Source organism: Arvicola amphibius, chromosome 13, assembly GCF_903992535.2.
Source record: "Arvicola amphibius chromosome 13, mArvAmp1.2, whole genome shotgun sequence".
Classification (NCBI taxonomy): domain Eukaryota; kingdom Metazoa; phylum Chordata; class Mammalia; order Rodentia; family Cricetidae; genus Arvicola; species Arvicola amphibius.
The window spans coordinates 18,681,960-18,754,048 of record NC_052059.1 but is presented as its reverse complement, the minus strand read 5'-3'; the positions used below and the strand labels follow the sequence as shown (position 1 = coordinate 18,754,048).

The window sequence follows — 72,089 nt, the reverse complement described above, 5'->3', positions numbered from 1 at the left end:
AGTGGATGTCTTCTCCCACATCAATTAACATAATTTAAACAATCCTCGCAGACATTCTCAGAGGCCCTTGTCCTGGGTGATTCTAGACTGTACCAAGATGACACTTAAAAGCACCCATCTCAACTTCTTAGCTACTTAATAAATGCTCTGGACCATTGAGATTTCTTCCCTGCAACCACCATGTCATCCAAACAACCAGACAATAGAGAACAATGGTAATCACAGTTCTAATCTCAGGAATCACACTTTCTAATTTGTGGGTCCTTCCTCTCTGCACATTCTTCCTCAAAGTGAAACAAATCATTCTTTCTGTCACACATCTTACATGTTTCTAGAAACCACTCACTAATCTTGTGTCATTATGTAGGTTTCTTCCCATATGCACAAACATTGAAATTGTGGCGACAAACTCAATTTATGGTCTCTTTTGGATAGATGGATGGATGGATGGATGGATGGATGGTCAAATGGACAGATGGATAGACAGACAGATGATGGAGGGATGAATGAATGAATGAGTGGATGAATTGATTTAGAACATGTTCATAATTCTATTTCTCTCTCATTTTATTACACTTACATATTGTGTTTCTGCTTCCTTTCCTATGAGGACCATCTTCCTAGTCAGAACCATAGTATAATCCCAGACAAGAAAATGAAGCTGAAGCATTGAGCTGAAGGAAATGAGTCCATTTCATCTCCATTACTTTCCCAATGTTTACAGAGTAGAACACCATGTAGACTTGGAAGTACAATGGCACTTTAAAGATTATATTGGGGAAACCATCCTTAGCATTTAATACAATTCTATTGAGACATAAATTGTCATTTCCCTAATTCATTGTGCTGAGAGTGTAAGAAAATAATACATCATTCAATGATATAAGTTTATTTAAGTATGAGCATCCAATTAGACAGCAGGAGGAGTCCACAGTCCTCTCTGGCTTTATTCAAAGTTTTCCTCATAGCTCTGAAGAGCTCAAGTCATCAGCAGTATTATAATTATTCATCCCCCATCATTCTCATACCTAATCTTTAAATACCCTTCCCTCCAGCTCCTTAAATTGCTTATCAGTGGAACCATAGTGAAAGTTCTCTTAACAGAACAAATGTAGAACACACACACACACACACACACACACACACACACACACACACACACACACACATGAATATTTTTAAAAACATGGAGATAAAGTGATGTAGATTAATCTGGATCTTCCTTGCTTCTTATTGTTTAGGTATAAAATGTCCCCAACAGTCTCCTGTGTTTGAACACTTGGTTCCCAGCTAGTGGTGCTGTTTGCAGAGGTTATAAGGGCTTTAGTATATGGAGCCCAACTTAAAAAAAAAAAGGTGGGTTACTGGGGGGTGATATGCCTCTGCTTCCTGACCCATTGCTGCAAGATCAAACAGCTGCCATTCACTGTGGAAGCCCCAAAATGTGAGCCTATTTTCACCTTGATTAAAGGTCAGTTAGTTGAAATTTATCTCTATTTCTTCAAGGTTATTGTGTTTCTACCTCAAACTAAGGTCACATCTAGATTTAGAGCACAGATTTCTGCTCTCTCAAGGTTATTGTCAACAGGTGTGGCTAATATCCAGCCCTTGTATTTCAGGTCTAGTGAAGTAGATATGTTTCTACTCAAAACAAAAGTCTATGATCTAACTAAGTTCCACTTCCCTTAAGGAAATAACATTGGATTCCACCCAGGGAGTGGTTTGCCTACAGAATGTTTTGGTCTAGTGTGTGAGCGTGACTTGTTTTGTTCTAGCAACAGAATGTTTGCCTCCCACAACCTTCAATTGGTCTGTTCATTTTCTTGTATCATGGCTAATGCACTTACTCCCACCTTTTGGGGTCAGGGGTATTTTAAGCAATTGGAAATTAAATGCAGGTAGGTTTCAGTATTCACTGGAAATCCCTCCCAATATTATCCTATTCTTTTCTGTTTTAATATTTTTAAACGCATCTTGGTATTCTTTACTAATTTTTATGATTCCTATACCCCTATGCTGGCAAGTGGTATTTTTGTCAAGGCTGATCCCTAGCAAATGGCAGCCCAATGTCATGCAGTTGCCAACAATTTACTCCACCTTCCATGGATCCACCCACTTACCTGTCTTCTCTGTTCCGGCAGGCAGTTTCCCACAAGCTGTGAGCCAAAATAAATCCTTTCTCCCTTACATTACCTGTAGTCTGGGATTTACACACACAGTGGGAAAAAGTAACTAGAACACTGCCCACGCAAGTCCCCCTTAAGTTACCTGTTGTCTGGGATTTATACACACTACAGACAAGGTAATGAGTAAATTGCCCACACATGGCAAGGGGGTGGGAAGAGCCAGTTCTTCAACAGATCATGCAGATGTGAGGCCCAACCTCCCTGACTCACTTGATATGCCATTTCATTTTCCTCATCTGTAGAAGAAAGAAAAAAATTGTTTTAGTCTATAAAAACCATTGCAAAAAAATAAATGAAGGGGTGAATATAAAACAGCATTGCTCCAATACGTTATTCATAGGCAATAGTTCTGATTGCTGCTTTCCACTCATTATTATTACTACTACTACAACAAACGTCTTTCCCTCATCATTTCATATCAGAAGTGATGATTTATGACATTTTAGAGAAGTCAAGTTGTCAAAGCAGAATGGCCAATAGTAATAAGTTCTTGCTTACTCTTATCAGTAGTTATAGGTAAGAATTAACCTGTTTTTGCTTTCTTGGTTCCGATTTATGAATCAAGTTGGCAGCAAACTGCAATTCTAAAGGCCCACAGTAGCTGTAGGGGCAGTTTTGTCTACACACGGGACAAACTGGACACATCCTATGGACAACTGCATTTAGCCTTTATGGCTAGTGTATTTCGCCTCCTCTTTCCTTAGGAAGAATCGATTCCCAGATGTTTGTGTGCATGCGATTGCTGATGGTAATTAAGATAGTATACGTGTGAGGAGACTTGGGTTTGGGGTAAAACAGGGTCAAGAGTCAGATTCATGCTCTTAGAATTTGCAGCCTGTGTGACCATTAAGGGGGCAAACTATGAGCATGTTTATAATCTCACTTGCATTATCTCTCTGGTTTCTTGACCTATACCCACACCTATATAAGCACACGCTGCTGATTATTATTATTTTTTGGTCTGTTGGCAAAAGCTAGAGTAATCTAGGAAGATGAAGCCTTAACTGAGGAATTAGCTGTATCAGAATTGCTGTAGGCAAATCTAGGGCATTTTCAATGGTTAATATGGGACGGCTCGGCCCATTGTGGACTGGGCCATCCTTGGGCAGAGGTAGTCCTGAGTTACATCAAAATGCAAACTGAGCAAGACATGAAGAGGAAGCCAGTAAACAACATTCCTCCATGGTCTTTGTTTCAGTTCCTGCCTTAAGTCTCTGTTTTGACTTCCCTTCAAGATCAACTTTAAGTTATAAAATAAAATAAACCCTTCCCTCCCCAAGTTGCATACAGCAATAGAAACCTAACTAGGATGTACACATATATAAAGATTAAAGTCTAGGATCCACAAATATATAAAGATTAAAGTCTAGGATCCACACATCTATAATAAATAAGTCTAGGATACACACATATATAAAGATTAAAGTCTAGGATCCACACATATATAATGATTAAAGTCTAGGATCCACACATATATAATGATTAAAGTCTAGGATCCACACATATATAAAGACTAAAGTCTAGAGTCCACACATATATGAAGATTAAAGTCTAGGGTCCACATAAGAGACAAAACATTCACTATCTGCTTAATAAAGTAATTTCCAATTACATCATTTTTTATGGAAATACAGTGATTTCATTTTGGTTTTATTTTTGGTTAAGCAAAAGTCCATTGTGAAAATGTACCACATTTTCATTATCTATTCATCCATGGGCAGATAGCTGGGCTGATTCCCTTCCATAGCTATTGTGAGTAAGAAGATGTGAGGTATCTCTTTGGTAAGGATCTTTTGGATAAAAGGCCATTGGGAGAGCTGAGTCTTATGGTGGATCTATTTTTAGTGTTTTGAGAAACTTCCATATTATTCCATAGGGCAGGATTGGTTTACACTTCTGCCAGCTGGGAATAAGTAACCTTCTCCGCATACTCATCACCATCAGCTGTCAATAATTTTCTCGACATTTGCTATTCTGACTGAGAAAAGATGGGATCTCAAAGAAGTTTTGGGTTCAAATTTCCCAATGGTTGAGATCCTAAGCATTTCAGAACAAAATTTACTGGTCATTTTATATCACTACTGTTTAAAGCAAAGGTTGTTGATCAAAAGTCAGGCCCAGCGATATGACTCAACTATTAAGTGTGCTTGCCACTAAAGTTGATAGCCCGAGTTCAAACCCTGTGACCCATGTGGTAGAAGGAGAGGCCTGACTCCTGAAGATTTTCCTGTGACCTCATTGATGCACTATGGCATGCTCCCAGTCACACAAACACACAAAAATTAAATATGATTAAAAATGAGTTTTTAAAAAGAATCATTGATCCGTGTAGCTTTAGAAAATAAAACGAGAAAATTAGTCTTGATTCTTTGAGTATGTGGGAAGTCCATCCAGAAGTAAACACCGTGATTGTAAGGTGAGCTTTAGGAAAAATGGGAAGAAAATCGAGTGTATCAGGGCACCTCTGTTACCCGTGCTTGCCTCTCCAGTTTGCCTCGTGATTTTAAATGTAAGTACTAGTAAACCCCAGTGACTGCTCTAATTGCATGAGCTGCAATCGACTCAAACAGTGAATGGTGCTTTTTCCTCCTGGGTATCTAATTTGCTATAGAAAGGCTAAATGGGGTTTCAGGGAGGGAGGACTGAGACTAAGGAATTATCTGCTAGACAAAATAAAGCACAAATATAAAAAGGAAATTGAGTACATCTGAGCTGTTGAAAGTCAGCACAGAAAATGCTCTCATTTCCTTGTGAAGGGTCTTATTTCAGAGGCATCCTTCAACATAAGAGCAGAAGATGCATTTTAATGGCAATAATTATTTCTGAATAACATCATGTTCTATTGAGATTAACAACTGTACATTTGGCAAATTAACTCAATTTGGGAAGGGAAACAATGTCAGGCCACATAAGGATTCTACTTTGCGAGAGATAAACATGAATCTCAGCAGCATTTGAATAGCTTGTAAAAAGAGGAAATCCTTTTCTTGTGTCTGCAAAGTACCCGCTATTACCGTGAAAACTAATTTGCCAACACCAGCCTTATACATTCTTCCTTCCGTGTAATAATAATAACAATAACTCACCCTAAAGCTTCACTTACCCTAATACATTTGCTCCAGTTTTGGATCTTGAAGGCTCAGCAATTTGATTTAATAGAACACAAACTACAGATTCATTTATCATGGGTAGATTCACAAAACCCAAGTTCTTAAAACAGATGTATTTATACAGCAACTATCATAGCAGCATTAATCATGACAACCAAAAGAGCATAAGGAAAGCAAGTATCCAAATGCAAAGGTTTTAAAGAAGAAAAATGTGATAGAGGTTTATACTATGGGACAGTAGTCTTGAAAAGAAAGGAAGTATGGAGGCCAAATTGGTGGTTTAATGAGGAAAGTGTTTGATGTACAAACATGAGGATATAAATTCAGATCCCCAAATCTATACTAAGCTGCACTCAGTAGTGTGAACCTGTAAGCCTAGCACTTAAAAAGACAACAGAAGTGACAGAGACAGTAAGATTCCCCTAAAAACTCATGGGGCAAACTACTATGACGTACACAGCAATGAACAAGAGATCCTGTCTCAAACAAGGTTGGTAAAGACCAACACCCAGGGTTGTTCTTAAACCTCCACATACATGCTATGGCTCATATGTAGCACCATTCACACCATACACACACACACACACACACACACACAACACCAAGAGCCAGGGCAGGGGAGAATATTTTAATGGAAGCAGTTGATGTTTTTCAAGAGAAAAAGAATGAATAGATATGGATAATGCATCCACAACAATGTGGATTCAATTAATGCCATTGAATCTTATTTTTAAAATGCTAAGATACTAAGGTTTACATTGCATATATTTCACCAGGATTTTTAAGAGTAGGAAGTTCCTGTTTATAATGCATTTAGAAGAATACATTTGTCATAAGCACTTCGATATTCGCATTGTATATGTAGCTTCATATTTCTCTGTGACAGAGAGCGAGCTGAATCATAAATACAAAGATGGCTGTTGGGCACAGACTTTAAATAAAGGGACAGCAATGAGTTGGGTGTCTAGGGCACCAGTCCAACACAGATGGCACAGCGATCTCACAATGGGGAAAGACTTGTCAGAAGGGCCAGACAGGGATTACAGAGGCCAGAGCTCTCTGTATTCACATTCATAATATGAACATTGCCAGGGGTCTTGGCAAAGGTTACCTCTAGTTGTATCTGCCAAAACCTGCCATGTTTTCTTTCTTCTAGGACTACCCAATTCTTTTTGGATTAACCTAATCTTATTCTAGATATGCAAATATATTCAATTATACCAAAGTAAAGTGTCTGGGTCCCGAGGCTCTGCTGCCTAGAGAAACCTCACAGATGAAATCAAAGCATGCTGATAACACTTCAAATATTCTCACACTGCCCTTACTTTCAAAGTTTCAGAAATACTTCATGGTAGTCCCAGGTATTAATCTTTATAGCCCTTCTTCCTTTAATATTAAGTAAGATTTAGTTCAATTTTTTTCTGCATTATAACATTTGTAACTAGGTACACTGCTCTGTACCAAAGAGTCACTAATTATGGATTTCTAAGAATGATTGAGCCGTCTGAGACAGATGGACAGAGAAAAGAAGTCTAGGGAAAGTGAACAGTCAAGGATGATGTGCAGGACAAAGCAAAAGGAGGCAAAACAGCATGGATGTGGTCAGGTATTTATGTGCACATTAGACACTATTATTAAATGCCAGGTGCTATCTAAATGTCCCCAATGTGTCTCACTGATGGAAAAGAGCTGAAGACATTGCTGTCAGAGTAGGGGGAAACACAAACTGTAGAACAGTGGCTCTCAACCTTCCTAATGCTGCATCCCTTTAATACAGTTCCTCATGGTATGGTGATCCCCATCCATAAAATTATTTTGTTGCTACTTCATATTATAATTTTTGCTTCTGGTATGAATTGTAATGTAACTATCTGATATGTAGGACATCTCATATGGACCCCTAAAGGGGTTGTGCCCCATACAGTGGGAATTAGTGCTCTACTGTTTTGACTGTGTTCAGGTGAGAGAAATTGGTTTAAGGTTGCTATTTCTTTTGGGGTTTTTTGTTTGTTTGTTTGTTTTCGAGACAGAGTTTCTCTGTAGCTTTGGTGTCGGTCCTGGTACCAGTTCTTGTAGATCAAACTGGCCTCTAACTCATAGAGATCTGCCTGCCTCTGCCTCCGAAGTGCTGGGATTAAAGGAGTGCACCACCACCACCAGGCTAAGGTGCTTGTTTAAGTTTGGGTGATGATCACGCTATACTACTTCAAGGATGGTAAAGGGAACAACAGGAATATTTAAAGATAACAAAGTAAAAGAAGTCTTGGGATATGAGATATCTATTGAAAAGATCCTTTTTGAAAGTTCCTGTGGTGAGCTCCTTACATATGGATGATGGGTTCTGCATAGCTGTCAACATGTATCAGTCAACCTTCCACACGACATACTGTATCATCTTCTGAGACCATAAGATTCCAAGTGATGCTGGAATGTGCAACAAAGCATAACTAAGATCTCAGATGTGGGTCTGATAGCAGACCCCCCTCCCCTTCTATAAGAGAATGCCCACAGGCCCAATATTGATCTTCTTTCATGTCTTACTATGAACTACTTCTGATGAAATGATAATGGATGGATGTCATGCTTTGAGAGCAACATTATACAACAACTTTCCATACTGTGGTCTATGGTAATAATGCTCCTGGTTTATTTGTTGCAACTAGCCCATTAGATTCTTACCATGCACTGTGATGTTCTTAATATAGGGTAGAAGATATTATACACTATCATCTCTCTGTATACAGTATGTAGCAAAAACTCCCTACTTAGCACACTTTCCATTGCTTTACCCCAATGCTTATAGCTTATTTTCTCAATCTGAGATCTGCCTTCTCTCTTCGACTGAATCATCCAGCCCCAGACTCTACTTTCATTTCTCACTCAACAAAACAAGAGTCAAGATACTTCATCTCTTTGGACTTGCAACTTTGCTCCTAGAAGAAGAGAATGGTAGCATTAGGTAATCTGTAAAAATCACAGATGTTGGTCTAGGCAGTTGCTGTGGGGATGGGAAGATGGCCAATCTATTCAGACAAAGTTAGTAGATTCAGTGGCTATATCAAAGATGCAGTTGTAAAACTATTTTTCCCAAAACCCACTGTCCTAGATCCATCACTCACTTAAATTTTTTGGTTGGGTTTTTATTGCATTTTCTTAGTCCATAGTTCCTGTTCAAATGGCTCTGTGGGTTGGAGCGATCCTACCTCTTCCCAAGTTCGTGGCTGTTAGGCCAAAATTATCTGAGGGCCTGTTGCTCAAGCCTTGTAGGACAGAGAAAAGCCTGGCTTGAGTTCGAGGGAACCGAGTGAGGACGAGACAGCAAAATCTAGTTAGACGCCCTCCAGCCAGAGGGAGGACCTGGCTGTCTCTCATTGGCTGGAGGTACCCCCACATCACATGATGTCATTTAACCTATATAAGCTGATGCTCACCGTAATAAACTGAGTTCTTGCTTTGATTGACTCCCTATTGCATCTGATTGTCCTGCGTTGTGGGGCTGTAGAATGGGTGGATAGCGCACTCACATTTTCCTGGGGAATAAGGAAGCTAAGGAAACCTAGCAACTGGTGCCCAAATGTGGTATGACTGGTCTCAGGGCAAAGCAGTCGTCAAGGTGAGTGGGACCCCATCATGGGTAACACAACTTCACATAAAATTGATCCAGCGCTTAAGGCATTGAGATATATGCTACTCTCCCAAGGCCTGGAATTGTCAGACCACATGCGATCCAGGCATGAAAGGGTATAATTACCCTGGCCCCCTGGGTACCTCTACCGGGGGAATCTTTTCTCATAGGACCCGTGGAACCAGGTGGAGACTCTGGCCAGAGAAAAGGAAAAACACTTTGATATACTCCCACCATTGCTGACATAAAGAAACTGAAAAAAAATCCCACACTAGTGAATTAACAGAACATGTCAATACTCTAGAACAAAAAGAAGCAAATTCACCCAAGAGAATTAGATGGCAGGAAATAATCAAATTGAGAGCTAAAATCAACAAATTAGAAACAAAGAAAACAATTCAAAGAATTAATGAGACAAAGAGTTGTTTCTTCAAGAAAATCAATAAAGTAGACAAACCTTTATCCAAACCAACCAAAGGCAGAGAAAGAATATCCAAATTAACAAAACCAGAAATGATAAGGGGGACATAATGGAGGAAATCCAGAGAAGCATTATGTCATATTTCAAAAACCTGTACTCCACGAAACTGGATAACTTAAGGAAATGGATAACTTTCTGGATAAATATCATTTACCGAGGTTAAATCAAGACCAGATAAGCAAATTAAATAGACCTGTAACTGCTAAAGAAATAGAAACAGTCATCAAAAGTCTCCCAACCAAAAAAAGCCTGGCATCGGATGGTTTCAGCTCAGAATTCTACAAGATTGACAAAGAACTAATACTAATACACCTCAAATTGTTCCACACAATAGAAACAGAAGGAACATTGCCAAACGCTTTTTATGAGGCTACAATTACCCTGATACCCAAGCCAAACAAAGATGGTACTAAGAAAGAGAATTACAGATTAATCGCAGACATGAACATTGATGGAAAAATATTCAATAAAATATGGGCAAATCAAATTCAAGAACACATCAGAAACATCATCCACCAGGGCTGCAGCTACTTTGAGAGAGATGCAGTAAAAACTGTGCAGCTTCTTTAAAAAAAAAGTGGTGGCTTCCTGGTTAGCCAGCACAAAGGGCTCTCACTCTTTCTAGGGAGGTTCAGCTATGCAGCATTTAAATAGGGTCTGTGAGCAGCATGTTACATACAAACTGCTTAATGACTCAACAAAGACCCACTGCATACTTGGGACTGGGGTGGTGTGTGCAGCTTGCAGAGCCATTGAACATGCCATCATCATGCTAGACTTGGCAGAGCAAGCAGGTAGAGCCCTATTGGCCTAGCCACACCCATTAAAAAAATGGTGCTGGTCAGATTCAGACATAAAAGACCTCTAAATGGGTCATAGTGTGTGTTAAAAAATGTATGTATGCTTGGGAAAGAGAAGATAAAGATAATAGAGAGTCATAAAAGGAAGTAAATGGTTTAGAAAAAATAAAACAAAGTTTTTAAAGAAACAGTACAGACAGTCATAGATTAAAGGAGTAAAGATAAAATAAATACTAAAAAGAAATAGAGTAAAAAATAAGGCTCATAAATATGGAAAATGTACAAGGAGTCTGGGCTATGCATATTATTATGTTTTCTTTGTATTTTTTGACTGTGAAGGAGCTAAGTAATCAAAATATATACTTTAAAGGTATTTGATCTTCAAAATTTGGGTATAAGGATATGTTACTTCGGAAAAGAAGTTCTTCTTTTGTTTCCACAAATGATGAGAGTCTATGGAATCATTAAAAACTAATGTTGTTTGATAGACCAAGAACCCCTGAAAGATCACCTTGAACATCCCTCAAAAAATTACTTAGCCCAATAAACAGCAGGAAACAGTTTGGATAGAGCTATACCCATAGTCCCAAATATTATTTGTAAATGTTTCTTTACATTTAAAGGGGAATATGCTATAGAGGTTTACATTGGTATAAATCTTGGTTTATTGATACAAATTTAAATATATATATACATATTTTCTGCTCTTGATTAAGGTATTATGTTTGTGTAGCTCATTTAAAAGTATAATGTATAATTAAGAAATATAGGTTAATATATAATCATCTATAATAGTCAAGCTTGTAGTCATGTTAGTTAGATTTTTCTAGATGGACAGATATGCATTTCAGATAGTCATTCTTCAAACCTTTCAAAGACTACAGAATATGGCATTTAAAATGTTTTAAGGAATTGGGACTTTTCATAACAATAAGACACATCTGCTTCTGGCAGCACCAATTAATTCAAGAAGAAGATGGGCATCAACAAGGAACTTTATGGAATTTGTTAGCCATTTGGGCAAGAAACTGCTCTCGCCTGGACTGCTTGATGGTATGCTGCATGAACTGGACATGCAGGAACCACAGAGAAATGACTGCTGAACTTGCCTAAATGATCCTTCAAGGTTCCTGCTTCCTGAAAGAGTCTGCTAGACATTCTGTAGGATACAGAAAGTGACTGGCAAACTGCCAATATAGGTGAAACTGTCTCTGAAATTTCCTGCTTCATGAAAAAGTCTGCTGGATACTATGGGCCTTTAGGCTAAAGATAGATGCTCCAATGGTACAGAAGAACTTTGGGAGGCTGTCTAGGCAGCGAAATGTCTGTCAATTCTAAAGTTTTGGAAGTTGCTTACAATGTACTTCCTGTTTACTTAGGTAATATTATATCCTTCTGGAGTCTTTTATGGAGTTGAAGAATAAATAGTTAAATGCCCCTTGGCTGAAGAATGGATAGGAAAATATGGTATATTGCCGGGCGGTGGTGGCGCACGCCTTTAATCCCAGCACTCGGGAGGCAGAGGCAGGCGGATCTCTGTTAGTTCGAGACCAGCCTGGTCTACAAGAGCTAGTTCCAGGACAGGCTCTAAAGCTGCAGAGAAACCCTGTCTCGAAAAACCAAAAAAAAAAAAAAAGAAAAGAAAATATGGTATATTTACACAATAGAGTACTAAACGGTAGAAAAAAAACAGACATCTTGAATTTTGCAGGAAAATGGATGGAACTAGAAAACATCATATTGAGTGAGGTAACCCAGACTCAGAAAGACAAATACCATATGTGCTCACTCATAAATGGCTTTTAGACATAAAGCAAAGAAAATCTGCCTACAATTCACAATCCCAGAGATCCTAGACAACAATGAGGACCATAAGAGAGACATACATCTCTGAGTAAATTGGGAGTATGGGGACCATGGGAGAAGGTTGAAGGGGAAAGAAGAGGCAGAGATGGGAGCAGAGAAAAACATATAGCTCAATAAAATCAATAAAAAAGGAAAAAAGTAAACTTTCAAAAATATTATGTAAAGTATACTCATATCTATCAGTAAGTGCTTTGATTCTTAATTATTTGGAAGTAAACCTAATAGAAAAGCTGCAATTTTATAATCTCTTTCCATCTTACAAGAGGACCTAAACAATATAAGGGGTAGGGTTAAAGACACAGTTCAGTGATGAAGTGCTAGCATGCATGACATCTTAGTGATAGTCTGTGTAGTACCAGCATGCATGAGGTCTTAGTTTCCATCCACAGAACTGGAAATAGAAAGAGGGAAAGAAGAGACAGAAGGAGACAGCAAGGAAAGGACAGAAGGAGGAAAAGGGAGGGAAAAAAGGTCAAGCCTGACAGCTCAGCCTCCCTCCCCTTTCTATAGCCACTAGTAAAGGCTTCATTGTAAAAGAAGTTGGAAATTGGCAAGTATATTCATTCGTGTCTTAAATTATATTTGTTGTCCTAGATTCCTTTCATGAGAATGTTCAGCATTTTCAGGTTTAGGTAGCATCAGTCCGACCCAGGCAAGTTTTGACTTCAGGTCTCTAAGCAAAAGCTTGAGCCACCCCCACACAAAATAATAATAATAATAATAACAACAACAACAACAGTAAAGTTCTGGAAATGGCAGCAACATATTTATTGAGAAGGAACTAGACATTACATGAACCTGACGGAGATGTAAACTGACAAAGCAGAACCGGTGTAACATTTTTAAAACCATAATTGAGAAAGTAAAGTCATTTTCACAAGAAAACACTATATCCACATTGACTTAATTGCTGACTTTGAACATCCAGAACATAGCTTACTTTTAACTGAGAAACAGAAAGAAAATTTTTCCTTCTCCACCACCACCTTTACATCACACCCGTAAGGCAATTTCTATCTTCAGAAAGTAAGACTGCGCTGCCCTTCATCCTTGTAGAATAGACGATGATACACATGAAGGTATTTTCAGAAGATTCAAGCAACTGATCATCTAATGGCTTTCAACAGAATGGAGACTCTAGAATGACCACTCCATAGAATCTAGATGCTATATCAACTCTCCTAAGTAATAAGACTTGGTTGTTTGAGGAGGCAACCTCCTGGATCCAATAACATCCTGATCCCAAGATTTGTGACATTTAAATGGGGAACAGCCCAGAAGGGTTTTTACTTGGTATCTACTGACCAATGTCTTCTGAAATCTTTACATCTTGGCTTTTGATCTCTAGAATAAAATTTCATCTTGCACACAATAAACTCTCTATGGGGAAAATTATGCCCAAATAACCTATCTGCAAAAGGACAAGGACTGCAAAAGGCAGTGACAATAAACACTGTTTAGAAAGGCAAAAATGCTGCCTTCGTGTTCTTAGGCACTATTGTAAAGTCATCTCTGCTGTAGGAACCGAACTTCTTCTGGGAAAATCAATGTACCCAGTATGCATGAACATTCTCTAGTAAGCTATCTGTATGTGGCAGAAGACAGGAGTCCAAATACAGAATTGTGCAAGTTTTAACTGGGCTGGAGACATTTCTCTTCCCTTCCAGTGTGCTTTACACAGTTCGTTCCTAAACATTTCACAGTTCTAAATTTTCACATGAAAGGGGAAAATGATTAATACATTGTTCTGTTATTGAGTAAAACATAAAAAAGCAATTCAACATGGTTTATCATCTTTGGAAAATCAATCATAATTTTACTTCCCTATTCTAAACTGAAGGTCACAAGGACTCCATGGAAGGCTCCCATTATTTTGTGAGAAAATAACCAATCCTGTCACTTGGTAAATACAGCACCAAGCAACTATTTACCCCTGTTGAAGTCAACTAAATAAAATGGCAAAGAGCTACTATAGACAATTTAGGAGCTTAATTGTATTTTTGAGGCCTGATATTTTCAGTTTGAATATCAATGCTGGTCTAACCTGCTAGAAAATTAGCAACATTCCTCTTCACCTTGAGGTGGGTGGACTCAGCCACAAGGTCCTGCTTTGTCCCTGTGTGTGTCAAGCAAAGCCTAACCAGACTCAAGATAAGTGAAGATTCGACATGCTGGTTGTCACTCAGGGGGCAGGCCAGAAGGGCCCCACCATCCTAAGAGACTCACGAGGGCAAGACTGGCAGCTAGTCATGTCCTTTACATAGACAGACACATAAAGCTACAGAAATGTGTCCATCTACAACACTAAGTGAAACATGCTAGTCTTTGGGGGGAAGATACATTCATTTTTTTTCAAGTATATTTCAATATACAAAGATGTTCTAGATTTGTTTCACTAGAAAAACAAAGAGATTCCACCTGTGTCCAAAGGGAAATCTCACTTGAACTTCGTTTTGGTGTGAAATTAATTTGACTGAAAAAAATTGCTCTAAATACATATCTACTGTTTGATTGGAAAGCACGAATCTTTGTGTCCACTTATATATATATATATTTATGTACAGAGTTGACAACAACCAGAAGAAGATACAGTCTGGATGTCTGTGATGGCTTCAAAGTGGAGTGCTCTGAGGAGAGCTACATCACCTACTGAGGATCTCAGCACCAGTAGCAGGTATCCCACCAGACTTCTGGTCGACCTTAAACCAGCAGTGCACAGGTGCCTCCTTCCAGGTATTGTAAGGAAGCTCTATGCCGAGGCCACTCTGGAACTATGGCTTATTTCCTGTCTTCGCTTTGTCATTACTGGGGTAAGTTAGGTCTCTCAGCAGCAATTCACAGTTGGCCAGCGCATCGGCTGGCAGCAGCTTCCGGATTTGCTCCACTGTCTTTTGATAAGCCATCTTATCTTGTTCCAAGGTCCGGATTAAAGCCTTCATTTTGGTCTCTCTGGTCAAAAGAGTTTCTAGGTTGGATTCCAAGGCCTGGATTTTAGCGTGGGCTACCTGTTTGTAAAGAAAAAAAAATAACCTCCATATTAAAAACTTGAGGGGTCTGGCTCTTTATTACAGTAATAGCCATGCCTTACATTTGTTATGAGAAAATTACATTACATTCATAAACAGAATATTATTTGAACAAACACTGAGAAAAATGCATCTTAAGTATATTTTAGTATGCAAAAATATTCCCTGAAATGGAGGGTTTTTTTTTCCTTAGAGTTCTCAAAAATCTAAGTATTGGAAACAGAAGATATAACTCAGTGATGGAGTACTTTCTGAGTACATTCAAAATATCCTAGATTCAAACTTCAGCAACATATAAAATGTATGTGTGTATATGTATGTATACATATATATGTTTAACAGGCATACATGCCCAGGCATATATATATATATATATAATGCTCACATGATTTCTTTCTTCTCACTAACGACTGCAGCAGTGCAATATCATATCATCACCCCATGATGCTGGGTCAGCACTCATACCCACTGGTGTCCCCTGTCCCTCTTGACTGAAGGCAGAACAAGGATATTCCTGAGCAGTTGTTGCTCTGGGACTCTGTTTATCTCCTAGTTTTAGGAGACACCAGTCTAAGCAACATGGAGCTCACGCTGGCAAGCACCTCCCCTACCCCTGCTGAATCAGGCACCATAGTTTGAGCACACTGGTGAAGAGAAGTTCAGGAGGTAATCGAAGTGGTTGGTGGTTCTGGGCAGTCCTTCTCTTTGGTAACAACCCTTTGTTCCCAGAAGAACAAAGCTGGGTGTTACGAAAACTCCCATAATCCCTTCTAAGAGCAGCACCTTCCAAACCTAAGGACCTCTCCAGAGGTTTGGCTTCCCCAGACAGACTTGGAACTCTGTTCCTTTCAACTGACTGAGAAACTTGATAACGACTACCTGGAAATGCCCATAGAAAGGTTGTGGCAAGTCTGTGTTCTGGGCTCACTTTTAATTTACCCAGAAGCATCTCCACCTCTTTTCATTTCTGTTTTACTCTAGACAAATAGCAGACAAAAATCCCGAGCTGGATTTTCACAACCACTTCACTTACTTCACCCTAAAGTGTCATTGGTTTATATTGCTCTTTCAAATGTGAGGCGCGAATACTTCGGAGAGGCTTCCTTCTGAAGAGGGACACATAAAACTGGGTCCTTAGACAGCAAAGAAAATCTGTACTCCATCTTCTACCTGCTCCTTTCACCAGCATGAGGCCTGACATAACACTACATTCACTTTCTACTGTTCTGCCACAGTCTTCTGAATGAAGCAACCTCCTTCTCTGGGCAACACAAAGGTCTCCTCCCTCACTGCTCATCCTTCAGAGCTCAGCCCAAGTGCATATAACTACATACCTGATTCCTCAGGTTTTCTTCTTCCTCCCCTGAACTTATCTAACTTCCATAATATTCAATAAGGTGAACCCAAATTCTGCTTTGAATTGCCATTCTACTCGTGTGTGTGTGTGTGTGTGTGTGTGTGTGTGTGTGTGTGTGTGTACCCCAAGTGACACTTAAGCTCCTGATTACATTTGTAGACCTCCATACACACGAAGCTAAGGAGATACCTAGGCCATTGGTCATCAGGAGTTCAACCCACACACATATTCCAATCATTTTGAGCAGCTCCATGCAAACAGGGCTGCATGCTCACAGTTGTTTGAATCTGTATTTCTGTACCTGGAGTTTCTCTAGAAGGTCCATGTTCTGTCTTTTCAATTGGTTGTTGGCTCTCTCCAGCTTCTCCAGGGATTCAGTATCCTCACAAGCATAAGAAGATTCCAGAAACTCATCCTGTAGCACATGATATTCTACCTCATAGGCATGTAACTGTTTAGAAATATCCATCTCAAAAACCTGTTGAAGCACCATGAGTTAGTTAGTCTGGTCTTCAGTATCGACACCAGGAGACAAGTCGTGTATAATGGTAGACTTCGTATCATATTTATTTCGCAGCACTATTTGGAACATTAAAATACACCAAAAAAAAAAAAAAGAAAGAAATAGGCCTGGCTATCCACACAAGAACAGTTGAGATACAGATCTAACTTTCAGCACACAGAATATTTCTAGGCAGTTGAAACATTCTAAAAGTAAGACCAAGTCACAAGATAAACTAATGTGCAAGGGTAGTTGGCCACCAAGATGACTGTAATTTAGTAACTTTCCCCTGAAATTTAGAGTACAATTGCTCAATTGTTGTTGAGCAATGATTATTTGTGTCAGAGATAATCACTGCTGAGTAGTAAGCAAAGCTACCTAGGGTCATTTTGAATGTATGTGTTAATGGAACAGAAAGGTTTTAATAAATGGTTTTATTCATTGCTAGTCCTTGTGAGCTTCTCTCAAGATCAGCAATCTTGGTCAATCAACTCTAATTGGGGAAGCAACCCATAAGTCAGGCAAGTCACATTAATTTCATTATTTTGGGATTTTTTCTTTCAAATATATTATTTTCATATATAATTTCAAATTTCCAAAATAATGATATTTAACTGCTTGATAATCATACAGGTTATTTCAGCCAGAAGAGCATGGCAGTCCATATCCACAATCCCAGCACTTGGGAGACAGAAGTAGGAGAAAATCAAGTTCAAAGCCAACCTGCGCTCCACAGTGTGATCATGATTCAAAACAAATCAGAAAATATATTTCCAAAGAATTGACAAACAATAAAATGTAAACAAAAGCCATATTAGTTAACTTAAAGGTTTAAATAATTAGAAACTACTGATTACTATTCACATAATCTGCATATGAGTTATGTTTTATGGTGTTAGAGATCATATCCAGGACTTTGGGCATCTTGGACAAACTAATGCTCAATCACTGAGGTAAATCACCAGGGTAAGCTTAAACTTGGGATTCTCCGTGGTCCGCCTCCCAAGAAGCTAGAGTCACAGGCCTGACCCTTCTTACAGCTTCTGAAAGAATTGGTGATACTGCAAAGTTAGTGAGCTTTGATTCACTTTCTGGTCATCTTGACTCTTCAAGTTCTGACCAAAATCTCAGCATTTGTTTAAACTGAAAAGATTTCTGGAAAACCCACTATACATCACAATAGCAAATTTTCTGTGCATGGGCAGATAGATAATGTTACAATGTTGGAATTGTATAATCACCTCATTTCTAAACAAAATGTGCCCAATCAAACAAAAGGAGACCTTAAAGAAAATAGATATTAGGCAAACTACATTTTTATAGGAAAGAATTTAGTACATATTGAATCATTTACATCATACCTGGGTAATAATTTTTTCCATTTCAGTGGTATTCATATCGGGTAATGTGTTTTTGAGAAATTCAACAATATTTTCAAAGTTTTCACACTCCATTATAAGTGCCTCCTGGCTGCTCAGTAAACTGAGGGCAACTTTAAATATAACTTCAGTTCCCTGAAGAAAAATAATATCTAGAAAAAGAAAATTTTTACAATGAAAGTTGTACATCTATTGTTGCAAAGAGCACATTTTTTTGTTTTAGTACAGCACCAGAACCAGAAAAAAATGTAAAAGAAAACTGGTCAAAAATCTGTTTTTATTTTTAAAAACAAGTTAATATGACTGAAACAAATAGAATGTTGTCTATTCATTTTATTAAAGATCTTGGATATGGCTAAGGGAGCAAAAGAAACATTATATATCTGTCTGTCTATATATTGTTTACAGTTTTTATGGTAGTTTAATGGATTCTAGATAAATTTCAAATAAATTTATTCAACTAATAGGCTTTTCATCACAACAGAATATAACAACCAATCAATGCACTCAACTAATACTGTTCAACTATTCATAATCCAAATGCAAATGAGCCAGCTAACATGAGGTTAAGTCAATATTCAAGGAGGAAATTAAAGAGAAAACTTTAGCATACACAAGACCTGTGCAGGCAAGCCAGCTGTCATCTTTAGTCTCAATCTCTAACAGGGAACAGACTGTTACGGAAGGGTCATAAGATCATAAACTCTGATATTAAGAGTCCAAAGCAAGTGCCAGAACATCCTTTCCAGTGGACACAAACATATCTAAAAGAGTTTTTAAGAGACCCATTATAAGAATCCAAAGCGCCAGAGAAAACTCCTCTGGAAAAAAGTGGTGCATATCCAGCAAGTGAGAAACATCCAGGCACTGCAAGCTCATAAAATATGACGGGATGCGGCAGCTTTGTCAGAAGATGGCATTAGAGTTCACATTACAAAGGTTTGCAAAACCACAGTGCAGAATATGTATATACAAAACACATACATGCTCAAAACTCAAGCTTCTCCTAACATTTTTCTATTTGTTATAATCTGATTTTTTTCTGAGTTTTATACTAATTCTTTAAAAAAAATATGTTAATGACCTAAAGTTAAATAACATTTAAAATTCGGCCAAACACCACAAAGCTCCAATTTAGCACAGTGGTACATAAATACTGTGTTTTTTGCCCCCGCCTCTAGACAGATGTATAGAACCCAGCAAATGTGGGAACCCCACTCTAGGTTTCTGAGGTCCCAGCCAACATCACTGAATAAATTTCTAGTGAACACTAATTGCTGATGTCCTCCTTTCCTTTCCTGTTTATAGAAGCCGTGCTGGCCTGTTTATTGTCAACATGACACAAGCTCGAGCTACTGGGGAAGAGGGAACTACAACTAAGAAAATGCCTCCATAAGATTGCCTGTACGCAAATCTGTAGTGCATTTTCCCCTGGCTGATGCTTTATGTGAGGGGCCCCAGGTCACAGTGGATGGTGCCACTCCTGGGCTGGTGGTCCTGGGTGTTAGAAGAAAGCAGGCTAAGCAAGCCATGAGGAGCAAGCCAGTAATCAGCACTTCTTCATGGCCTCTGAATCTACTCATGCCTCAGGTTTCCTGCCTCAATTTCCCTCAGTGAGTGTAAACTGAAATAAACCCTTTCCTTCCCAAGTTGCCTTTGTTCATGGTGTTTTATCGCAGCAACAGAAACCATAAACTAAGACCGATAGGGATTTGTTATATCGCTAACACAGGCTCCAACTCACAATCCTCCTGCCTCAGCTTCTCCAAGTGCTGAGACTACAGGTGTGCATAGCCACACTCAGCCTCATGCTTTGGTTATTAAATGGTACTTTGATGAGCCCATTTAAGACCTGTGATTAGAGGTAAAGGCCCCCAGAGGGCACACAAACCTTGCCAGACTCTCCTTTCTTCCAATGCCAACACTGTGGTTGGAGCAAGGTAGCTACTCAACAATGTGCCTGTCTATATGCAGAGATTTTTTTTTCCTCTTAGCCATAGTCTCAGGGATTGCCTCAGCCCCTTCAGAGCCAGTAAATGTAGCCATAAAAGCCAAGAGACAGGAACAAGCGTTACATGTTAACAACAGAAAGACTACAACATGCCACTAGAAACAGCACCCATAATAGCACAGCGGTTGTGTTCCTTTCTCTGTATCTTGAATCCAATGTGAAGGAGGTGATGAAAAATGAAAGACCCAGAAGAATAAAAATCCAGAAAATGGTACAGTCTGTCCCTAATCCAGATTTGAAAACTGTGTTTTCTAGGTTTTCCACACAAATATACACAAGCTCACGGGAGCCCAATTCTTTTCCACTGCATTTGAATACTACTTTGGACTCTCCTAGCCCTATATGGACTTCATTGACAATGATCTCTGGGAGATAGATAATACCGTCCCTACTGAAAACAGACATCTCTTACCAAAAACTCTGGCTACAAATCCTAAGGGAAACTGAGAGGCAAAGAGTGTGAGGAACCAGGGCGCAGCATAAAGACTGGGGCTGATCTCGTTTTCCTCGAGATGATTGTAGAGTTCTCGGTGGTAGTCATGGAGGAGTCTGGACAGCTGGTACATCTGGATCTGCAGTGCATATAGAGAAGAAAAGCAAAACCTGCAGGAATCTGTATGTGTATCCAACATACCAACTTTCAATAACTCACACACATTTAGTAAAGTAACACATCCTTATTATTATTGTTAACTTTAAAGACTATGTTCACATCCAGGTTTACTACATTTACAGCATAATTCATGTGAGTGTAAATTCAACTAAATCTCATAAGCAAGGGTGGTATAGGAGGTCCTTTTGTATTTGTGTTGTTTCTATTGGTTGAATAAAGAAACTGTCTTGGCCTTTTGATAGGGTAGCCCTTAGGTGGGCGGAGTAGACAAAACAGAATTTTGGGAAGAAGGGCAGAGCGGCAGACGTCATAAATCTCCAGCCTGAGACGGACATAGGTTAGAATCTTGTCAGTAAGCCACAGTCACGTGGTGATACACAGATTTAATAAAAGTGGGTTAATCAAGATGTGAGAGCCAATAAGAGGCTAGAGCTAATGGCCAGGCACTGTTTAAATGAATACAATTTCTGTGTGATTATTTTGGGTATAAGCTAGCAGGGTAGCCGGAACAAACAGGGGGCCCCACTCCTCACAACACAAGGGTTTCTGCTATGTGTTTGGTATGGTGTATCTACCTGGAAAGAACAACATTCTTCCAATAGAAAGGAACTGTATTGACTTTCCTAACAGATTCCCAATATCTTCTCTTGAATGTGAACATTTTTCTTATAAAAAGGCATAAACTAATGAAAATGCTTGCTAACACCAATCATGTTGTATTCAAGAACAGTTTCTAGAGCATAAACTAAAAATCGAGACAGCTCCTGGGGAAAAACGAAATCACAAAGTGCTGTACATAAACAAATTCTGTCTGAACCTTATCTACCACGCAAATCTTGAAAACTAAGTTTCCACACAAACTGTAAAAGGAAGGAATCAGCCCACAGGAAGTCATGGTTATAAAATAAACAGCTTGGCAGGAGGCAAACCCAAAAAGAGGTTTTATAATGAGATTACTATCTCAGTAAGTCATGGCAAAAAGGAAATCATACATTTCCCTTAGGCCAGCTCCAGCTTAGAATCCAGACAGGGTGGGCGTTCATTAGCAGAAGAATGAATATTTTGGTAAGCTCAAAAACAAACTTAAATATCAGAGTAAAAGGAAAGCATGCTGATAAAGACATTCTGTTTTAGTTCAGTTGTACCCACAATGAAGAAACAAAGGTTTGCCATTCCATTACTTTCTAGGATCTTATAACCTTCACCCCTATGTTCTAAACTTGAGGTTAGGGTTATTTCCTCCACTGAAATAGATTTGGGCAGATATGAAAATTCAAGGAAAATAATAAAGTCCTGTTTTCTAAAAAAAAAACAATTCTTCCATTTCATAATATATTTAACATGGCCAAGCTCCAGATGGAAGAGACAAAATAGGAGGAAGTGATATGAGAAGGGCAGGAAGTAGAAGGGGGCAAAGGCCACACAAGACTTCAGAGAACAGACAGAAGGCTTGTACATCCAGCACAGACATCAGCAGAGACAGAATGTCATGAGACAGATGTTGTTGCTAAAGAGACCAGCCCTTGGTCCCAGTTCAGGACACTAAAGCAGAGCCTAAGTGCCCGCACTCGACGATGGAGCAAGAGGTCAGACAGCCTCTCAAGGGAGCCAGGCTCACGGGCATAGGTGCCTGAGGCATCTTTGTAACCTTAGGGAACAAACCTTACTGGCATCCTGTTCTAGACAATGACAAGGTGTCACTTTCCCGAAGCACAGAGTTCAGCGCTCCTACAGTGATGACAACCCTATTGTCACAGATGGGAGAAAGGCTGACAGGCAAGATGTTACAACATCTGCATTTCCAAAATTAGAAAGAATATTCTTAGTAATTATAAAGATCGTTTTTATGATTTTCCTTGAGAATTTCCGACATAGTACCCTGTTGACATCATTGCAACCACTCCCTCACTCCCACTTCTCCCTCCAACACAGATTCATGACTTCTCCTATAATTATTATTGTAACATACATATATACAACATATATACACAAATACAACCCACTGAGCCCATTGAATGTTACTCATATGTACATGTGTTTAAGGATTACTACTTGGGACTCTTCTATGATGTTTCCTGAATCATAGTGATTATTAATATATGAATCCAACTTACCTATGCTTATGCTGGAATAAATTGTATTAGGAATTCTCTAATGGAAAAAAACTACATTGCATTTTAAATTTATAACTAAATCTTTCTGTCTGTAGACAAAAACCACTGTTCGTATGCAGTTTCTATTATCTGAAACTTTAATATCAAAGAAATTGTTTTCTGAAAACCAGAGTTAATTTAATTTTTAACAATAATACCAATATTTCCTCTCTGATATAAAGTATAAGTACACTGTTTGGAATACAACACCATTCAACCTAGTACGTTGATCTATGCACAGCTGCCAAGGGGAATTTGGATTACTCTAGTGATTCACCTTAGTGAGTACTTTCTGTATGCTTTCCTAAGTACATGAGAGTTTCCTAAGTAGCAAACTCTCAGATCGTCCCCTACAACAATGACTAACACATATCTAAATATTTGTCCAAGTTCTCTGAACTGTGATTCAGAAATGGCTGGTACTGAGATTTCTGAAGAAAGCCTCTTGCACATCTGACTCATCAAGACGAACTGCCTCACCTGAAGTGACATCATATCCGGTCGGTACTGTTTGCGGAAGCCCAGGTCGTACATAAGGAACTTCAGCATTTCAAAAGCTTGCTCCTCGCTCATGTGCAGAAGCAGGACTCCGGCCACAAAGCTGATCCCCTGACAGTAGCCCACCTCTTTGTCCAGCAAGGAGTAGGCTTTCAGCAGGTTAAAGAGGGACAGCTGCCCCGCCCCAAGCTGTACTGAAAAGTACGGGTGAGTGGGAAATGTCCTCCCTGTGAGGGAAAAAGAAGCATGCTTAGAAATCAGAGGGGAAACCCAGTGTGGTGACCTCTGGGATTAACCAGCATTCCGCTAACCCCTGATTGCTGGGAATATACATCTAGGAGGCTCTCCCCTCCCTTGCTCTCCTTCCTCTCACTTCTCTTCCCCCTCTCTCTCCCCTTCCCACTAACCACTCTGTAAGTCCTATGTTTCACACACGTGATACAGAGGCAACCATTTTATGCTAAGCAGCATTGCTTTCTACAAAAGCAATACCGTTCAAGAGAAATCTGTCCTTGATGGTTTATCCAAAAGGTACTACTGAGGAGAACTCAGCTTTATTTTGAGTTTGGATCAAGACAAACTCTAAATTCATGTAAAGACTATTCTAGCCTAAAATCAAATTCTATAAGGTGTCATTGTTTAAGGCAAAGTCTTGGTCATCTACAGCCATATTTACTTTTTTATTTCATGTGTTTGTAACATGATGACACTGGAGAGAACTTTTTTGTTTTGTTTTGCTTTATTTAAAGTCTATTATTTATGAATTCTGCTTTTTTAGATAAAATTTATCTGTTTCCAAAAACCATGTAAACTCTTTTTTAAAAAAAACATATACAACATATGAATAAAATGTATGCATATATATTTACACACATATATACACATACATGTCGAAGGAGAATAAAGACAGGAAAAGTTCTATATGATTTCAAGTAAATTTCTCCCTAAAATTTACCTTCGAATAGAAAATTACCATGGAGACACCAACAAGTAAACAAACCCAACCCCGCATTTCTCAAAAGCTGGTGCTTGGTACTGCACAGACCCACCCACCCTCCTCGCCAAAATTGTTTCTTTGCACTAGTTTGGGACTTTCCTTGAGCTGCCAACAAATCAAATGTCATGTGAGCTTCCTGGTCAAATGATAACTCGGGTCAGTTAGAATTTGCAAAACTGTAAGATTTTAGGCTTAAAAGTGCTTTCTGTTTTCCTTTTCTGGTTTTTTTTTTTTCCAAGAACTGATAAGATTATTTCTGCAGAGCTAGGAGGAGACACGAGAGGAAGCATACAAGAGGGAGGGAGGAGCACAGATGGCCCCTGGCGGAGGCAAATAAGCAGTTTTTAAGATTAGCAATCTAATTTCTCCTTGAATCTTTTCCTAGGAAAAATTTGTAAATATACTGTGTATCCTAGAACTCGATCCTCCCTCCACCATTCCTTCTGCCATTCCTTCCCTGAAATCTCACTCACCGTTTCCCTGTTTACTAGGGACATCTAGACTGGCGGGGGCTGCAACACTCCAGCCCTACGTCTCATGGCCCATTTACCAGCACAGTTCTACAGCCTGACAGGGACCACAGGGAAGGCCAAGCCTGTTCTCAGTTAACAAAAGAACAGACTTAGGAGCAAAGCAGTCTGTTGAAAACCACAGCCAGGACAACAACTCCAGTGTCCAGTTTTTCTATAACATTTCCACTTTAATATAATTGGAATCAAAGTATATTAATTGAGTTGAGTCCTCCCCACCATGAAAAAAAGAAGTTGTCAACGAAAGGAAGAGAGGTAAACACTAGTTTTTAGCCAGTGTTTTTTTTTATATGCCTAATATAAACTGACCTCCAAATATAAGGTATCCCTTCTTTACTGCCAGGGACTCAAATATCATATCTGGCCACTTCATATCTATCAGTTTCTAAAAGTATAGATTAAGTAGTTAGATAATAAGAAATATTTAGATACTTCAAAACAATAAAATTTATATAATAATGTGCTTTAGAAAAAATGTTTTTAAAATTATACTATCTGGGGGCTGGCGCTGTACCCAGTTAGCAGAGTGCTGGCCTAGCCTGCACAAAGCCAGGGGTAGTGATAAGGATCCAGAATCCCAGCATCAGAAAGATGGAAAGGATCAATTCTATCTACACAGAATTAACACAACTAACCTGTTTCCCATCTGACAGGGATACTATTTCTACAACTTAAGCACTTACTGGATTCCTTCTCTTCTTTGGGGTCCTAGAAAGTAGTCTCTCCCCTCCTCCTTGTAGAGAGTGTGATCAGCCTACCTGTCCACACACAGCAGCTTGCTTTCTGATTTGCCATTGTCTAGCCATCGCTGAATCCCTACTTGGATGACTATGGTATTTTTTCTTACAGGGATTGCTAAAAATTGGTATTCAAGAATGTCTGAAGCTTCAAACCCCTGTTCAATATTTCTTTAACCTTTTAGCCTATTTCAAAATCAGCAGTGATCATGACAGAGTTGCCTGGGTGAGAAGATAGCTCAATGGGGAGCCTGTGACTAGCATGCACAAGGCCTTGGGTTTTATCTCCAGCACTATAAACACACACACACACACACACACACACACACACACACACACACACACATCAGTCGCTCAAAATTTAGTAACTGAGAGCACTCTATAATATGACCTTCATAATGAGTCCTATTTCAGAGGGTTAGTTTGGGTGGGGGGGTGAATATTCCACTCATGGTTCTTTAATCAGAATATAAGACCAACTTCCCCAGACAAAGTGGTCACCAGTTCAGTAGATGCCAACAGACAGTCTTTATCAATGTTAACCAACCAACTACCAGTAAGACGCCTTTAGCTTTCATCAGCGATGACCCATGTCAGAGACATACCCAGATCCACGAGGATGGCATGCTGCTGCGCAGTGAGCTGCTTCAGAAGTTCCTTATAGGAGGTGTCTGGAGGCTGGTGTTTGTTGGGCAATCTGTGTCTCAAGCGGTACTGCAATGCTAGAAACTGCCAAATTTCCCCTCGTCGACTTTTGGGGACCCCTGCACTCCAAGAAATGCAAAAGTGAGATGATGAGTTTGGGAATAAAGCCATTAAGCCACAGTAGAAGAGCCACGTCCTAGTGAAAATCGCAGCTCTCCTTCTGGTACGTCACCCTCAGCTCATGCTCTCCTGTGTGCTAACGGGAGCACATTCTGACAAGTTTTCTCCCATTGGCCTGTCGCTGTTACTATATGTGAATAAAAATTCCTGATCAAACAATAGTGCTGAGTCTGCGTGATTCCATGGCAACAATTAGAGATTTCTCTTAAAGCATGCATCTCTTCGTCAGTAAACAAGAACACCAAGCATCAGAAAAGTTGCAGGAACAATGAAGGAGTAATAATGAAGTCAGTAACCTCTACGGGGACAGCATTACTGATTTCTCATCAAACCTAGCAGGGTATAGGTGGAAAAAAAAACCCCAGCCGTCCACACAGCACTATACTTTCCTTTCTTTATAAACAAGTTACAAGACAATATTAAGCTTCTACTTCACACATCAAAAGCATCCACACAGTTGCCCATAAATAACAGGTTATGGAAATGGCAAATACCTTCTTTAAGGGATGTATGAATGTCTTCCATGTCGCATTTGATCTTAGTTCGACAATTTAGCAACTTCTTGTCCCATGTTATTAAGACTTCCTTCTGACAGGTACCAACTTCTTCATAGTCTAACTTCACTTTTCTAGACTGGAGTTCATCTCTTCTTGCTTGAAAAAAAAGAAGAAAGAAAGAAAACAATAAATCAAAACCAGTCTGTTGTTAAAATACAGCATTGTAAATGTTGGATGCATTTTCCATCTATACCCGGTAACCTTCCTTATCGGGGAAGGGGAACTTAAAATTTTGAGAAAATGGTGCTAGAGAGATGGCTTGGTGGTTAAAAGGAGCCAAGTTCAATTCCTAGCACCCATATGCCAGCTAACAAGCATCTGTAAGTCCAATTGCAGATCAATCTCCTATTATAGCCTACATGAACACTGCATGCAGGTGATGTTTGGGCATACAAGCAGGCAAAATAAAAATCATAAACATAAAAATATGGAAAATATTTTAAAATTTTTGAGGAAAATATAGGAGATTTTCAAGTGCTGAGCCATCCCCATGAGAAAATACATGCAATAACTAAGGACGTTTTATTGTCTTAATACTTTGCAATTTGGCAAAACATAAAATACAAACTGCGGCTGAAGAGCTGGCTCTGTGTGTTCAAGATATTTGCTACCAAGCCTGAATTTGACCTCTGGGAACCACATAGAGGGTGGAGAGAATCAGCTTTCAAAAGTTGTCCGCTGACCTCCATAGTCATACTGTGACAGGTACGTGTGCACACATGCACACAAATGCATGCATGTTATCTATGCTATAAATTTTAACTCTGGGCCAATATGAAACCCTTAGAGCAACAGCTTATATCATCTTAAACATCATTAAAGCAGGTCAAGAGCCCTGGCTGCTCTTCCAGGGAACTCTTCAAGGGCACTGGCGTGCATATAGTATACAGAAACATGTGCAGGCAAAACACTCATCGACATAAAAAATAAACTTTAAAGCCCCATTAAAGCATTATTTAATACAAGATGCATATATAGTGAGGCAAAACCTCATGCATTAACCTTAATCTGAAAACTATTTTACTATCAGAGTTCTCTACATGCTATTCATATTCTCCTTAACACCAGGCTATGTGCTCCTATATTCATCTTTAATAAGTTTTTGCCTATTTGAGGTGCTGGGGATTGAGTACAAGGCCTTGTGCAGGCTAAGAACATGCTCTACCACCGAGCTATGCATGCAGGCCTCTATTCCTAATAACTTTTAAAAGGAAAATTCATTATATTAAAGCCAGCACTCATTCCACATTTTAATCATACAGGATCTTCTCTTATTTGGTGATCTAAAACACAAGCCTAGACTCATTAAATGAAATGCCCACAAAACACCCATTCTCTCGACCTGTCTTTATGTCAGATAAGTGACTGCAAGAGAAAAAAGACACAGACACGGGAGTGCACATTCCATCCTTCCTTGTGGTCCTGACCAGCTTACCTTCTGCAACACAAATCTTTGTCAAGCATCCAAAGTCCTCGACAGCACAAAAACAGTAGCAGGAGGAATGTTACTCTTTACTTAATGCAGGTGAAACCATCCAAAAAAAAGTAAGATCTTAAAATGGACTATTCTTCAAGCAGGGTGGTAAAGATTCCTATTTAAAAGTCTGGACATACCCAAAAGACTGATCAACTACAAAGCGATTCCACCTGGAATCCACTAGGTGGCTTTCTAGTACTGTTCAATCTTGCTTCTCAGTATTTGCTGGGCGCTTGCCTGAGATAATTCTTTCAAAGAAGTAGGTTTGCCAACGCTAATAATGAACACAGCTCTATATACACATCACTACTAACAGTGTGCCTCACAGGGAACTAATCATATTTCCTTGGCTAGCTTTCCTTACTCTCCCCAGTCAGTGGGCATCCTGGATACTCTTAAGAGCTTGCTATACGCTAGCCACAGGCCCCGAGGACAAAAGGATAAGAACACCGATTTCTATCTCCCCTCAACTGTTTAACTATAAGGAAAGGTTGAGAAATGATACCATCGGACAAGAATTTTATCCTTTTTGCTAAGCAGCAAAGTAAACACCAGGTTGATAAAGCCTTTTCAGAATGGTTCTTATTGTCATCTCTGGCCTTATCCTGTAAAATTATAGAGTATAGCTAACCTCAGTGTGGACATCATTCAATATTAAAGCAGGCTATTATTTCATACTAACACTCACAGTTGGGAAATATTGCTGAATACGAAAAAAAAAAAAAAAAGCCTGGGTACAATAGGCAGCCCCGTGTCCTAAAATTTGTCCCACTTCTGTGTCATCATGTGAATTCCTAGTGTCCCCACACCAGCCACCTAAGGGTCTGTAGAAAAAAGACTGAGCTAAACAACCTACAAGTCCATTGTCCGTTCAAACAGCCTAAGATTCTAAAACTATCCTTTGACATTTAATATAAGATTTTATTTGAATATACTCTCAACTGAAATACGATCCATCCTTTAACTGTTTAAAAGAATATTAATCATCTTTTTGCCAACTTCTTTTTATGTTCTTTTTATTCCAGATAAAACCAACGGCTGAAAAATATGAATTCTAGTCCTACCAAACTCTTTGGAAGCTCCAGAGGGTAGATACTATGTGTCATACCACTGCTGAAAGCCACAGCAGTAACAGTTAATGGAGTTTTTAATTTTACAGAAAAGACTTATTTCTTATGGACATTTAGTAACTTGCCCACTTTTCATTCTGGTAGGAAAATAATCATAAAAATAAACTAAGTCTACAAACTAAATAAGTGGTGTTAATTTTTTTAAAAAAAATTAAAAACCTGAATTGCATTGAGGTACAGTAAAGAGAATCTTATGGCAGGAAATGAACTCAGAAATGTGAACACCTACATTTTCATATACTTTGGAAGACAAAGCAGCAGAAGCAAGTGAGGAAAAAAGGTATTTGTACATCTGCCAGAAACCTGAGAAGTCAAGGGCCCACTTAAGCTAATCAATCGTTCATTTCACAGATGGAAAAAAAAACCTTTAGGTGAAGTAATTTGCCCAAAATAATGGGCAATTTTTTGTGTATTTTTTGTGTGTATGTTTTGGATTTGGGTACTATCTGAGATCTCTTTGTGTGTGGATCTATTGGAACTCAGACAAATTGCATCATCTTTTCCAGAGGGTGAGAAACATAACTTAAAGCATTTAGTATATACAAACTTAGCAGTCAAGGGCCATAGCCAGTGTACCATCTCTTACGAATACTGAATTAGAAGTTTACTAATTCAAAAGTTACTTTAAATAGAAAATTTATAAAACCTAAACATGTTGATTTGGTTATATTTAACTGGGGAAACAACACAAATTTGCTTGAAATAGGCATATTTCTCTCAGAATGAGTGAATATACTGGGAGTTGACAAATCACATTCAAAAAGAGAAGATTTTCTATTTTCATGTCCCAAAGGTTTTCTTAAGAAATGTATAATAATAGTACATTTCTAGTCTGGTAAATACAAGGATCCTGTGTATCTATACTCTTCATTACACGAAAAAGGCTATAATCTTTCAACTCTATGAAATAAAAAGGTAAATAGGTTAAAACATTCTTTCTCAAGCCACAATGCACACAGAGAGAGAGAGGAGAAAGGGAGAGAGAAAAATAGCCAGTCAACATTCAGACACAGTATGTATCCACCCAAAGAAGAGTGTGTATGGAGCCGTGAGCCCGACTTGAATGGCTAACCTTCCAGTTTCTGGTTTTCTTTCTCCATCCTAAGCAACAGAATTTGCTGGTGTATAGCTTTTTTCCACAGACTCTTCAGTTCCTTTGATTTCTTTTTTTCTTCAGCTTTTTCTGTGTCCTCATCACCAGACAAGAATATGACGAGGGGCTCTTCCTCCATGGTGGGAGTAAGAGGGGATAACGGGAGCAGCTCAGTCCTGTCCAGTCCATCTGCAGAGAAGAAGACAGTGAGAGGCATCCCTCAGCGGTCCCCACACTGGAAGGCTTCCCGGCAGAAGGCACACTGCTCAGTTCCAGCTTCCACACCAAAAGGTGCTCACACACAGCGTTCCCAGTAGCTCTGGATTGCGTGGAACTAGAGACTTAAGTAATGTCAGCCTGAATTCCCCTCCAGGTTTCCCTCTTGCAGTGAAACAGAACACGCGTCAAGCCACCACTTCTTCTTTCTGCCCAGAAAGACACACGAGCCAGTGGCTGCAAATCAAACTGGCCTTTCCCCGGGGGCTGACACTTCTGCAATTCATCAGTGTGTGTTCTCAGCCTATGTGAGTATGTGTGGGATCCTGAGATCCCTGTCTACCATCTGAGTGCCACAGGAGACTGCAGCTGAGCAATTCTAGGCCTTTCCATGCTGAGCAAGGTACCAAGGCCATTGTCTCCCAGCGCAGTCTCCTCTACTGGCTTGCCCAAGCTATTTCTCTCCCACTACTCCAGCTCTTCTTTGCATATCCCAATTATTTTTCTATTAACAGGATGATCCTGTATCTTAAAACATTTCAATAATTCCTAACATCCCAAAATAATAATAATAATAATAAGGTGTGGCTTTCTGGGAACGTCATGTAAAATCTGTCAGGGCCACCCCAAGTTGATTTTCCAAACTCAGGTCTCAATCTCCCATCCAGGATGCCCTTCTCGCTCAGTCCCTCACAATCCTCTGGCCTGAACAATCTCTCAATATGAATCTAGAACTTTCCTGGAATATGTATCCCCCAAAAATGAGTGCAATTGATTTTTTTTTCTGTGAAGCCCTTGGGCCATCCTAGGCAGAGTGAATGTTATCTTTAGCAATGCCTGCTGATTCTGCTTGTCAGTTCACTGATCTTTGCTCTTGGGCCATTGCTACTCCTTTGCCTGTCTACTGGTGACTGTTTCCAGCTCCTTGACAGCTCAGGACACTTAACCTCTCAGTTCTTGTATTAACATAGCGTTATCATCACCTCCCCTCCCCCTCTCTCTTTCTTTTCCACTGAGATCAGAAAATGAAGTACATATGATCACAGCTGTGTGAGACTTTCCGACACATATATACACTTTGGCCAAATCCATAATTAATGTGTGTTAGTGTTTCCTATTGTGCTCAAAATGGATTCATTTTCTCTACAGTGGCAAATTATTTATCAGTGTTACAGGAAGCTTGTTTAATTGCATTATTCAAATATTACATGTAATTCACTTTCCTACACTGAATTTTCAGAAAGGAATTTATTAAAAATCTCCATTTTGCACTACTGGTTTAATTTTCTTTTTCTTAAAACCCTCTAGCATATCCTTTTCTGTCTCTCAGGTATACACAATAGAGCACGCTCTTTTTACAGTTACACCTTGTGTTTACTGTTATTTTGTTTAGGCTCTGCTCTGATTTTTAACAGATATAATACATCACCGAAAGCTGCCCATGCTCCCTTCTAGCGACCAAGTGTCCAGTGTAATCTATCCATTTATTTATTGTTCGACTTTTTGGCCGCTTTGTGTGTGACTCTGGCACAAGCTTCTCTTTGCTTTCCTTCCACTCTGCAGTGCCTTTGTCGTCATCGTCGCTCCCTAGTCTCATAGAGTAGCATCCGAGTCAGAAATCTCACTCCCCCGTCCATCCACTCAAGCATGTACCGGGTATGTAGTCCAACCCTAGTCTCATAGAGTAGCATCCGAGTCAGAAATCTCACTCCCCCGTCCATCCACTCAAGCATGTACCGGGTATGTAGTCCAATGTGTCATCAAGATCATTTATCATAACCTGCTACAGGGCACACAGGAAGCTATGATGCCCCCATATTCTCCTAAGTTTCTATATGTTGAGCATCCTGTCCTGTTCTCAATACTGGGACGCTTAGGAGGAGGAAGAATTCGTGCCTGACTGCACACAGACCTTTCTGCTGCATTGCTGATGGGGACTTGTTCACAGGAGATGCGACCCGGAGGAAAATACGCTGCCTCCAGGAAACTCGGCGTGGAGTGACAGGGGTTCCTCCAGCATTTAGGGACTCGTTGCTGCAGGTGGATGAGGTCCTTTTTCTCCCTTCTCCATCACTGTGGAATGCCAACAGAAATGTGACTGGTAAGGAAGACACACCCTTCACAGAGAAACAGGAGCACAAGCCATTCCAAAGTTCTGCCACAGGCAAGCACAAGGCACAAGCAACAGGAATAGGGGCAGCCACCACATCTTGGGGAAACTGCAATCCAGGCTACATCCCAGTCACAGAAAGTCTGCTGTTTCTACTCCTTCCTTAGAAGGCAGCCAGTCCTGGTTCTAATCTGAGGCACATCAGGCCTTACACAGTGAAGGAACCTGTATGCTTAATGTAATGAACCTGTGCATTGTCCGGGAAACAAAACTGATTTGATATAAGCAGTCTGTACAATGCTCAGAAAGACCTTAGTTTACAGCTCATTCTAGGTTTATACAAGATCGTAAAACTTAACGTGACTGTTAAAATTGATAGTTATCAAATATCCCAGATCATGACAGAAAACAACCTGAATATAGACAGAAGGGTCAACCTGAGGGTTATTGGTAAGTTATATTTAAATCATTTTAAACAGTTAAGCAGCCAGGTGTGGTGGTACCTGCACTAGGTGATACTAGCATTAGAGAGGCAGATGCAGGGGGATCCCTGTGAGTTCCAAGCCAGCTAGAGCTGCACAGTGAGACTTTATCTCAAAGAAAGAAAAAGTTAACTAGGTTTGTGTGCAAAGTGACTTAAAGATGATTTAATATGCTGGTGTGCACTGAGATTCCCCATCAGGGAAATGGTGGACAGATGTTACCAACTTAGTTAAGCAAACTGACCTAAGATCTCTAACCTTTGCGTGGGAGGAAGGTCCTACCACTGCACCTTGGTGCTCTGTATCACATTTAGAAATCTGGTTCTGTTAGAAGAACTTCGTTTGTAAAGAAAAGGCCACTTCTGCATTCGCTAGGCTGTATGCAGATGAAGGTCAATGTGACTCAGTGCTCCTTTTGAGAACAACTCTGCTTGCCCTTAGAAGACCATGTAATGACCGCAGCTGATGATGATGGGAAGACTATTTCACTTTCAGTTGAAGTTTTGTAGTCTTTGATCTGTCCTGAACAAAGATAGCAATATTTACAGGTAGTGATGCCCTCAAAAATTAATCTTAGCTCAGAAACAATACTCAACTAGAAAAAAGCCACTGGTTCTCTGACCCTCAGAGGAACTCGCTGTTGAACCAGTTAATAAGAGGAGAGAACTTCAGTACTGCCCGTTATATTCTCCCTTGCAGTTACTCTGTCTGTGCTTATAGTTTTCAGGAAAGACAGTTGCTGGCACCGCTTTCTCCTCCTCCTCCTCCTTCTCCTCCTCCTCTTTTCCCTCCTCCTCCTCCTCCTCCTCCTCCTCCTCCTCCTCCTCCTCCTCCTCCTCCTCCTCCTCTTTTCCCTCCTCCTCCTCTTTTCCCTTCTCCTCCTCCTCTTTTCCCTCCTCCTCCTCTTTTCCCTTCTCCTCCTCCTCCTCCTCTTTTCCCTTCTCCTCCTCCTCCTCCTTCTCCTCCTCCTCTTTTCCCTTCTCCTCCTCTTTTCCCTCCTCCTCCTCCTCTTCCTCTTTTTCCTCCTCCTCTTCCTCTTCCTCCTCCTCCTCCTCTTTCCCTCACTCCATTATCCCCTCTTCCTCTTCATTCTTCACCTCCTAATTTTACTTGTCTTTTTTGGGGTTTGGTTTCATTTGTTTGTTGGTTTTCGAGATTTCTTCTCATATAGCCCAGACAGGCCTCAAACTCTTAATATAGCCAAGGATGACCTTGAACTTCTGATCCTCTGCTTCTGCCTCCTGAATGTTACAAGTGTATATCACTATGTCCAATTCACATGGTGCAGCAGATCAAACATAATGATTTCATGAATGCTGGGCAAGTACTCAACCAAATGAGCAATAGCTTTAGCCTCAAGAACACTTAATTTCTAATCTGGACTTACTGTCTCTTACAAATACTACTTCTGGATTCACCAAATTAAGGGTTACAAATGACATAAGGATGAGCTAATTTGTATATGGTAAGTGTCCGGCTGTCTTATTTTGGGAAGTAGCTGATTCATGCATCTCATCTACTCACATCTCCTTTAACATGAATCCTGAATAAGGTCATAACCTCACTGAGGACCAATGTTCAAAACTCCCTGCATCACTGGGATGCTTCACCTTAATGTCAGCTTGGGGATGCCATAGTTCAAGCATTTCCCCTTCAGCGTTTTATAGGTGAATATTCTCCATCTGTCCTCATGAATACTATTTCTTATCGTCATCTCTATAATGCCACCTTAATGGAGTTACTTGCTAACCACTCAGTTCGTAGGCCTATTACTAACTTCTGGTAGTAAAGAGTCAGTGGTACGAACCCTACTACTAGTCATTGAATATATGGGTTTTATATAAAACTTTGTGAATTTATGTAGAAGGTTAAGTAAAATGAACACAGAAAATACTGAATGATCTAACATGTCCGGGATGAATAAATGATCTAGCTCCTTCAGACCCTATGTTGCTAATCTATCTTATGTCTTTCCGGCACAAAGTTCTGGTAGCTATTCCCAGAAAGAAAAAAAAAAAACTTTTTCTTTTTCCTATTAGGAGTCATCCCTCATCAAATTTGTAATCTATGTTTTGAGCACTCTGTGAAATACTGAGAACTGACAGAACACCTAAGGCAATGTCTTGCAGGCAAATGTTCAACAAACACTAACATTTTGATTTTTTTTAAAAGTAGTTCTACCAACAAGACTAAAACAACCCAAAGGATTCTCAAATATTTCTATTTTGAGGAAGGAATTAAAATATCTTTTAATAAAAATCACCCTGAAACCCTTGCCTAGAGACGTATTGAGTATCTAGAAAATAATGTAAACAAACATGAACGGAACAGGTGTCTACTGCCTTGTTGTCTGTCACATGCAGCCCTTGCGGTGTCTATGTTATAAAAAGCAGCCTGGCATTAGCCCACCAGTGCGCATTCAATAACCTGCCAGCATCTTGTTTCAAGCCTTGTGGTGGAAATAAATAAATAAACTGTCAGATGACACATTTCCCATATCTGAAATTCAATTGCCAAAATTCAGTCGTTAAAAATGTGTACTGATAATATGGGAAGGAAATGCATACATGGTAGAATACGGACCCTTTTACTCATAGACAATGCCTCAACTTTATGAAAGCAGTTTGTTATTGAGATGAACTGAAAGCTGCCCTGATTCCCTTACTAAGAGAAGAAATGCATACCACTGTACATGCAACTGGAAGGCAGCTTCTACGGAAAAGCTTAACCAGACAGTGTGCGTGTGTGATACAGCAGCTCACTGCCTGGCCAGCGTGTGGTCAGAAGTCTGCAAGGCAAAAGTGGTCACTTAAGGAACTGAAACTGAGTGAAACATTATACTGTTATGCCCGTATCCTGACTTGGGATGCAGCATAAATTGTAGGATGGAGATGAAGGATAACTTCTTTTATTCTTTTATAAAAAAATTGTCTCGTTTGTCTTTTTGCTTTAACTACATTGGTTTTCTCTTTAACATCCTTAAATTTAAGAGTTAGAACAGGCATAGCATCAAAACTAACGCGCTTGTGATGTCTACTACAGCAGCGGTGACACTGAGGGAGACAGCACACACAGCACACACTGTGCGCTGATCTGCACAGTTCCAGGCTTGGTTGGTTTCGTCCGTACAGTGACTACACAGGGTGGGTGTTATGATTTCCATCGCTAACTAGAAAATGGCTAAATAGCCTGCTTATTTCTGTGACAATGAGGGATGGAGTCAGAACTCAGAGCCAGGTGTCCACAGTCCAGACCCTCAAGGCATTATGGTTGACTGTGAAAACGTTGATGACCTTCGTATCAGTTCTTACAAAGCTCTAGGGCCTTCAAACACAGAGCTGTCCGAGATCCAATGATCCTTTGCTCTTTTAGCAGAGGAAGAAAAAAATCAATCTTCAGTTAGATGAAGCCTTTTGATAGGTCCTTTCTAATATTTATTTTGAGAAATTTATTCCAGCAGAGAAATAACTTCAACTACCATAACTGACTTATTTATGTAAATGTCTCACAACTTTGCTTTGCAATAAATGCAATTCTAAATGCATATGCTTATTTAATTAGAAGGAGGAAGCAAAAATACCTTAACATGGTAGAAGATACATGCATGTATGCAAGTGTTAAGAAAGTAATCAAACACTGTATATCCATATTCCCCTTATATTCCATATAGCTCCAGGCCACCTCCTTTCGTGACCGATAATGTAAACACGAGCAGCGTAAAGCACTTCATAGGACATGGTCAGGAAAAGCATTCCGTGCTGGGGCTTCCTCCATCAGGAATTTGTGAAATTAAAAATGAATAACTAGGAAGGAAGTACAGCTTGTAGGGCATGCAACCATTGGGAGGTTGGTACATTCTTTACATACTTCTACTACTAGGAACTGATTCATCAAGAACCACAATTACTGAGCATTGTAAGAAACTCAGGTGCCGGGGGTGGGGGAGGCAGATCTTCTGTGTGCATCACTCCCTGAGCAGAGAAGCTAGCTCAGGTACTCTGCACACAGCACTCATTAACCCATGGTTAGACTGTGATAGCCAATGCTTGAAGACGATGTTTCGCTATACCCTTGAGCAAGCAGGTATAGTTCTGAATATCAGCTACTGTTAACGTTGGGCTTCTGCAAACATAGAAATTTTACTACACACTTGCTTACTTTACTAAAAGTCAGTCCACTGGGCACTGCACGGAATGAAGGTGTGCTGGTGACAATTTCCCTACTGAGGCAAGAGAGGTCCGCTTCGCACTAAGGTAAATTCTCTTGCCGGATTTTGCGGCATATTCCACTGAGCAGCAAACTGTCTCCTGTCCCTCCTCCACCTCCTAGCACCCAACAGAAACCACCATCCTAAAGTTCAAATCTGTGACTGCCTGCTGGTGAAATCTTTATCTAAAGGATAGCCCATTACAAGTTGAGCGAAATAACGCAACTCCACTCATCCAAAAGCAGCTACTCAACAAATGGAAAAGCTTCCCCTCCACGAGTGTCTCGAGAAGCCTGCACGGGACAGCAAACTGGTGAAACTGGTTCTCTCCTACACAACCCACAGCCCTTGCTAATTTAGAATCGCCTCAGCAGCACTCCCAGGGTGTGAAAGTTCTGGCTTTCAGCTGGGCAAACATTGTGTCATCCTGTGGAAAAATCTTTACCCACTAAACAGAACTAAGATTCCACCTCTGTAGTGGAAATCACTACGGTATCTGAGTGTGAACCAAACATGCGAGATTCGTCAGTGGAACAACACACAGGAAGGAAGAGCACAACAAACGAGGGGTTCTGTATCCTGAACTCTACACACTGAACGCAGGTGGTGGGAAAATCTTTTGTACATTGGGTTTAAAGTATCTCTGGGTAAGTTATATGTTTATTCATACCCCCAGAAATATAAAATTAATAAAACCATACCTAATAAAATATACAACCTCTCCCAGAATCAGTCTAATACCATGTTAAAGAAAAGCTGTAGGCTAGACAATGTTCAAACCCAAAGGACATAAGTCAAACATATTAGACTTACAACATTTTTTCCTTTTTTCTTTTCTCCAGTCTAGATCTTAAACTCGGAGCCTTGCACATGCTACGCTACTGCTCTGCCACTGAACTCTGCTCTTGTTTCTCTGTTAGACTTCTGAAATGGGAAACCAGCCTTTAAATGATCACATACACAACTACTAGAAAAAAAAAAAGTGCCATCAGTGGCAACTCTCAGCGGAGTCTCTTTAACTTAGCATTGTGGCTAAATGATTATCTGAAGATGCTTCTGTTTCTCTCCCTGAATAGCTCATCATAGTACAGTCTTTAGTACTTTCATTGCAACCACAAAGAAAGCAAAGTGTTAGATTTTGGCCAGGAGATGGGTGTGTGTTGTCATGAGACTGGTGTGAACAAAGTGTGGAATGTTGGAGAGGCAGAGAGCAGCTGCTCACAGTGACATTGAGCTGCATCGTTCTGGATGTTTTCCAGAGAAAGTGAGTGATGCTCCACAAATAGGTGGAGAATGGTCACCACGACCATTCTCATCCATAAACAGGAACTTGGTGTTTTCTTGACCGTGGCCAATGGGACGTCTGCAAGGCATTAGCAATGTCTTACAGAAGCCAATATGGCAGCAATTATTGTGTCCCCAGATCCCACTGCACTGGTGTGGCTTCCTGAAGGATGTCATCTCTCTGTCTTCCTGGGATCAGAAAAAACCCTCCTCATCTGCACATTATATCTCCCAACTAGCTAGTATACTGTTGGAACTTTCAATTCCAATTAGCGTTTTCTTGGAGACTTCGGTATTAAAGGAATTTTAGTATAGAATAGAGTAGAAACAGGACTTGAACTTGCAGTAACATTTTACACGGTTCTCTGTGATCTCTGATTACACCACGGGGCACATTTTCATTTACACAGCCCTCAGAGAATGCAGAAGGACAGCATGCATTCAGAAGACAACCAAAACTGTATCTTTAACCGAAGCGCCTATCCACTGGGAAAAATCTGAAAATTTATTAAAGGAAATGTTTAGAGTGTTAATCACCTTGATTCTGAAGCAGTGTCCTGTCTAGTAACAGGAAAACAAAAATGTCATTAGCCCCATATCAGGAGTTAAGATAAAATGCATTTCCATAAGTCATTAAAATGTCACAGGCAAATTAACTCAGTAGTGAACCATGGTAAATAATTCTAGTTAAAGTGAATACAAGTGAAATATGAAATCAAAACTATACCACAAATACTTTATCATAAAATTTTATCCTTTCTTATTAAAATATTTATTAGGATAGAAGTAATGAGTATCCCTTTTTAAAATAATCATTTACTTTGAGCAAAAAACTTCAATATAAATAAGTCTTAAACATAAGCTTAACACTTAAGAAACAACTCCTCACCACCAAAGAAGCCTGTGGCTGGAAAGGAAGTATCATATTTGATAAATATACATTATAAAAACATGAATCATCAAGAACAATTATGACTTAGCTACCAAAAAATATTGTTTTCAAAAAATTTGAAGTTATTAATAAAAAAAATACACTTATTCCTTTTCCTTTGTAATTTCAAATCTGTGCAAATAAATCTATCAGTCAACAAACTATTTTCTTAGATCCTAACATGATTTTTATAATTCAGAACAACAGACTTGTTTTTAAAAGTAACATGGTTGTTAGATTATTACCTGCTGTGTTCTATGAATACTTAGAGACTAATTTTTGTAATTAGAAAGATATTAGGTTCCCAAATGATGGGAAAATTATAACTGGTACTATTATATACCTCATTTCTTCATCAATATGAGTAGTTGAAGATATCACAGTAATTGCATGTACGTGATGTTCTCTCTATAAATAGTGATATTGAGACATGTAGAGTTCAGAAGCCACTGAATTAAAACCACGCCCTTGAATGCCATCATTTCTGGGACAGACATCCTGATGTACTAAGAGCAAAGGATGTAATAGAGGCAATCTACTCACACACCCCCTAGGCCAAAGAATATACATATGCATTTGTGCGTAGAGGGAGCTTTGTAAATGGATATGTATACAGCAAATGTGACAAATGTTTAAAGCTGATTAATCGAGATAAAGGATTAAAGGCAGTCCTCTAATAGTTTTTAATTTTTTTATAAATTTGATATGGTTTCAACGAAGAAAAATATATACTCCCTTGAAGATTGTCAGTAGTATAATTGTGTCTAACTACTTAGCTGAATAAACCTAAGAATATACATTTTGTCCAATACTTTCACTGCGCAGATATCCATGAATGATGCACATGTATGCACAATGATAATATATACAATAATGGTCACAACAGCACTCTAAGAAATTAAAATCCTATAATTACCTGTCCATTCATAAGAACATAGATGGACTGGAATATTTTATGTAATATACTACATAGCAATAAAGCTAATTATAACTGAAGCATGCCTAAAACCAGGAATGAATCTCACAAAGCAGTGTTAAAATAAGGCAGATACAGAAATAAAGGATGTTCTATCATCCCATTTATAGAGCACCCAAAAGCAGCAAAATTCAGTTCTGCTCTGTGAGGTCAGAAGGGAGCAATGACCCAGGGAATGAGGGTTGTCAGCAGGCTTCTAGTACCCTTCAACCTGGGCTTGAAGGAATGGTGACGTAATGGTGATGCCTCCTCGATAGTCCACTGTGCTGTGTGCTTAGGGTTAGAGCGCTCTCCCATGAAGACAGTTTGGGATTTTGTTTTAGCTAAACTGGAGTTCAGACACGCTCAAAAACAACACTGCAAATAACAAGGCTACTACTAAACAGTGACATTTTCCAACCCCAAACTCATGTATATCTGTCTTGTAACTTCAGTCTCTTTCCAGTAGCATGAGGTATGGAGGGTTGTGGGAAGCGACCATGGAAAATAAAACACACAAATAAGCATGAGTACCTGGAGACAAATGAACAAACTCACATTAAACAACGCCAACGACCTCTACATATACATGGTAAGCTCTAAAAAGGTCCACATCCAGGCACTACTAACTGTTACTTCAACTTCTTAATGACTATCTCTAACTGTTATTTGGGGGAATGCCTGCTTCCTACTTAGGGAGGAAGCTCATGACTTCCCTGTATGTTTATTTCAACTAATGCAGCAGTTAAAGCCTATGAAGCACTTGCTGAGTGGCACCTTTCTGTGAAAGCACAGTCAGTGTCAGAGATACTGCGATGGTGAAGACACTGGGTTCTCTAAACTCACTGCACAGTTCATCGACATTCTACTATTTTGTGACACTCTCCCCACAGTGCTCCCCTAAAACCTCTTTATTTCATTAGCCTTCTGTCACCAGCAATGAAATTCTGTTTGAGCACATTGCACTAATTCAAAAGAAAATTTCACAATTTTAATCACACTAATCCAGTGTGAAGAGTGGGCGCATATGGACACAAGATGCTCAGAAATAACTCTAGGTTGCGACTAATTTAACTAGCTAATGAGGTCTATCTACTTGAATGCTAACTTTTAAATGACCTTACACCTAAAGGAAAATAAAGCAAAAGAATATTTGAGAAGGTCTTAGTGTCATACAGGAAGGCTCACAGCATGAATTCCTCTACAAGGATTGCCAATCACCAAGCAGTTTAGAAATGGTCATCATGGTCCATCAATAGGGAAACAGATAAACTATGCTATCTTAAGCAGAATACTAGGCAGTAGTAATAACAGGAAGGAAATTCAGACTGTTTTGAAGACTTGAGAAGAGTTGCACCTTGCCCCAGAGACTGACAACACTCAACTTAATTTTTCCTAGCCAATGTGACCTCAGCCTACACAGAGACAGTTCTCCAACGCTCACTGAATCTAATTCTGTGAAAAGGGGGTGCCATTTGAGTTATGTAAATTTCCTATACCAAGGACAAAAACCCAAAGAAAAGCTACAAGGCTCAGATTTTTCTTATGTTCTGAGAGTACCTACTGACATTATCCTAAGCCCATCACATAGCAGTATACAGTAAGACTTAAAAGTGTAAACGTGCTGTTGAGAAAAATCAAAGAAATGCCTTGGAGATACTCAATGTACTTACAGATGTTGCACCTATCCTGTTAGCAAGCTGTATTAGTCAGTGGCTTTGGGGTGCCAAGAAATATACCCAGAGACTAAAAAAATAGAAGCAAGACTAAGAAAGGTCTTCTTACTACATAATGATACCAGAGCCTGTTCCCAACAACACAAAGGTTAGATTCTGGGATGTCAGCAAATAAAGGCATTTATTAGATTAAAAACTTAATTCAAAAGGATACAATCACATTATCAAAGAGCTTTATAGCTATGAGTTCTAATTATTTTTATTAATAACATTAATTAGAATCAAAGTCAACACATTAGGAGCAGATTAGAGCAAGCACACAGATGCACAAGTCACCCAAACATTCCCCGGCCACATTTTAGTAACATTCTCAGTGTATCACTGGAGAAAATGACGCTTCGCAAAGAGCACAGCCATCTCACCTGATTTCATTTTCATACTGTGGGGACAGTCTACCTGAATTCTGGTAAAAGCTTTTCAGGAAAGAGGGGGCAGTGAAGGAAGGGGCAGAGAAGGAAGTGTGAAGGCTTGGAAGGCTGGAGGAAGAATTACTCTCCTTGTACATGCGTCGGGCTGACGGGAGAATGCTGAGTACAGAAAACACGGCAAATTTGTCTTAAAATGTAGATGTTAGCAAAGTCTTCATTTACTAAGAAAAAGCACAGAAATAGGTTCTTGCTATTCAGTTACTCTTTGTGTGAATGCTGCGAGCTGGAGCTTCCACAGACTCTCAGGATGGGAGCATGCAGTCCTATACTTAGGGCTACGCTGACACTTCATCCTTTCCCAAGATGTATGTCTTAACGTTTATGGGAAACAAAAGGCATGTTTACATGCAAAAGAGACTTCTGGTCAGGGTAGGAAAACATGGACAGTTACAGGAAAACAATTTCCAGAGGGTAAACTGGCTATCAAGAGTACAAAGATGAACTCTACTAAAGGCACAAATTCCTTCTAAACATTTGTGAACAGAACATTGGCTTGATGTCAATCGTCCTACACAATATCTCCAGGGTAGCAAACATTAGATTCGTGTTATTTCCTGTGTGGGCCTGCAGCACTGTGCATCCAAAGCCCTGAACCTCTCACATGGCTTTTTCTTCGTTCATAAATGGAGATTTTCGTGGAGAATGCTTTTTACAGAACATAAATGACATCTTTTTTATGCTGATGATGATAAAACTTATCAAAATGTATACCATACAACATATGAGAACCTCAGGGAAGAGCTGAGAGAGACGCCATCGACAGCTTAAAATGACTGGCACCTCTCACTCCTGACCACAGTTCCCTCTTGAAGAGGAAGAGATGTATTGTCTTGAGTAAAAATAAGTGAAGTAATTATTCGCAAGATCTTTGTTTTCTTGTGAACACTTGATCTCCACACACACAAGATCTCAAGATAATTAACTGCTTTTATTTTCGTTGTTATTTTTGTAACCCGTGTGCTTTATAATCTACTGGGCTTTTACACTTCGAATCAATCAGCAAACGGCAATGAAATCTGTGTGGCAAGAGTAAAACATGAAAAAAAACATGAAAGTCAATCTGGTAACGCTTCATATTAAGGCTGGCCTTTCTACAGGATGGTCTACTTTCCGTCTCTGACAAACACCGATAGGCAACCCTACAATGAAACACGCAGCGAGAAAGAGAAACACAATCAGCTGCCAGACATGAATCGGAGCCAAATGGTAAGAAGCTCCACATTTTACCTTTACTCCTTCCTACCCGACGAGTAATTTTCTTACATTATTTTTTTTTAACACTATTTAAGGACATTCCGATGGACAGCGCCTGCAACTATAGAGCCTCTACCATAGATACAGCTTTAGACAAAATGTGTGGTAGTTGTCATACTTAGCTTTAATTTGCTATGTAGTAAAATACGGCCCAATGTTGTCTCCTGCATGAAGGGAGCTTAGCTGACTCCTCAACCTGGTATATTATTGCAGGCTGATGAGAGGCTCTGGGGCCTGTCCATTTATGCTGACGACTTCCTCGGAGCCAGCATTTAAAACACAGGATATAACATGTGCCAGTACATTTTCAGGCAAAATGATTGTATGCCATGTTTTTTTCTAATTTTTTTTCCGGAACAAAAAAATTTAAAAATTCCATTTAAAATATCTTAGAACTTTATCAGGGTGTATCTTAACCTGACCCATCTTCCCTTAATTCACTTACTTTTCTGTTCCTCTGAACCCTAAACTATGGCTAAAGCATGAAACATAACCCACATTGACTCCAAAGTGACCCAAACAGAATGACATTAGACTATGCTGTCCTGTGGTGGAGGCAGGCCAGAACCTACCTGCATTGCTCGCTGGAACTCTGCCTCAGTAGAGGGGATCTTAGGCCATGAGCCCTCACATCTTGCAAGTTCAGCTTCCTCCTTGAACTTGAAGGTGGGTGGCTGAACGTGTGAGCCCGTCTTCGAAATTGTGGAGAGTCAGAATCCTCCTCAGGGAAGGTGTGCCAGGCAGAGGACAGCGGGGAGGCTGGTGGTGTCCCGGGAGGCGAGTCCCCTGGTGAGAAGTCCTACAACACAAATCGGGGAGGTGTCTGCCCCTACCAGGCTCAGGACAGGCACACAGCTACCCAGGGCTGAGCAGCAACAAAGGAGCCCTCTTCCTGACTCAGGACAAAACTGTTTTGTTTTTCTTTTTACTCAACCCTGGTGCAGACTAATCAGCTTCACCACAACCCACTACTGCTGATAAGCAGGTGTCTGTCACAGCGCATCCGAAAAGGGCAGGAAAAGTGAGAGTCTGATAAAAGGTACTCTTCCCCTGAGGGCTGAGGTAAAACCTAGGGCTATTGTTCTCTTCCCATTGTTGCCAGAGAGATGAAAAGAGGCTGTGACTGTGACCGAAAAAAAGGGCAGAGCCTTTGCTCAGAGAGCCCCTAACCTCTGTGACCTGTGATTCTGCATGTTTCCAGTAATGTCAAAACAATATCACAATGCCTTCGTGCCTGGGGCTTGGAGCAAAGCTTTTGGAAAAGTAAATTAAAGCCTGTGAATTATCTTTCTCTACTCTGGATGTTTCTCCCCAGTGGCATGATCCCTGCTGTAAGTTTCTTTTAAAAGACATGAAAAACAGGAAATGAACAAAGGGAGCCCTCTGGAATGCCTCTCCCACCCGGGGAAGATACAGCATAAATCTTTCAACACACTCAGGTATGTTACTTAAATGAGCGTCATGGTAACTAAGCCATCCGGCTTGCTGAGCCAGGCTACGGATAAGACACATAGCTGGACTAGGACTCTGGGGGCAACAAAAGTTTAATAAAAAATATTTTAAGGTTTTCCTACTAGGACAACAAAGGTTGATCGTGCCCCAAGTTGCATATTGCAGAAAACAGGAAACAGGAAACCCTCACTAGGGCTGTCTGTGTGTGTGAGAGAGAGGATGGTGTTACTGCTGAAATGAAGAAAATCAGAAAAAGAGGAAAGGAAGTGACATGGAGAAAGAAAAACAAGTTGTGTGTGGAGGGGGTAATGTCCCTGCCTGTGTGTATGTGTGGTCTGGGTGTGTTGGGTATGTGTGGGAGAAGGGTAATGTCCCTGCCTGTGTGTATGTGTGGTCTGTGTGTGTTGGGTATGTGTGTGGGAAGGGTAATGTCCCTGCTTATGTGTGTGTGTGTGTGGGTGGGTGTGGGTGTGTGGGGGATAATGTCCCCACTTGTATGTGTGTGTGTGTGTGTGTTCTGTGTGTGTTGGGTGTGGGTGGGATAATGTCCCTGCTTGTGTGTGTGTTGGGGGGAGGGGTAATAACATTCTTACTTTGTGTGTGTGTGTGTGTGTGTGTGTGTGTGTGTGTATGTGTGTGGTCTATGTATGTTGAGTGTGGGGAGGTAACATCCCTGCTTGAGTGTGTGTTTGTGTGTGTGTGTGTGTGTGTGTGTGTGTTGGTGTGGGGGGCTAATTGGGTGATTCAGTTTGTTTAGCTTTAGATCCACAGTTGCTCCAATAGTAAATACTCAGGGCAAAGCATCAGAACAGAGTTGGCAAATGAAAGATGCAACCTGTCCCCACAGAAGGGAATTTTGCTGGGTGAAAAAAACTTGTAACACCCAGAATCATATTTAAAACAACAGAACATCAAGTATTTATTACTTAAAGGCCATTAAAAAAATCTCACCACAACATAATTAGGCATGCATGTTTTCACATGGCTTTGGCTAAGCAGCCGTGTTTGGTGAGCTGGGGAGTTATGACTAGATACCTTCTCTGAAGCCAGACTGCTGGACCGTTCGAAGCCGTCCACACTGCCAAGCCGACCTCTCATTCGGTTAGCTCCCTGTGTGCAGAGGGCAGGTAGAATCATTACGACTACAGCTTGAGTTGTACGGGAGAAATACAGATGGTATTTGAAGTTTTCACTCCGCCTAAGCATTAACTTAATGCCCTTGGTTCACACAAACGTGCCAGTTGTATTAAGGTCCATGAGAGCGTGGTGTGCACAAGTCCTCCAGACTCCCCCCGTGTCTCTAACTCAGTTGCTAGGTGACCACATGGCACACTGAGGTTTCTGAAGTCTTAAAGGTTACTCATCTACAAGATCAGTGAGAGTGCCAGGAACTCCGACCTCACACAGTCAAATGCAAAGGCGGACAGACAGCTAGTAAGCTATACATACCTTCCATACCATAGATCATAGACATCACAATTCATATAATGGAACGTAACAAATATGTTAAAACAGAATAATGTAATCCCAAGACTTGTGGGCTGAGGCAGGAGGAGTGCAAGTTCCAAGTTTGAGGCCAGCATGAGTTTCATAGTGAGTTCAAGACCAAGCTGGGAAAGCCTTGTGTCCAAGTCAGAAATGAGTAACACCTGAGACTGCGCAGAAACCAGAGTTTCCCCCTTCACAGTGAAACAAAAGAGCATGGGAAAAAAAGCCTCTTAAAGTTTATTAATTTTGCTTTATCCATTATTCTAGAACACTTGCCAATGCCAATAAGTCACTTCACTTTACAAGATTAGGTGTCGGTCAACGTCACTGTTGACAACTGGTTCTTGGTAGACATCTCAACACAATGTAAAAGGACATGGTGGGCTACATATCCTGTCACAATGCAGATGAAGAAACTAATCCAAGCGAAGGAAAGAAAACACAAGAGTGGGAAGCTCATCACATCCCATAAAGCAAGTCTTGTAAGGATTTATACTGATGCTCCCTGAGGCACACTATGCCCATCTGTGCTCCATGCACCACCAAACAGTTCGTGAGCTGGGCAAGGGATTGGAGATTGAAACACACAAAGACACAGAGACAGAAACACAGGTCATCCTTGATGCAGGAATGATGCAGGGATGTCCCAAGAATGCCCCCTTTATTGTGTGCAGGGGCAGCTTATACAGGGATCCTTAACTGATAGCCACACCCCAGCCAAACCCACCAGAAACCACTCTCCTGCCATCAAGAACGCCTGAGGGTCTCGTGCCCAGAGCAGCTGTAGGCACTCAGATCAAGGGAAAACAAGTTGTTTACAAGAAATTCAGGATCTGGGGATTCACAGCTCCCAACAGCTCCCAATATTCCACTCAGTATTATTCCTTAGTCTTTCTGATCATGTCTAATTCAGACATGTTCTGGAAGATGAAACAAGTACTCTTACTTTACCATACACACACACACACACACACACACACACACACACACATTTATTCCAGTTAAATTGATTTTCTCTGCTTTGATTATCCATCCTGCCTGTGTTAGTACTATCTGCAGCTAAGCTACATAGTTTCTATGGTTACGTTTGATTACATTTTGTGTCTTGTCTTTTTTTTATTTTTCAAAGGGTCAATGACCTTTTTGCTCAGTAATCCCAAAATTTCCCAACAGATCATGGTATGGTCAAACATTGCATGATCCACCAATTACAGTCTTCATCTTTGAACTCAGTATCTAGATGCTTGTCTTCCTGCCCTGATCTGGACTCCATCTACAGGTCTTCCTGGCCCCCGCTTTACCAGCAACCTAAAATTTTCCTTTGTCCGCCCCCTGGCATTAGAATCACATCTTCCCCTTTTTCGGTTCACTTCCTCATTTTGGTGGCACACACTCATCAGGTACTTTCTGAGAAAGTGGAGATTGGAATGTAATTCATTTTAATTTACATTTCCGCAAATGTCCCTGTTCCATGCTTATGTTTTATTGGTAGTTTAGTTGGATGGTTCGAAACTTTCCTTCAGCTTTCTGCAGCCTCGCTCAGTGTCCTCTGTCCAGCAGTCTAAAGGCTTTGGGACTCTAAGGTGTCTGCGTACATGGTGCTGTTTCCTTTTCAAACAGCGTTCAGAAATGTCTTACAATGCCTTGGCATGAAGCTTACTCGGTTGCTCGAACGTGTATTTTCTAAGCCCAATAGACCTAGAAAGCAATACTTGTTAGCTCTAACATATCTTCTGTAATTATTTCCTTGAAAACCCATGTTTTCCTTGTGGCAGCTCTGTCACTTGGCATTTGGATTTCCAAAGTAATCTTTCAGCTTTTACACTGTTCAGTTTTTCCACTGAGCTGTCTTTTTGTTCAGCTTTCCAGATGGTTTTCTAGCCTTCCATCGAAGTTTTGCTTTATTGTCAATTACTGAAAGTTTTAAGAAAGTTTCTTACTCTAGGTTGATTGGTGTAGCAAATGAGGTCGGTACGATAAATAACCAGGCCAGCTCAAGAATAACAGTTATATTTTAACTTCTCAGTGCTGCCCTCCTGTGGAAGTGCTTTACAGAAAAAAGGCAGAATTACAACTGAAACAAATTTTCCTAAATACCTAGCACCTCACTGGGGTTCCTTAAGGCCTTCAGCTCTGCATTACAGCAAGAAAACATCTAGTAGTATAACATATTTACAGCTAACAAATTGTTGCGTTAGTGTGCAGCTGAGAGACAATCAGAAAATCTGACTGACGCTTGCTACTTTTAGCGGCTGCTTCTATGCCAACTTGCCTAGTGTCTCGGCAGTTGACAGTCACACTAGAGAAAGCAGTCACACAGCGTCAAAACATTTTCAGGAGCAAACCTGAAAGTCAAGTATTTTGCTCATTGTAGTGTTCTATCCATGACTGTGTCCTTGTTTTCATGTAAAATAAAACAAACTTACTTTAAACTAAACTCTACCACAAGCGTTAATTCTCCCACTTCCTCGGGAACCCAATGGACATTTCTCTAAAGAGAGGAAAAGGAGGACTGTATTCAGAATAAATCACCCTCTACACTAGTGAGTATGCTGGAAACTCAAGAAGCAGCAAGAAACAACGAGACCCAAGGTTTTGTCTTTAATTCTAAACACACAGCGTTCTAGGTTTTACTGAATGACGTTTGATAACTCATATGCCAGGCATTTTCCTTAGGCCTACTCTTTAGTGTTAACGGGCTGAGCTTCTAAGTAATTTTAACATGGATCCCATCTCATAAACAATTACATCTCACTCCGGAAAGCCATTATTCCCTAAACGCAGGCTGGAGAGAACTTCCTACTACCCAACCCAAAGGAGGCAAAGAGTAAGTGCTGGGACACAGATTCCAGATCCATCTCACTTGCATCTGACAGATGGAGTCGCCAGCCTTCTGTCACAGTCGAAGCACCCAAGACCTTGTTAGGCCACAACATTTATAGCATTTGGCATCTCTCCAGGACACAAAAGCTACCATATTCCCTGAGACCCAAAATAGATGGACTGTGTCCTTGCTTAGAGCCATGGCAACAATGCAAAGCATGCAGAGGAGACACTGCAACGTCAGCCTGCCAGGGACTGTGCAGAGCACCAAGATCTAAATAGAGAGATAGGCCAGCCCTTCAGCTCTTGTTGTAAACAACAGGATCCAGCCTGCACTGAATACCCACCTACGATCTACAGTATGGCGCTTTCAGAATGCTAACTTACAATGTAACTCAGTACTGCAACGCACATTTGGTAAGTGGAGAAACTATATTGAGTTGGAAATAAAGCTGCCCACATTCATAGCTGCCTGGCTATAGAATTAGCCAGGGCCAGGTCTTCCTTTCAGGTCCTTTCACAACCTATTTGTCCATGCTAATGAAACTGGTGCTAAATACACTGTTCTGCTGTTTGGCAGCTGACATCAGCAGAGACCAGTCCCCTACCGACCTGGCATGTTAGAGTTTCAAGCACCGTGCTTGTCTGGAACAGTAGCTCTCAAACTTGAGGTTGTGTCAGTTTGACTTGGGGGCGGAGGGCTCTTAAAGTCCATGCTAGTGACCCGACTCCAGAACTTCTGATGAAGCAATTCTGAGATCAGACCAGGCTTCCGCATGACTGACAATGTCTTAGATCATCGTGAACCCCTTGGGGTTGTATATCAGATATTTACGTTATAATTCAAGACAGTAACAATATAATTTAATAGTTGGGGGACATAAACAAAAGGAACTGTATTAATGGGTCACAGCATTAGGAAGGTTGAGTGCCACTGGCCTAGATGATAGTAAAGTTGTTCACATGTGTCCGCACTTTAAGCATAAATGGCTATCCCACAGCATGAAAGATTGCAATGGTGAGTAAGTAGCAAAATTCATACCGTACATCAGAATAACCTGTGGAGTCTCTATACCAGAGAGGCCTCGGCTCACTACCAATATATTGTAATATGATGAGCTCCAGGATACTGCTTCTGAAAAATTGCTAGCATACAATCATGACCAAGGAGACTGGCAGAGAGGTTCGGCCCAATTCACTACTTATTCTAGAGGTTCTTAAAAGTAAAGGATTGCCCATGTTCCAGCGGGTGCACATATGGGAGGCTTTAACTGGAAATGGTGGGATATAAATATATATCCACAGTAATAGAAAAAGAGATCATTGATAAGCAAATCAACAGTGAGTTTATAGTGAGCCGTTTTGTTTCTGCTCAGCTACCAGGCATGTTCACTCTGGAGAACTCTGCTCAGTGTCTTTCTACTGCGCACTCCATTACAGGGCAGGAGGACCAAGGTTTATGCTGTTTAAGTCATGCTTCCACAGTGGTGCATGACCTCATTAACATTCCCCTCCTATTCTCTCCTAAGAGAGGTTACATCCCACCGTGAGTTTGGGGTAAGATAAACCATAGCCCCCTCATGGTAACAGGTAGTCTAGGTTCTGATCAGTGTGAGTGACATAACAGGCTGGAGTCCTGGTCATCTTCCATGAACACAGCTCCACTTCTGGAATGCAAAAGCCACAGAGGCCATGCCTGAGTCCAATGAGGGAATGTGTCAGCACACACAAGCTGAGGGAAAGCATGCAAAACAGCAAGCCATCTAAATTCAGGAGTGTCAAGATCCAGAAAATGAGGGAAGTCTGATGTGGGATTCCCCTCTGTATGTTGTAATTACCATTGATTAATAAAGAAACTTATTTGGGCCTTTAGCCAGGCAGAAAAGAGATAGGTGAGGAAAACTAAATTGAATGCTGGGAGAAAAAAGGTGGAGTCGGGAAATGCCATGTAACCTCCAGAGAAAAAAGACACGAGCTGCCAGCTGAAACCTTGCCAGCAGGCCATTAGCCTAGTGGTAAAATATAAAATAATGGAAATGGGTTAATACTACATGTAAGAGCTAGCTAGCAATACACTTAAATGATTGGCCAAGCAGTGATTTAAATAACGTAGTTTCTGAGTGATTATTTAGGGTCTGGGCAGCTGGGAAATGAACAAGCAGACTCCCACAACAGAAGTCTGAGGACCTTCTTGAATAGCAGTTATGTCCAACCTGTAGGTTACAGACAACATGAAACCCATGACAGCCATGTATTTGGCCCAACACTATTTGCCATGTATAAACCCAACTCCAGAAACTAAATGTCACTCTCCCAGGCTTGTTGTCAAGTGTGGACCCCAGGTTCTATTGATGAACAAAGCCAGGGGCTATATATAACATGTATATTCATGTGTACATGTGCACACACACACACACACACAGGCACAATTTCATGCTGATAAGTCTAAGTTAAATCCAACAAAACACATTCCTCCATTTTCCTCTTTGCAATTCCCTTCTCTCCTGGATGTCACAAACATTAGTATATTTATACATGTGATCATCCCCTAACTGGGTCCATTCCCCTGTATGTGTCTAACACACTCTTCACCCACTGAGGTTACTACAGTCCCACTGGGATCAGTACCCTACTCAGACTCCACCTCCCACATAAGGCACCTCTCTCTGTGAATGCTTGCTCCTCCCCTCTGCCTCACATACCTGATGTGAGATTCCCCTCTGTATGCCATGAATATGTTTTATTACCATTGGTTAATAAAGAAGCTGTTTCAGTCAATGGCAGCAATAAGTCTCTGCCAATTCTAAAGTTTTGGAAGTTGCTCACAATAAACTTCCTGTTTACTTAGGTAATATTATATCCTTCTGGGGTCTTTGAAGAATTGAAGAATAGAAAGTTATAATTATAGTTTGCCCTAGTTATAATGAAGGATAAATAAGATATAAAACTTTAGACTCACAAAGATAGGATAGATGATAGTGTACTTTCCTTAATTTGCCAAATGTAAATAAACTAAATATTATAACTATAATTCTTGCTTGATAACTGTTTTGTATATATAATTTTATTATGTTAAAGTTAAAGCCCTCCTTTTTATTTAGACAGAAAAGGGGAAATGATGTGGGATCCCCGTCTGTAGTCTGTGAATATGTTTTATTACTTTTGGTTAATAAAGAAGCTGTTAGTCAATTGCTTAGCAGAGCAAAGCCAGGTGGGAAATCCAAACAGAATCATCTAGAGAGAATAGATGGAGTCAAGGAGATACCATGCAACTGCCAAAGGAGACAGATGCTCTGGAAACTTACCAGTAAGCTACAGCCTCATGGTGATACATAGATTAAAATAAATGGGTTAATTTAAGATGTAAGAGTTAGTTAATAAGAAGCCTGAGCTAACAGGCCAAACAGTGTTGTAATTATTATAGTTGTTGTGTGATTATTTGGTCCTGAGTAGCTAGGAAGTGAACACACAATATCCATTTAAACATACACAATCAGACTTCTTTTTGCAGGCTATACCCTCCTTCAATACTCAGGCTCCCCAGACCAGGCAGGTACCCCCATCCTGGCAGCTGCCTCCTATAGGCTGTTGTACCATGCAGGCAACACTCATATCCTGAACATGGCACCCAGACCTTGTGATTCAGAAAGAAACCAAAGTGCAAGTAGAAACATTTTGCTAATATTTAAATTAAATACAAAAATTTACTAAATAGGATAAAAATGATTTCTATTACTTTATACTGCCTTAACATTTTATATCAGCCTCTCATAATGGATAAAAGAAAGGCAGGCATTTAAAATAAACATTATGAGATAGAGAAATGTTGAAAGTTCTTATAGAACTGTACATCAGGATTGGATCTCCCCCTTTCTAAACATACATATGTGCCTCTACTTAGAATACCTGTGGTTTCACTTCAGATATCAGAGGCCAGAGAACAAACCTAGACCTTTAGAAGGAAATTTACTTATGATATTTTTTAAAAGATAGTACAGCTATATAGCCAAGGCAGGTCACCAACTCCAATCTTGCCTCTGCCCCTCAAGTGCAATGATGACAAGATTATGTTACTGCAGAATTAATGAAATTAAAGGTATATTCCCCGCCGCCGCCACTGGGAAACCTTCAGTGAGACAATCATGAATGAAGCAAGGAACAGATGTGTTGACCTAAGATAGCCCAGTCCAACCTTACCCTGGAGAAGATATTTTCCAAAGAGGAAGTTAAGGATCTCTTTGCTTTGTTTTTCAGAATGTCAAGCTTGAACCTCCCGCCACTTGTTGAATTTTCTGGGATGGTATTATTTGGAACAACCTAGAAAAAGGAAGGAAAAAAAAAACGAACAGCAAAGTTATAGTGCAGACACACTTGGGGTTCAATGAGGCTTTAAATGAAGGCTTAGGAGTAAGTCACTAAAAAACACAACAAGCCACCTTCAGTAGCTCAGTTAAGAAGTAATAATTTACGCTCCACACTGTGGATTGCAAAGATTATAAGGAAAGGAATTTACTATTGTAAGTAATAAAAAAAAAGACAGAAACAAAACCTTTTCTCCATGCCTTTCCATTTCATTCACATATTCCCACTTCATTCACCAAAACTTAAACTCAGGATGTCTGTTTTTATGCTGCTTTTCAGCTGGCTACAACCATCCCTTTCTAAGGTGTCTGTTTTGAGTAACAATTACAGGGGACAATTAAGTTTTCAAAGAGCAGAGCTCTCTGTATGTCAGGCGCAGTCCAACAATGCTTCTGCTAAGCTCCAGTTTCCAAGGCTGGAGAGTGGCTCAGTCATTAAGGGAACCGGATGCTTTTGCAGAGGACCCAGCTTCAGTTTCCAGCACCCACAACCTTCTTTAACTCCAGTTCTAGCGGATCCAGGGCTCTTTCTGGCCTCCATGCACACACATGGACAGACAGAAATACATGCAGGCAAAATGACCACACACAAAATAAATAAATCCTTTTTTAAAAAGTCTCAATTTTTATTTGTATGTTGTCGTGTATTTTTCAGATTAGAAAAGCTTCACCAAAAACATGAATCAATGAGGTGTCCACTGTTAGGTTCTTTGTGTATTTAATCCAATTCCAGTTCTCTGGTGCCATGAGCAAGTGAAGCCAGGGGAAACCCTGAATGGGCCCTCAGGCACTAGGCAAATGTGGAAAATTTTGGTGTAAATGCTAAGAAGAGAGACATCTGTGAAAAAGTGATATCTTAGGGGAATCTATCTCCCAGGCATGTTAAAAAAAAAAAAAAAAAAAAAAACATGCAAAGGTCAGGGAAATCAGAGACCGGAACAGTCATCTCTGAAGGCTGCTGGCTTCAGGACCATACAGGAAGCCCTGAAGGGCCACCCCTAATCATCCCCAGCAGCTTTGGAGGGGAGGATGAGCTGGCTCAGCTGTTTGCCTGACCACCTGCGTTAGATTCCTCCAGGTTTGTGGGGAAAGAGAACTGACTGCTGCAAGCCCTCCTCTGGCCTACGCACTGCTGCGCGCTCAAAGTGAACAAAATGTGTTAAGAGAGAGAAGCAGAGGCTTTGGCTACAAAGCAAGGCACGGTGATACAATTCTGCCCCTGGAGGGGCTGAAGCAGGAGGATTCAGTGTTTGGGGGCAGCCTCAGCTACATGTCAAGTGTCTCAGCATCAAAGCAATGTACGGATGCAAAAACCTCTTCAATGCTCTTGTAGTGGTAGCTTTTTGCTTGTTTTGAATCACTGTGCAACTGAGAGTAAGTTCAAGGCTATGGATACAGACATGCCATTCCTCAGTTTACAGGGAAACAGGTGTGCATATAGAAAACTATTGTCCTTGCCACCATTCAGATAAAACACGCATAGGAATATGTAAAAGAAAATAGATTGATGTAATTTTTAAAGTAGCTGCATTGCACATCATGAACACACATCATGAATTTTAGGGTTAGGGTTATTCCTACCCCAAATATTAAATTATTTTATACTTTGAAACTATAATTATTTTTATCTCAATGTGCCAAGGTCTGCTAAGATTTCCCATAAACTTAATAAACGCTGACATTTTGGAAGTGTGATAGACTTTCACCCTACAAAAGAGGCGGAGAGCACAGAGGAAAGGAATTTCTTCCATGTCTTGGTGATGTTTGAACTCCATGAAAACATAGACAGACGTAAGCCAGGAGGAAGCGGATCTCACCGCTGGCCCTTCCCCGATGTGCACGTGGGTCTTCTGCTTGGCTTCACAGAGCTGGCGCAGGTGCAGGATCACAAGTTCGTTCTCTTCCTGGTCACTGATGGGCTTCATTTTCTGTTGAACAGAGGAAGCAAGAGCATAGTAGGGCAGAACAACCTAGCTCTCTTGTCATAGCCTCAGATAGATTTATACGTCCAGAGGATAAATGTAAATCTAGCTTTTCCATTCTGCTAACCCTGGGCATGGACATCTTAGAGGCGATGGAATGGAAATGAAAATTTAGTGATAGGACCCGACAATGTTCTTCATGTTCCTATACAGGATCTGTGAAGAGCGATACCTGAACGCGTTCAAAGATGTCGGCTTGCTCGTTATCGGTCAGTGAAGAGAGATGCCTCTGGATGACCAGTTTGGCTCGCGGTGGGTAGAGACCTAAAAGGAAAGGCGAGGGAAGCGTGAGGTGGAGGCTGGCTGCAGAGACCCAAGAGTCCATCGGCCATTACACTTCACCCTCCACCAGCTGGCTCCTAACTTCAGTCTTTCCAAGAAGAGGACCCTGGAACATGGAACCTGATGTCAAACCACTCCACCTAAACCATCAGGTCCCACAGCAGACCTGGACAGAGGACATCTACAAAGATGCTAACACTACTAAGTATAGACAACTTCCATTCGCTAAACTCATGAACCAACCAGTGTGAGAACTTGCAAGGGAACGAACACGCCAGCCCAGAGCCTATGCTAAGAAAGTTAAAAGAAAGTCAAAGGCTAGCCTTAACTAAACTACTAAGCTTCCAATTTCGGATCATAAATATAAACCAGCAATAATAACACTGAAATACAGAACGACTGGAGCATGGGTAATCCCCTCTCAGGGACTCACATTCTGAAAGAATAAAGCTTCATTTGGGGCAATTATTTCAGAAAATATTTTTACTTCTCTGTATTGTGATATTTAAATCTTTCCAAATTTTTTGGTTGCTCTTGTTGCTCTGCTGCTGTTGCTGCTGCTGTTGTTGAGAAGGCTAATTTTGTAGCCCAACATAGCCTCAAGATCTCCTCACCCCAGTATCCTCATTCCTGTGTGGCATATCTTTCCAGATGTGCAGTGGTATGTGGCAGCTTTCCAGATGTACAGTGCTGTGCAGCACATCTTTTCAGATATGCAGTGCCATGTGGTGCACCTTTCCAGATGTCCAGTGCTGTGCAGTGCACCTTTCCAGATGTTCAATGATGTGCTGTTCACCTTTCCAGATGTTCAATGCTGTGCTGCTCACCTTTCCAGATGTGCAGTGCTATGCAGTGTACCTTCCCAGGTGTGCTAAGCCATCAATTTCAGCTAATAATCCACATTTTAAAACATAATATATATTATGTCTTTAAATTTCCATAAGGATGTTTCCACTTTTAATTTTTTTAAGAAAAGTTTAATTCACAGTGACAATGATCAAGTGATCATCCATTCTGAAAAAGCAGCTTCCCACTGTGTGGTTAGCTGCCGTGTTAAGTATTGTCACTATATGTGGATTACAAAGAAGATATTTAGCTACATACAATATATAAAAAACTTTTTAAACAATTTTTAAAAATAATTTGATATTGAGCAAGATGAATCAGAAGGTAGAGGTGCTTGCTGTCAAGTTTGAACCCCAGAAACCACATGGCAGAACATGAGAAGCCACTCCTCCAAGTTGTCATCTGACCTTCATGTATGTACTACAGCACATGTGGACCCACACATCCACCCACACATAACAAATACGTGGATAAATATAATTTAAAAACTAAAAATAGTGTTGTTATTCTCAGACTGTAGTAAATACATTCTATAACATTAAACTGTAATCCTGATTTTCCAGGTATCCATTATTTTTACTTATGATGAATAAGCAAAGCAGTTGACTAAAAGTCCTTTCCTATGACTTAATGTGGTATAACAGAGTTTGAATACAAACACTATCATCAAAAAAAGCATGCTGTCAAGCTTTCTAACTGGAGGTCTAAGAAAAGTGCAAACTGACAGCTAACTGAAACAGAGACTTGATCACATTTTAGCTGTGTGTGTGTGTGTGTGTGTGTGTGTGTGTGTGTGTGTTGCGGGCAAGGGTTGTGTGCATGTGCTGGGGAAGCCAGAGGTTGTTCTTAGACATATTTTCTCTTTTCCTTCCACCTTATTTTGAAATGCCATTTCAGCTTCAGCTCGACTGTGTTGCCATCTGGCCCCCAAGGCACAACCGTCTCTGCCCCCTTCCATAGCAATGGGCTTGCAGGCTCATGCCACCATATCTACACCTTAGAAGGGTCCTGGGGATCCAAACCTATGTCCTCCTGCTTGCACAGAAAGCACTTTAACCACTTAGCCACCTCCCCAGTCTCTACATTTTATTTACTTTCTGAAAATTACCTGGATCTCTGCAGACAGCATGGTAAAGAAGCCCTTTAAAAATCATTTCCAAAAAAAAAGTAGAATTTGGTTCATGACTGCCAGGATTAGTGCACAGCTGTCTTACATAGCTGATTACAACTGCACCTGCTATAATTCACTCTGTGAACAGGGACAAGGACAGTAACTTTTCAGCCCCACATTTCTAGCTGAAGCATACAAGAGTCTGTGGAGAGTCACATAGGGTACGCTGAAACCTATTTCAGTGGTAGGAAGCACTCACAACCGTGGCTTAAGAGTCTCTCTGATTTAGAGCGAGAGAAACTCTCAGATGATGTGTTATGATACTGATCCACATCCCTGGGTGATTAAAGGAGAAACCCATGAAAGGCTACAATGTAGGCTGTGCCAAAACAGAACATCAACTTCATATACTATATACTGTGGGACCAGAACTGGACCCTAGATTTACAAAAAGAAAACAAAACAAAAACTGGTGAAGATCAATGAAGGGTTTCATTTGGATACTAGTTAATACTGATGGGAACTTCCCGTTCTGATCATTGTGCTGTGCTACAGAGGACATAAAGGATGGGGATGAAGATTCAGAAAACTCTATAGCCGTTCTGCAAAACCAAAAGATCAAAGATTCTTCAACTTGTCCTTTAACAGATATGCTGTCTCTGCTGGTCAATAAATTAGTTTTTCATTCATCTTAGAATGTAGCTGGGCATGGTGGTGCATGCTATTAGTCCCAGAACTCAGGACGCAGAGGCAGGACGATCTCTGTGAGTTAGAGGCTATTCTGGTTTTCATGGTGAGTTCCAGGACAGCCAGGAATACATAGGAAGCCTGTCAAAAAAAAAAAGGCCACTCTCTCTGCCTGAGAATCAGGATGTAGCTCTCAGCCACTCCGTCCACGCCTGCCTGCAGGCCACTGTGCTCCCTGCCATGATGATAATGGACTATCTGAAACTGTAAGCAAGCCCCCATTAAGTGTTTTCTTTTTTATAAGAGTTGCATTGATTATGGTGTCTCTTCAGAGCCACAGAACACTGCAAAGACAGCAAGGTTTCCAGTCCCAGCCATGACCTCCTTCTTGTTGAGAGGGTCTTACGTGTAATTCGAGAGCTGTTGGTTACCATCAAGATATGTGAGTCACATGAGAAGTGTTTTGAAAATGGGTTCCAAAACTTCCTCAGTAGTTTTATCTTTTTCTTACTTGTGGAGTTTTGGCAAGTTTGGGTAGCAAGCTATGTATCACTATTTCTTCCAAGTAAGCAGTTTCTGCTAAACAAACCCCTGGAATGAGCAGGCCCGAGTTGTTAGATTGTTTTTCATGCTTTTGCTTTGGTTTTGAATTTGTTTTTATTTTTTACTTTTTTTGTATCTGAATACAGTTTCCCCTCTTTGGGGAATAAAAAATGCTCTTCTCTTTTAATGCTTTTATTATTTGGTTTGTTTACACTGAGGACTTTCTTTGATCCATCTGGAATATCCTGTGAAGAGATAATGGAAGGACTCTCTCTCCCTCTCTACAGTTAGCTAATCCAACACCATTCGCTCCCACATAGATTTACACAAACTACACACACAGGCATACACACACACAGGCATACACAAACTACATACACACACACAGGCACACACAAACTAAACACATAGATACATATATACACACACACATTCCATTTCATAAATGTTCCATATGTTTTAAAGTAACAACTATTCTGTAAAATCACCCTTAAAAACTTTAAAAACCTGAGTATTACCTTAAAATAGTTTTCGATAGTGTAGTTGTGTGGATATTTAAAAACTCTATAGTTTGGCACATGCTTATTTGGAGCCTATGGGATAGAAATTACGACTAGGATCTACAGCTCGGCCTTACTGTGGAGTTTGCCCTGTTTCTATCCGTTACAGCACCTATCATCCTGAGCTGCATTTCTCTGCTTACACTCCTGTCTCCTCCAGAGGGAAAAGTCTCTGGAGGCACAGTGTGTGGCAAGCATTTCTGCTTTCCCAGCACATGTTGCCTGGTCCACAGCAGACACTCACTCGACAAGTGCTACGACATTTGCATCTCAGCACAGATTAAAAAGAAGAAGAACACTTGCTTCGTGATACCACCTTCATTATCTCAGCTTTTCCAAGGACTCTGAAAAGCCAAGCAGGTTTCACTACAATGCTCATCTTTCAGAATACATCTCCAAGTGAGAGAGGAAAGAAAAGGAAGAATTGAACAGTCAGAGGTGCGTTTGCCTCTCATTCATTCAGCAAATGTTTGCTCATTCCCACTGCGCACATACATAACAGGTCTTCAGAGCTGTGGGAAATGCAAGCCCTTCGCTTGAATTTACCTTCAGAAGAAAAGGGAGCGAGACAGAGAGAAAGTCAAGCATGCAGAGCGACTGATAGCTCAGTCGGGTTTGACCGGGCCAAAGAAATGCCTTTGCGGTTCTTGCTCACAGGGAAACAAAGAACTATTCAATGACGGTGGGGACTTGAACATGTCAACATGCCAAAGCAAACTCTCCTCATGCCAAGGCCACACTCTATGGTACCTTCAATCCTCTCACAGAGCTTATGCAAAGAGTGCATGGGGCAGGCCTCGCACAGCTTGATCTGGGTCTTGGCGCTCTGCAGTGCTGCGGCCGTGCTGAAAGCTTGCTTCAGAGTTAGCATGACCTCATCCACCTACAAGAAGAAACAAAACTCGGGTCTATAAAAGTTGGCTTTCATGGAGACATTAAAAAAAATACCAGCAATGTGAGCCTTTTATCGGTGGCTGACTAAATAATAAATAATAGAATTCTGATGACTAGCAGAGTTGGCAGAGAGTAAACAGCCGTCTTGAAGTCAGATCTTTCAGCCATATAATTAAAAGCCGGGTGCAAAGACGATAGCAGTCTGCAGCATATAATACGGATCTGTTACTCGGATGCTATTTTCAAGTCCCACGGGCAGCTACGCTATCACAGACAGTTTAATTAGTAAATCAAATCTTTGCTTAATTGAATGAGTTGTCAGACAAGCATGTCTTTGGAATTTTCCTTGGATACGTATTGGGAGCAACAAACTCGAGTCAGCGTTCGGGTATCTTAATAGGCATCCTTTTCTTCTAGGCAGCTGTTGGTGTCAAAGCAAACAACGTTGTGTCTGAGTCAGTTCTGAAGGAAAGTGATCTCAAGTAAAATACCAGCGGGGAAATCTATGCATACTGTTAGCCGTGTTTCTACACTGTCTGACTTACTGCCATTCTACTTATGATTTGTGATTCTAAGTTGTGACGTCTAAATGTTCAAGAGCTGACTGTCACCATGGGGCCAGCAGCCCAGGATGGCCAGCCTGCTCTCTGCCTTGCTCTTGCTTTGGCCTAGCATTTGAATCAACTATCTAGAATCCCCGAGGTTCCTCTGAAACCAAGTAGCTCCTCATCTTCCACAGGCCACCACGCCTTTTCTGTGACAAGGTTACTCATGGAAGGGGAGACGTTCCCACACTCTGTAGGACTCTGGTAACATCTGAAACCCTCATGGCAGAGATATTGGATCCTAGCAGCCTTGACTCAGCCAGGTCTGGTGAGCAGAGTCACCTGTGATGCTTAGGGTACCCCGCTTCCACTTCTCGGTCCCTATTCTCCTACACCCTGGCTTAAAAAGAAGTTGTTTTGAAAGAATATTGATCCACTTCTGCATTTGAAGCCTCGTGAAACTGAAAGGAGAGCTCAAAACCATACTAAGCAAGCAGCCGACATTGCTACATTCCGTTGTATGACCAACCTTAGAAAAGCACGGGAATAATTTCACAGCACTCCTCCCGATAAAAGTATTATCTAATTTGTGACACCATAACCATAAACAAGAGGTCAGTGGTCTTTGTCACCATCCATAAGCAACAGGAAATACAATGGTTTGTCTCTGTCATTATTCTTCCACCCTTGAAAAAAAAATAACCACGGTAACACAGTAAAGCCTGTTTAAGCCAAGGGCATACACATGTAAAAGTTCCACGATGGTCGGGCTGTGGCTCCTGACTTCTGTTCATTCTTCAAGGGTAAAAACATCTCTAAATGTCATCTTCTTTCCACACAGAGGACTGAGTTCCCAACAGATGAGACTGCAAAGACAGAGAGATCCAGTCGCAGAAGCAGTGGACGTCAATAGCCCCACTTACCAGAGATTCGTTGGCACACTGGAACACGTAACAGATGTACTGGCTCAGCCCTGGCTCTGGAGACTCCCGACAGATGAAGCCAAAGTGATCAACGTGCTTTATTCCCTAGATAAAGGGGGAAACACAATACAAGCAGGGCTTGTGGAATGTTCCCTGATAGAGACTGACATAATTTCTACACCTGCCTAACTCCACAAATTTCTCCTTCATGGCAATGTGACCAAAGACATAATGTCATTTTACATAAAACATAATGCTCACAGATGCCCCGCTGATGCAAGAGATAAAGAGGGACATCCACTTAGACCCTGTGTTTTTTATTAAAAACAAAAAAAAAAACAAAACAAAAGAAAAAACATTGCTAGTATGGTCCATTATTTCTTAAAATGAAAACATGATGTTTGCCTGTAATAAATTTTCAATTTATTGTCTTAGCATTGTAGCCAGTGATTCAACATAAAACCTTTCCTAGTCTATATGAAGATAAGAATCTCAGAAAAACTACAAGAGGCACCCCTCAAATTAAATACTGTACAGTTCTATAAAGTTTGTATGGAAATTGCTGGAATACTTGTCAATTTATAGATATTCAAGGAACCATATAAGGAAAGATTGATATTCTTCTTCACGTGCTTGCTGCAAGTGCCAATTATCCACAGTCACAAACCTTCGTACTTTCTGTATCCAAGTTAAATGATTTCAGCTGTATTTATTCTAATTAAAAATTCAGGCTAGCAGTTGTGTGGCTTGGTCTTCTGTGGGACTCCTAACAGTGGGAGCAGGGGCTGAATCTAACTCTTTTGCTGGTTTTTGAGACCCTGTTCCTCATAATGGGTTGCCTTGCTCAGCCTTAATACAAGATGTGGAGCTAAGTTTTTATGCAACTTGATAAGATCATGTTTTGTAGATATCCATGGAAGGCATGTATTTTTCTGAATAGAAATGGAAGAGAAGTGAATGGGAAGGCAGGGGGGAGGGAGAAGGAAGGTCAGGGAGAAGAGGTGGGAGGGGAAACCATGGTCTGAATGCAAAATAAATAAATTTAAAATAAAAAATAAGTGAAATAAAATTTATATTTAAAATAATTCAGACTGGGGGTGATGAGATGTCTCAGTAGTAAATGCACTTGATGCATGAGCCTGGAAAACAGAGTTCAATCCCCAGAGCCTGCACAAAGGTGGAAGGGAAAAGCAATTTCACAGTTAGCCTCTGACCTCTACACGTGTGCTATAGCATGCACACGTACACACACTAATAATAAATAAATACGCTTTCAGCCAGGCTGTGGTGGTGCACTCCTTTGATCCCAGCACTTGGGAGGCAGAGGCAGATGGATCTCAGGGAGTATGAGGCCAGCCTACTCTTCAAAGTGAGTTCCAGGACAATCAGGAAACCATGTCTCGAAAAAACAAAACAAGATAGTAGATAGATAGATAGATAGATAGATAGATAGATAGATAGATAGATAGATAGACAGACAGACAGACAGACAGATAGATAATAAATACATTTTCAAAATAATTTTTTTTGGTTTTTCGAGACAGGGCTTCCCTGTAGTTTCTAGAGCCTGTCCTGGAACTAGGTCTTGTAGGCCAGGCTGGCCTCGAACTCAGAGATCCGCCTGCCTCTGCCTCCCGAGTGCTGGGATTAAAGACGTGCGCCACCACCGCCCGGCTCAAAATATTTTTTTAAATATAAAAGCTGAGTCTGAATGCACATACCAGTAAGTAATCAGTACCATGTTTCAATGGCAACACAGCAATTTGAAAACTAGGTTGACGGAAAATATGAAGTGTGCCCGACATCTCCTAAATGCAAATGAGAAGAAAAGTCTTTGGGGTCAGATCTGCACTTCCGTGCTGCCTCAGCTACTGACTGAGGTATGAGTTACTGTGCTCAGCATCCACTGCCGTCTCTGGCTTTATTTCCTTTATTCAGTATCAAAGAGCACAAAGACAGCTACTATGGGGAAGGTGTGGGAGCTAGAACCGAGAAACAGCTCTGATGGCTCCAAGAGTGTTTCATCAGTGACCCCGTTCTTCCTTGCTATGAAATATTCAATCTATGCAAAGGACATGGAAAAAGAAATTAACTCTGCTGGATTTTGTGTAAGGGTGGGGGAAGCAAAGAGGAGTAAGACTGGTAAAATTAGCTCCATACGCACAACTCTGGTGAAAGAGCTTTTATTACTGCCTTAGTACTAAGTGGGGGACCTCACAGGGCCTCATTAGCTCAGTGCACCTTCAGATGTAGACAATGCTTCCAGAAATAAAAAAAAAAGAAGCATTTGTAGGCATAAGGTATTCAAAGGGAGGCCAGTTCCTGAACACAGCCACCTTGCATCCGTTCATCTCCTGTGCGGAAGTGGTAGGAGTGGGTGAGGAGAAGTGGATGAGCCGGCTGACGCTGGATGCCTTCCCTCCAGGCTCCCTCTGGTTGCTGTCTGATTGTTTCCTGAACTACAATATCATAACGCAGAGCTTGACTTCCTTAAAAGGAAAAAGGCAAAGGAAATCAAAGTTGAGCTTCCACGCCCATAAGTTTGGTTTGTCCTTGTGTGTGCTTACATTCATTGGATAATCAATGCACACTGGGCAGCTTAGGAAAGTGGGGCCAGGAGTTGCTACCTTGGTGCCGAGTATGTCATGAGCTAAACTTGGGTTACATGTCACGTTTGCTGTAGCCCGTGGCCAACCATGGAGACAAGCTCATTCGCACTGGTCATGTGTACTCAACATCTAAGGGCTCCATTTCAATACATGAGATTCTAATGTCCCACCAAAAGAGACATGCTCATACCATAAGTCAATTAGTCACAAACCTCTGCAAGGTTTGTGACCTTGTAGGAACTTCCCAATAAATGGACAACTAAAAAAAGAGTTAAATATTTTGAGGGTTAGAATCATATTCCCACAGAATTCCTGTGTTCCTTAAATAGGAATTTCGACGTTTGTAATCTAACCGTCCTAGATTCAAATGGTACTGCTCTCTACATTGCTGGAGTAGAAAATGTTTATCACTCAAAAATTCCTATTATAGGAATAATATTAAAACAAGGTGTTAGAAATAAAAGTACATTAGTTAAAGCAAATAACTAATAAAACATACAAAGAAATCGTTGCCATCAAAAAAAAGTCTGAATGTCATACCAAGAGTAACGCTGACTCCATAATTCAAAGAGAAGACCCTACAGTAGAAATGACTTTCTCATGTAGAAGTATGACCCTTTGTCTTTAATGGCTGAGCTGACCCTCTAATCTGATTTTTCAACATCAAGATGCAGGGACCCTGCAAAAAGTATATTCCTGAATGTACTTTAAGCCACCAGGCCAGTAACAAAAGATTATTTTCAATCCCACAGAGATGTCATTAAATATGTAATTTTTCCACATTTTGACTTAAGTACACCTTCTTTTCTGGCAGGTATATATTTTCTTCTCATGATTACAGTCTGTTCAGGCAGCTCAAACTTTGGGGTAGATATTCTAAAACACTACAATAGTCTATGACTAATATTATATACATTTGTCTCTGTTGATGTTTTAAATCATAAATACATTCTTTGTGGAGTAAAAATTTTTTAAAAAAAGGACTCCTCAAAGTTGACTATATATGGTAGCAGAAACGAAGAAGACTACTTCTCCTTTTATTACCTGCTGTGGGATAAAGAACAAACTTATCTTGGTGACACCCACAAGACCCACAGCCCACCAGTCTGAGGAACATTTGCTGTGAGGTATTTTCAAAAGAATCCACTACCACAAAACCTCCTCCAGCAGAAGGGTTTGGGGAAACATCACTAAGACAAAAAGCTAAGGAAAGTGAGGGGAAAATGGAATAACAGACACTCAAGGTCCTGGGAAGGATTCCGTTGCCAGAGTCAAGCACATGAACACATTTTAATTGTAAGGGACAAGTGTTCTTTAAAACATTATTTCTCTTAAATTTGGCTCAGCAATGAAGCCACTATTAGGCCAGTATGTATAAGAAAAGTCCTAGGTTCATTCCTGGGGTGGGGGATGAAGAAAAAGAAAAGGGAAATAAAAAAAAATCTTAAGTTTAAAATAATATGTGATGTAAGGAAGCACAGCTGTTATTGTGACTAATTGTGGAGCACGACAATTGGTTTCTTCAAATGCTGGGCTGTGACCTGATGGCATACCTGAGAACAAGAGGAAATATCTTTGAAATTCTTCTCCAGCACGACCGATTTAGTGTCTGGGCTGATGAGGTTAATCTCAAAACGGCCGACCTTGAAAAGGAAAAGACAGAGCATCAATCACTTAGCACTTGAGGCCCTCAGTCTTCCTGGGCAATGAAATACGCAACAATGGAGATTCAAATGCTGTGGCCCAGACCAACCTATTTCACGTGTGTTTTGCCATATCATCCAACCCAAAGTCAGGTCTCTCGAGTCATTTCTTTCCTCTGTTGGGAAATTAAGCAACCCTCAAGTCTTTCTAAGCCAAAGAACACAAATCTTTTTAGCAGTTAAGAAATGACTTCCTTTTCAAAACTGTGCCACCTGCGATACACATCCATGCATGCAGGCAACACACTCATAACACATAGGATCAATACATCCAAAGAAACCTTTCTAATGTGTAAGCTTTCCTCAAGTCACTAATCTTACACCAGCTGACTGGCATTATCATTAGATGCTTTTCAAAACAGTCAATAAAATGATATATGCAGAACTGAGCTCAGTTAAATTTTTGGAAAATAGATATTCAAAAAAGCTAACATAAAGAACTCCAACTAGCAGAGAACATGTCTGGGAATCCAAAGAAGAGGAGAAACCGACTTCACGTATCACCAGACACAGGACCAAAGCCAGTCTGCCCATAAGCCCAGAGGGTGACGGATCAAGACAATGACAGAACAAAGGATGCAAGCCGGAGATCAGCTGCAGACTAACCACAAACCTTCTCCGGGACAACAACATATATTCAATTCTTTAAGTGAAATTACATTTTCCATAATCCTGTAAATTTGTAAACTATTTTTAAGATAAAAATATCTCATAGAGGAACTAAAAAGATGGCTCGTGGCTAAGAACACTGGCTGTGCACGCAGGAGGACTTGAGCTCAGGTCCTAGAGCCACTTAACAAGCTGGCCTTGGTCTTACAGGCACTGTAATGTCAGCACTACAGGGGTAGCGGGAGGCTAACTCAAGAGGATGGCAGAGGCTTGCTGTCTGTCTGTCTACTTGATAAGAGAATTCTATATTCAAGGAGAGGCCCTGCATTAAAGGAATAAGGCAGAGAGTGATAGAGGCTAAAACCTAACTTCTTCACAGGATACCAGATCTGGGCACATACGCACACACCAGAAACCCCGCTCTCCTCTCCCCCATTTCTCTCTCTCTCTCTGTGTCTCTCTCTGTCTCTCTCTCTCTGTCTCTCTCTTTCTCTCTCTCTCTCTCTCTCCCTCTCCCTCCCTCCCTCTCTCCCTCTCCCTCTCTCCCTCTCTCTCCTCTCTCTCTCTCTCTCTCTCTCTCTCTCTCTCTCTCACAACACACAGAATTACCTTTTACATTTAATATAGCTGTATCAAGTTATTGAATAATTGACCTAGTGAATCATCAGGACAATCATTTTCCTTTACTCCTCTATTTCTGGGGGAAAAGTACATCAGTGTTTACATGAATGAAATCTTTGGAACCTCTCTCTCTCTCTCTCTCTCTCTCTCTCTCTCTCTCTCTCTCTCCCTCCCTCCCTCCCTCCCTCCCTCCCTCCCTCCTTCCCTCCCTCCTCTCGCCAAAGTCTACCTCACCAAACTAGCTTTCCAAGATTCATGCCTTACAAGCATTGCTAACATTTTGTAGCTTTATTAAAGAGTGTATTTGGGAATCAACCCAAGCCAGACACTGGTGACGAACACCTCGTATCTATTGCCTGCCTCTTCACAACTGTTATGAGAAGTTTTGCATTCTCTCTGCCTCCCTGGGGTCCATGACTCATCTGTGTTCTTCCTTCATCTGGTCCTCCTGCTTCTGAGAGAGAAAAGCTAAAGGCCAGAAGGGCTTACTGTGGCTACTGGGGTGAGCAGAAAGAGAAGACTGGCAGATGGGGCCAGGACTACAGGGAGGATAGCTTAGTCCCTCACATACAAGCAAGAGGACCTCAATTCCCAGAGCCCAGCTTTGATTTTGTTTATGTTTTTTTTTGTTTGTTTTTTGTTTTGTTTTTGTTGTTTTTTTTTTTTAAAGCAGAGCATAGCCGAGTGCTCGTACAGCCCATACTGGGAAGAAAAGCAAATCCCTGGAATTCTGCTAGCCAATCAACCTCCCATACTTCCAGAAGAGACCCTGCCTCAAAACAAAACAAGGAAGATGATGCCTAAGGAGTGGTACCCAAAGGTTGACCTCTGGCCTCCACATGTACCCAGACACACGTGAGCAACACACACACACAGGCACCCACTGACCAGGGAGGAGTTATAGCTGCTCAACATCTTAAGAAGCTTCAGGCCAAAACCCCCTGCCAGGCTACCTGGAAGAGCATGGTCCTGTTCTTCTCCGAATCTGAGGGCTGCACGTGACTGGGCGCGCTTGCGTGCCTCCTCCTTGGCTGTGGTTTCTGGCTGTTGTCATGGACCTTTTTCTGCATAACGCCTGTGACGCTGCTGCACCGCGATCGGAACTCCTGCTGCTCATCAAAACCACAGTCTTCCAAAATCCTCTCTGGGAAGCAAACCCGAGAGCTGGCCAGTGTGGGTTGGCTGGCCAGGGAGGGCAGGGCATGGTGACTGGTGACCGCACCATCTGACTTCTCAGGCAGGATGTCATCTGGAGACACAGGAGACTCAGCCTCAAAGACACCCAGCTCATCCCCAGGGTCCCCAGCCTTCTCGCCCTGCAGCCTCAGCCGCTGCTGCTCGTGCAGGCTGAACTTCTCCTTGCAGTCATCAATGAGACTGGAGGGTGCCTTCTTGTGGGTCACGATCACCCTCCCGCAGTAGAGGACTTCAAACTTCTGAGAGTTGTAGAAGGCGTCCTCGTTGTCTTTGCTGGGTTTGGAATCCTCCTTCATGGCCGCCTTGGACAACTGCCTGATGCTACTGATCACATCTGGAACCTGGGGAGACAATTGAAGTCCTTCTTTTAGCGGCTTGTCCGGAGACCGTTTCTGTTTCAGGTACACAGACTAGATTTTCATCCTGAATGATAGGAACACAGAATGCAATGTGGTGCCTACAGGAGGCAGGGACAGTAAAAGGGTACAGTACTCTGACGTAAACTGCATGAGATTATTCAGATCATGGAGCCTACATGAAATTCATAGGTTAAATGTTCCTGTGCAACTCTGCTGGGATGAGCTGAAGTTTCATCGTGAGATAAAAACCAGCTGCCCTCATCAGCATTAGCCAACTAAACCCACCCAAGATGGGACTTCACTGCCAAAGCTGGCGCTGAAGGACTAAATGCAGGAGTGGCGATTCGCAAGCACCTTATGCGGGAATATTAAAGGACACGGGACTTTGCCAAACTGTTAAACAGCTTCGTGGAGAGAGCCTGATGGCCACCATCTCTGTACATGCACACACAGACACAACCAGCATGCCCCCGGGTTAGTTCTTGCTCCAGCACTCCCTGCTGCCTAGTGCATTCAACATTGGGTAGAAATGGTTACATAAAAGAGAATTTACGTTTCTAGAGGATGGAGACATCTATCTCTATTTTTCTCCCATTTTCCCTAGTTTTCTAAGCATCTAGAATAATTTCTGGATGATAGCAGATCCCCATATATGTATTAGTCCCACAAAAAAACCTTCCATTTTTTTTTAGGGAAAGGGAACAACCATCTTGTACTCAGGGATACTCTGTATTTTGCCCTTAAATTTTCTAATGACTGTGTCAAGACCAGGATTCCTTGCCCTTCACATGGTTACTTGGGATCGAGTGCCAGAGGAGTCATTGGTTTAAAACAATACAAACATGAAGATTCTCTGTGGAGGACAAAGTCCCTAGACTATCTCTTCAGGGACTCACCCTGAACTTCTCACACATTTCAAGGATTAAGTCAGGTATCTGTGCTAACAGGTGACTCACAGTCTCTGACTCTATCTATTTGCCTAAGTTCATTGCTTACTCTACAAGAGGAATCCACAGTGTTAAAGAGTAAGCTAGTTGACACTCAACCCTATGACAAAGCACACTTATTTCAGTAGGTTGATTGCAGCCTTATGAGAATGATCTTTCTCTCCTTGTCAACTCTGTCCCAGTAATCACTTCATCTGATTACTAACCCAAAGATCCCTAAACCTCAAGTATCTACAGTATAAACAGAAACATTATCTGTAGGAACTCTTTTTAATTTCAGGTGTATATGTAAGGCATATATATATATATATAACATTATATGTGTATGCATTTATATGTATATTATATGCACATATATAATTTTATATATTGTATATATGAATGTGTGTCATGTACATGCACACATTACATAAGTCACTGAAGCCTATAAAGGCCAGAAGAGAACATCAGATTCCTTGGAACTGGAGCTAGAGATGGCTGTGAGGCACCAAGTAGGTGCTGGGAACTGAACCAGGGTCCTCTGCCAGAACAGCAAGTGTTCTTAACTGCTGAGCCATCTCTCCAGTTCCTTGCCAGAATATTTTCAGCTTTTTTTTTTATTTCATTGTTACCATATAAATGATTCAGGTACAGCTTCAGAGTTAGATTCTACAAGTGAGACTGAACGCAGCCAGCTCCTCGCTACTTTCTGCCAAGTCCTCTGGACTGTTTATTTGGTATTTCTTTATTGTTGTATGAAGAATTGAGATCTCTTCAAGGAAGCATAACCAGTGGCTGAACTTCCACAACTGCTGGAGCTCCTTTCTGTGACCACAGAGAAGGTCCAACACCTCAGTAAACGGCTCCATTTACATGAGCAGAGCCTGTCATCCTGAATTCTAAACTGAGTGGGTAATTTAACCTTCCAGTAATTTAACATGTTTACACCATAAACCTGATTCCTATTGCCTTTAATATCTCCTTCCAGACTGTGACTCACCACAGTGGCAGT

General features: G+C 40.7%; 1 protein-coding gene across 2 annotated transcripts; it reads right to left on the bottom strand.

Moving 5' to 3' along the window:
- Positions 1–12,812: 12,812 nt before the first annotated feature.
- On the bottom strand, positions 12,813–70,130 carry Tbc1d4 (TBC1 domain family member 4). Of its 2 annotated transcripts, XM_038310504.2 has the most exons (18): positions 69,549–70,130; positions 67,216–67,305; positions 63,054–63,158; positions 61,442–61,574; positions 56,835–56,926; positions 56,498–56,608; positions 54,517–54,636; positions 47,044–47,118; positions 45,129–45,355; positions 33,082–33,242; positions 30,933–31,142; positions 27,191–27,349; positions 26,477–26,635; positions 23,590–23,834; positions 20,756–20,915; positions 18,315–18,484; positions 16,753–16,929; positions 12,813–15,073 (listed from the first exon to the last, which is right to left on the bottom strand). In XM_038310504.2, the coding sequence occupies exons 1-18, from the start codon at positions 70,086–70,088 to the stop codon at positions 14,840–14,842; spliced, it is 3,168 nt and encodes a 1,055-aa protein (XP_038166432.1). In that variant the 5' UTR covers positions 70,089–70,130; the 3' UTR covers positions 12,813–14,839. The 2 variants fall into 2 exon arrangements, with proteins under 2 accessions (XP_038166432.1, XP_038166433.1); XM_038310505.2 differs by lacking the exons at positions 56,498–56,608; positions 56,835–56,926; positions 61,442–61,574; ... (1 more) ...; positions 67,216–67,305; positions 69,549–70,130 and adding an exon at positions 56,387–56,488.
- Positions 70,131–72,089: the final 1,959 nt, after the last annotated feature.

What these genes read in the sequence shown, in the direction of transcription:
- Tbc1d4 (XM_038310504.2), bottom strand. Translation starts at nt 70,088, where the DNA reads ATGAAGGAGGATTCCAAACCCAGCAAAGACAACGAGGACGCCTTCTAC. An exon ending in TCATACATCCCTTAAAGAAG is followed by an intron (nt 26,636 to 27,190) that starts GTATTTGCCATT and finishes CTTGGAGTGCAG; the next exon opens with GGGTCCCCAAAAGTCGACGA. An exon ending in TGGAAAAAATTATTACCCAG is followed by an intron (nt 16,930 to 18,314) that starts GTATGATGTAAA and finishes GTGCTTCAACAG; the next exon opens with GTTTTTGAGATGGATATTTC.